Here is a 72089-nt window from a genome sequence, read left to right as displayed (position 1 = left end):
TTTTACAGACATTGACCTGTTTGTATATGGCCATTAAGAAAGAAGGAGATGTCTGGAAATTGTGAGGATGTGGTTGAGCTTGGCAGGGCTTAAACCTGAGGGGTGCGTCTATCCTGTTAGTCTCTCTCTCTACCAAGAGGTTGAGCAAAGAGGGACAGTAGTAACCCCAAAGGTGTGCCTCATCCTATCAGACTCCCTGCCTCACAAAGCACCCCACATTCCTGATACTATGGCCATTAGATAAAAAGAAAGGGGGAAATGTCAGGCATTAAGCCAGCCCCCCCCCCCCGTGCTGCATTGCTGATACTATGACCTATTTAAATAACCATTGTTTTGCCTGATCTATCTTCTTTCTACCTAGAGACCTGCCCTGCCTGCAGGGTAACATTAATCCCACCAGTTAAAACCATCGCAACAGTTGCTAAGGAAGTTCCCAGCATGCCCTTTTCCTTTCTCCACCCCCTTTTCCTAGCCATTTCCATTTCTGACTTGTCTCTTCCAGTTTTATCCTATAAAAGTCACTTCTGTTTCTGGTTTCTTTTTTTCTCTCTTCTGCATCCCGACCTAGAGGAGAAAAGGCATGCAGGGGGAGGTGGACACCAGCCATTGTGGTTTTTGGCTCCACATGGCCTATCCCACTGTAATCATGCCCAACTCTGGGGCTTCCACATGAAAAAAGGTTTGTATTGCTACCTCCACAAGCTTGGTTGCTGGATCATCTCTCTCTCCCACCTGCAATGCTAGCCCAGCAAGAGCTGATAAGTGTTCTGGTAATAAATAAATAAATAAATGGATAAATATATAAGTAAATGTAATAAAAAAGAAATTTAAAAAAAGGAGAAAACTCACTTGAATTTGCCAGTCAGTTCTTCGGTTTTATATATCAATCAGGGGTCATGAAGATGGTAATGCCAGTAATGAGTCAGTGGTAGGCAGTATTATTTGGTAATAAGAAGGATGTATGCAGTCTTAAGAATACTATTTCATGATTCAGGAAGATGACAGAATGAGAAGCTGCTAGTGGTTTGAGCTCTGACCACATCTACTGGAAATGGTAGGATTTTTTGCCTTTAGTAGGCCAGTCAATACGGGTCCTAGCAGTGACACCAAGGAGGTGACTATAACTCAATTTGGGTTAGAAAATAGAGTAAAAATAAAGGGAAAAAATTTTTTCTTTTAAATTATTATTACCGAAGTGCACCTCCTCCCACTCCCCCGCCATAACCAGTCCCTGGGGACCAGAGATCTGCTCCTAGCAGGCTCCCCTGCTGAGCTTCTTTCTTTACCAAGATTCCTGTCCCACCAGGGGGTGTCATTCATTCTAATTCTATTCCCTTCTGAAAGCTTTGGCCTTTTTTCTTTCTAAGTAGCCAATCAGCTGCCTATGCTCAGGGGGCCTGAGGCAATCTGGAGCCATCCAAGTTGAAGACAGGACATGTTTTTCACTCTGTTCTATTTTATCATCAATACAAGATAAACATGTACCCCTTTCCCCCTCTATTTCAGGTTGACCAGAATTAATTCTTAGTGTATTTTCCATTGCTAAGGGACTAGGTGTCTTATGCACCACTAAAATAACTTGTTTCACTTTTCCTACCGCCCCTACCCATTCTCTCCCCCCCATAGCTAATTAAATAATAATAAAAATAAATAAATAAATAAATAACTCTTTCCTTTCACTGCTCTTTTATTACTGTTCTTTTTCTTATCTTTTTCTTTTTTTCTCTCTCTTTTTCTTCTTTTTCTCATTCTTGTCATCCTTTCTTCCTTCCTCCTTCAGCTTTCTGAAATCACTGATACACGTTTGGGAATTATTTGGGGGAAGAAATCTGACTCAGAGTGGACTCTCTCTGCTTGTATTTCTGCTCTACTTCCCTTTTTCCTTTAGCTACCCCTACAATATACAGAGGATAGTAGATTTGCATAACTGTCTATTCCTGCTATTCATGTCTAGTCCTGAGGGTTTTTTTTTTCTTTCTTAACAAACAGCTGCCTCTGCTCAGGAGGCTTGAGGAAATCTGGGACAGGTTTTTTACACTGCTCTATTTTATTATTAATATTATATAAAGGTGTATATCTTTCCCCCCCTCCTTTAGGTTGACCAGAATTAACTCTTAGGGTATCTTTCATTGATAGGGACTGGGCATCTTATCCACTGTGAGAGGAACTTGTCTCATTACTCCTATCTCCTCTACAGACTCTCCCCTTCTCCCTCCTCCTAGCTAATTAAAAAAATTAAATAAAATAAAAAATAAATTAATCAATTAAAAAACTTACCTTTCACTGCTCTTTTTTAAAAAATATTTCATTTTATTTATTTATTCCCTTTTGTTGCCCTTGTTGTTTTTTTATAGTTGTAGTTATTGTTGTTGTCATCGTTGTTGGATAGGACAGAGAGAAATGGAGAGATATGGGGAAGACAGAGGGGGTAGAGAAAGATAGACACCTGCAGACCTGCTTCACCGCCTGTGAAGTGACTCCCCTGCAGGTGGGGAGCCGGGGTTCAAACCGGGATCTTTATGCTGGTCCTTGTGCTTTGCGCCACCTCTGCTTAACCCACTGCGCTACAGCCCGACTCCCTCACTGCTCTTTTATTACAGCTCTTTTTCTTATCTTTTTTCTTTCCTCTTTCTTGTTTCTCTTTTTTTTAATCTTGTCTTCCATTTCTTCCTTCCTTATTCTTTGTCTTTCTGAATTCACTGATATTCATTTGTGAATTATTTTGGGGAAGAAATCTGACTCAGAGTGGACCCTCTCTGTGTGTATCTCCACTCTACTTCCCTTTCTCCTCTTGCTACCCCTAGAATATTCAGTGGATAGTAGATTTGCATAATTGTCTGTTCTTGCTATCCCTTCTTTCCTTTCTCTTTCTTCTTCTTTCTCTTTCTTTCTTTCTTGGACTTAGTTGCTATTTTTTCACAGACTGGAGACATTGTTTGGCTAACTGGTAGTGATTAAACTGCTTCAATCCTTGCTTCAGTTGCTATTGTAATTCCTGAGGTTGTGATTGCATTTGTCATAAAGGTATTTAGTACAGTGTTGCTTGTACTCAAAACACAACAACTGAGGAACAACAGAACATAAAAATAAGAAACTCATAAATAAAAAAATGGGTACATCAAAAACAAACAAAATAAAAATGGGTACATCAAAAACAAATAAAATAAAAACAACTCCAATAAATGAAGACAAGAGCCCAGAAGAAACTACAAGTGAGCCAGAAGTAACCATAGATAAGAAAAGTATGCAAGCAATAATAAACTTATTAATCACAGAAATGAAAACAACATTGGAGGAAAGGAATGGCAGTATTAGGGAAACAACAGTTGAGACCCCCAAGGAAAATACTGATTATCTTGAGGCAATGAGAGAACTGAAAGCTGAAATAGCTGAACTGAGAAAAGAAGCTGAAGCAAGGGAAAGCAGACTAACAGAAGTAGAAAACAGAATTAGTCAGACAGAGGATGAGTTAGAGAAAAGTAAGAAAGAGGTGAAAGAGCTCAAAAAGAGATAGACACTGAAAACAACAACAGAGACAAATGGGATAATCTCAAAAGAAGTAACATTCATATAATTCGCCTGCCAGAGGAAGAAAGAGAGGAAGGGGAAGGAAACATTCTAGAGGAAATTATAGAAGAAAACATCGCAGACCTGAATAACAGAAAGGACATCAAGATTCAAGAGGCCCAGAGAGTTCCAAACAGAATCAACCCAGACATGAAGACACAAAGACACATCATAGTCACAATGAGAAGAAGTAAGGATAAAGAAAGGATCCTAAAGACTGCAAGAGAGAAACAAAAAAAGTCACATACAGGGGAAAACCCATAAGACTATCAGCAGACTTCTCCACTCAAACTCTAAAAGCCAGAAGAGAATGGCAAGATATCTACCAAGCCATGAATAAAAAAGGGTTTCAACCAAGGATAATATATCCTGCTAGATTTTCATTCAAACTAGATGGAGGGATCAAAACCTTCTTAGACAACAGTTAAAGGAGGCAACCATCACCAAACCGGCCCTGAAAGAGGTCCTAAAAGACCTCTTATAAACAAGAACATCACTATAATACTTGGAATATATCAGAGCAAACAAAAATCTGTTGAACAATGGCACTACAATACATTAAATCCATAATATCAATAAATGTCAATGGCTTAAATTCACCCATCAAAAAGCACAGAGTGGGGGGATGGATCACAAAACATAACCGAACCATACACTGCTTGCAAGAATCCCATCTGACACAATAAGATAAACACAGACTTAAAGTGAAAGGATGGAAAACTATCATACAGGCTAATGGACCACAAAAAAAGGGCAGGAACAGCCATTCTCATCTCAGACACAATAGATTTTAAATTAAATAAAGTAATAAAAGATAGGCAAGGACATTACATAATGATTAGAGGATCAATCAGCCAAGAAGACTTAACAATTATTAACATCTATGCACCCAGTGAGGGACCATCTAAATACATCAAGCACCTACTGAAAGAACTTCAAAAACATGTCAATAGTAATACAATAGTAGTGGGAGACTTTAATACCCCACTCTCACACTTAGACAGATCAACAATGCAGAGAATCAACAAAGATACAAGAGAACTAAATTAAGAGATTGACAGACTAGGCCTCTTGGACATTTTCAGAGTCCTTCACCCCAAAAAACGGGAATATACCTTCTTTTCAAATCCACATAACATACTTAAGGATAGACCACATGTTAGGCCACAAAGACAGCATCAATAAATTCAAGAGCATCGAAATCATCCCAAGTATCTTCTCAGACCACAGCAGAGTAAAACTAACATTTAACAACAAACAGAAAATTATTAAAAGTCACAGAATTTGGAAACTAAACAACATACTCCTTAAGAACCACTGGGTCAGAGAGTCACTCAAGCAGGAAATTTAAATGTTCCTGTAAACAAATGAAAATGAAGACACAACCTATCAAAATATTTGGGACACAGCTAAAGCAGTATTGAGAGGGAAACTTATAGCCATACAATCACATATTAAACAAGAAAAAGCTCAAATGAACAACCTTACGGTACACCTCAAGGACTTAGAGGAAGAGGAACAAAGGAACCCTAAAGCAACCAGAAGGACAGAAATCACTAAAATTAGAGCAGAAATAAACAACATTGAAAATAAGAGAACCATACAAAAGATCAATGAAGCCAAAATGTTGGTTCTTTGAAAGATTAAACAAAATTGACAAACCCCTAGCCAGACTCACCAAACAAAAAAGAGAGAAGACTCAAATTATAGAAATGTAAATGATGGAGGAGATATCACAACTGACACCACAGAAATCCAGAGAATCATGCAAAGCTTCTATGAAGAACTATATGCCACCAAGCTAGAGAATCTGGAAGAAAAGGAACAATTCCTAGAAACATATGCCCTTCCAAAACTGAACCAAGAACTACAAAACCTAAATGCACCAATCACAGACAAAGAAATTGAAACTGTTATTAAGAATCTCCCCAACAACAAATGTTCTGGACCAGATGGCTTCACAAATGAATTCTACAAAACTTTCAGGAACACTTAGGACCCATACTTCTTAAGCTTTTCCATAAGATTGAAGAAACAGGAATACTCCCCTCCACCTTCTATGAAGCCAACATCACCCTAATACCAAAAGCTGACATGGACACAACAAAAAAGGAGAACTACAGACCACTATCTCTGATGAACATAGATGCCAAAATATTAAACAAGATCTTGGCCAACCGGATACAACAGCACATCAAAAAGATAGTTCATCACGACCAAGTGGGATTCATCCCAGGAATGCAAGGCTGGTTCAACATCCGTAAGTCAATCAATGTCATTCACCACATCAATAAAAGCAAAGCCAAAAAACCACATGATTATCTCAATAGATGCAGAGAAAGCCTTTGACAAAATCCAACACCCATTCATGCTCAAAACTCTACAAAAAATGGGAATAGATGGGAAATTCCTCAAGATAGTGGAATCTATATATAGCAAACCTACAGCCAACATCATACTCAATGGACAGAAGCTGAAAGCATTCCCCCTCAGATCGGGGACTAGTCAGGGCTGTCCACTGTCACCATTACTCTTCAACATAGTATTGGAAGTTCTTGCCATAGCAATAAGGCAAGAGAAAGAAATCAAAGGAATACAGATTGGAAGGGAAGAAGTCAAGCTCTCACTATTTGCAGATGACATGATAGTATACATAGAAAAACCTAAAGAATCCAGTAGAAAACTACTGGAAGTTACTAGGCAATATAGCAAGGTGTCAGGCTACAAAATCAGCATACAAAAATCAGTGGCATTTCTTTATGCAAACACTAAATCTGAAGAAGAAGACATCCAGAAATCACTCCCATTTACTGTTTCAGCAAAATCAATCAAATACCTAGGAATAAAGTTGACCAAAGAAGTGAAAGACTTGTACACTGAAAACTATGAGTCGCTACTCAAGGAAATAGAAACTGATAGCAAGAAATAGTAAGATATCCCATGCTCATGGATTAGAAGAATAAATATCATCAAAATGAATATTCTCCTCAGAGCCATATACAAATTTAATGCAATACCCATCAAAGTTCCACCAAGCTTCTTTAAGAAAATAGAACAAACACTACAATCATTTATCTGGAACCTGAAAACAGCCAGAATTGCCAAAACCATCTTGAGGAAAAGAAACAGAAATGGAGGCATCACACTCCCAGATCTCAAACTATATTATAAAGTCATCATCATCAAAACAGCATGGTAATGGAACAAAAATAGGCACACAGACCAGTGGAACAGAATTGAAAGCCCAGAAATAAATCCCCACACCTATGGACATCTAATCTTTGATAAGGGGGCCCAAAACATTAAATGGAAGAAGGAGGCTCTCTTCAATAAATGGTGCTGGGATAACTGGGTTGTAACATGCAGAAGAATGAAATTGAACCACATTATCTCACCAGAAACAAAAATCAACTCCAAATGGATCAAAGACCAGGATGTTCAACCAGAAACAATCAAATACTTAGAGGAAAACATTGGTAAAACAGTTTCCCACCTACACCTCAAGGACATCTTTGATAAAATAAACCCAATTGCAAGAAAGAGTAAAGCAGAAACAAACCAATGGGACTACATCAAATTGAAAAGCTTCTGCACAACCAAAGAAACTATTAAACAAACAAAGAGACCCCTCACAGAATGGGAGAAGATCTTCACATGCCATACATCAGACAAGAAACTAATCACCAAAATACATAAAGAGCTCAGCAAACTTAGCACCAAAAAAGCAAATGACCCCATCCAAAAATGGGCAGAGGATATGAACAAAACATTCACTACAGAGGAGATCCAAAAGGCTAAAAAACATATGAAAAACTGCTCTAGGTCACTGATTGTAAGAGAAATGCAAATTAAGATAACATTGAGATACCACCTCAGTCCTGTAAGAATGGCATACATCAAAAAGGACAGCAGCAACAAATGCTGGAGAGGCTGTGGGGACAGAGGAACACTTTTGCATTGCAGGTGGGAATGTAAATTGGTACAGCCTCTGTGGAGAGCAGTCTGGAAAACTCTCACAGGGCTAGACATGGACCTTCTATATGATCCAGTAATTCCTCTCCTGGGATTATACCCCAAGGACTCCATAACACCCAACCAAAAAGAGGTGTGTACTCCTATGTTCATAGCAGCACAATTCATAATAGCTAAAACCTGGAAGCAACCCAGGTGCCCAACAACAGATGAGTGGCTGAGAAAGCTGTGGTATATATACACAATGGAATACTATACAGCTATCAAGAACAATGAATCCACCTTCTCTGACCCATCTTGGACAGAGCTAGAAGGAATGATGTTAAGTGAGCTAAGTCAGAAAGATAAAGATGAGTATGGGATGATCCCACTCATCAACAGAAGTTGAGAAAGAAGATCTGAAAGGGAAACTAAAAGCAGGATCTGACTAAATTGAAAGTAGGACACCAAAGTAAAAACCCTCTGGTGAGGGGTAGACATGTGGCTTTTGGGCCGGTGGGGGGTAGGGAGATAGGTGGGAAGGGACACAGTCTTTTGGTGGTGGGAATGGTGTTTATGTACACTCCTAGTCAAGTGTAGTCATATAAATCACTAGTTAATTAATATGAGGGGGAAAATCAATTGTATGTCTCGAAGTTTTTAAAACACAGACTGAGTCTTTTTAATATATAGGCTGTGTATTTGATATGTGGACTCTCTCAAAAGCCTAGACCAAGTAGATCAGAAGCAACCAATGGCACAGCTATATACAAGATACTGGATACTGTACAGCAAACCCTAACAAAAGGACTTTTCAAAGTTAAACCAATTACCAAATAATGTGATGATAACATTAACTATCCATTGTCTTTTTGAACCCTAAGACAGCAGGAACCTCACATCTCCACTATAGAGCCTATATTTCCCCCAGTCCTGGAACCTTAGGATAGGGCCCACTTTCCTGCATGCCTCTCCAAATCCATATCAAATAATATTGCATCTGCCGATCTCAACCTAATCAACGCAACGATTGTCACCTCAACATGCTTCAGCTCAGACTGTGCCCAGAGACTTCACGTGTAGAATGACAACCCTTCAGCTTCATTACTCGGGTGAGACCTTTCTTTTCATAGTATTCTCTAATTCCATCCCAGGTGGTTCACTTTCTAACAAAGTCCCAAAACCTAGATATAGACCAGGTTCTGTGAGAGAGAGCATATGTTCACACATATCCATAAACTAGTGGAAAATATATACCTGAAAGCAAAAGTACACTAGAGTTTGCAGTGAGTACCCCTCTAACACTTCCTCTCCACTATTCCAAGCTTTGGGTCCATGATTGCTCAACAATTTGTTTGGCTTTGTATGTTAACTCTCTTTTCAGCCACCAGGTTCCAGATGCCATCAGGATGCCGGCCAGGCTTCCCTGGACTGAAGACCCCACCAATGTGTCCTGGAGCTCAGCTTCCCCAGAGACCCACCCTACTAGGGAAAGAGAGAGGCAGACTGGGAGTGTGGACCAACCAGTCAACGTCCATGTTCAGTGGAGAAGCAATTACAAAAGCCAGACCTTCCACCCTTTGCAACCCACAACGACCCTGGGTCCATGCTCCCAGAGGGATAGAGAATGGGAAAGCTATCAGTGGAGGGGATGGGATATGGAGATTGGGTGGTGGGAACTGTGTGGAGTTGTACCCCTCCTACCCTATGGTTTTGTTAATTTATCCTTTCTTAAATAAAAAATAAATTTAAAAAAATACTATTTCATTACAGATAAATAGAGGAGAAATATCTAAGGGCTTTTAGGAAACTTCAGATTATTTTATCTCATTGTTCTCTGCTTGCTCTTATTGTAGCTTCTTTCATGTAATACCTATTAATCATTGAACTATTTTATTTAAAAAATTTGCATTTTCTGGGAGAAAATAAGCATAATTATTATTGGCCCATTGCCTGTGCCCTAAGAAAAGAGTGAGCCATTTCTGTTTCTCAACTATCAGTATTGAGTTCACGGGGGTTAAAGCTGAAGATACAATATTGAAGCTCCTCATGGAGTCTTTTTTTATCTTTTTTATAAATTATTTATTTATTCTTTTTGTTGCCTTTGTTGTTTTATTGTTGTAGTTATTATTCTTGTTGTTATTGATGTTGTTGTTGGATAGTACAGAGAGAAATGGAGAGAAGAGGGGAAGACAAGAGAGAGGGAGGGGAAGACAAGAGAGAGAGAGAGAGAAAGACAGACACCTGCAGACCTGCTTCTCCGCTTGTGAATGGACTCCCCTGCAGGTGGGGAGCGGGGGGCTGGTACCGGGATCCGTACACGGGTCCTTGTGCCTCGCACCATGTGCGCTTAACCAGCTGTGCTACGGCTGGACTCTCCTCATGGAGTTTAATCAGCTGTTCAGAGGGAGGCAAGAAGAGAGGGGTGAGCTGGGGTTTCCTGAGAAGTAGATAATTTAGATGTGGGTCAAATAGTTGCAATAATGTGTGACAAAAAAAAAAAAAAAAACTAAAGAGGCAATTTTAAGGTATTGGAACATAATGATGGAAAAGGAGCCAAGTTTGGGGGTGAAAGTGTTTTTCAGACACTTGCCATGGAAAGGTGAGAAATTGTACCCATTTGCCAACAACTGTACTGTAAAGCACTAACCTCCTCAGAGTCCTATTCTATTCTACCCTACCCTACCCTACCCTACCCTACCCTACCCTACCCTACCCTATCCTATCCTATCCTATCCTATTCTATTCTATTCTATTCTATCCTGTTCTATTCTATCCTGCTCTATTCTATCCTGCTCTATTCTATTCTATTCTATTCTGTTCTGTTCTGTTCTGTTCTGTTCTGTTCTATTCTATTCTATCCTGCTCTATCCTATCCTATCCTATCCTATCCTATCCTATCCTATCCTATCCTATCCTATCCTATCCTATCCTATCCTATCCTATCCTATCCTGTCCTAATCTGTTTTTTGAGCTGCTGAGGCCTCACACTTACATGATTTCACTGCTCTGTGCCACATAGCTCTTCCCATGTGGCTCTAGAACTTAAACTTGGGCTGTATGCATAGCAAGGCATGCACCCTACCTGGCAAGTTATTTCTTCAACTGTGTCTTATGTTTATTTATATTTTAAAACTATGTCTGATGATATTGTTATTGCTATTATTTTCAATATGGATTTCAGTGTTATTTGCTAATACTTACATGGCCTTTTATCTTCGTGTTTATAGACAGCAATATCTTAGTTGCCTATGATTTTCTCTCAAGATCTTGATACCCAGGTTTTATCAACCTAGAACTAATTAGTTTTCTATCTCTTTCCAAGCCCTGTTAAATCAGGAACTAATTGTATTTTACTAAACAGTTTGCTGATAAAATTTCCAACTTTGCGATCCCTTCAAATCTCTTCAAGACATTTCAGTTACCACTTGTAGTCTTTTCAAGGAGACTTAGGAATGGTTTCCAAGGTTATTGCTGGGGCTCAGTGTCAACACTAGAAATCCATTGCTTCTGGTGGCCATTTTTTCCATTTTATTGGATAGGACAGATAGAAATTGAGAGGGAGAGGGGGAATGGAAAGGAGAGAGACACCTGCAGATTTGCTTCACCTCTTGTGAAGCATCTCCTTTGTGGGTGGGGTGCTGGGGACTCAAACCTAGATCCTTGCAAAGATTTTTGTGTTTAGTACTATCTATGCTTAACTGGGTACACCACTGCCCAGCCCATGCTTTTGATTTTTTTTAAGGTTCTAAATTTTATTTTAGTGAGAGAGAGAGAGAGAGAGAGAGTACTGAGCAACTTTGGCTTAAGGTAGTGCCAGGAATTAAATTTGTGACCTCAGAGTCTAAGGCATTAATGCACTACTGATGGTGGCACTATCCCTTGGCCCTCTGTTTAAAGACTTGATGATTGATTTCTATTTCTCTGGAAGATAATACCTTGCTGGAAAAAAATCCAAGAAATAGTAAGAAAACCTTCATCTGTTGGGCTAGATTTGTCTAAAAATCATCAAGTTCTGTGCAGAGACCTGGGTTCCCTTTCAGGGTGAAGCCTCATGAGTGGTGAAGCAATGCTACAGGTATCTATCTATCTATCTATCTGTCTGTCTATCTATATATCTATTTCCCTTGTTTCCTCCTCAATTTCTCTCTGTTTTTATATTTAAAAAACAGTGCTAAGATAACCCTGGATATTTGGCAATCAGAAACTCTTCAAAGCATATATTCCAGGAGTATTACTTATTCAAGAGACACAGGTTCTTCCCATGGACTGAATGCTGTGTAAAGACTGGTGATACAAAATTCAGACTAAAATATCTAATCTTCTAAATGAGAAAAATCAATTAAAGTACAGAATAGGTGTTATAAGTGGAAGTGCTGTCTTTTCAAAGAGACATAGGCATGAGAGAGTTTGTAAAATGGAGACATCCTCAAGTAATTGGTTCTTTGAGAAAGACAGATGAATATAAAAAGACTAAGAATTGGAAAATGGGAGAAAGACTAGAGATATGAAGTCAATTTAGATGAAAGAGCTACATCAAAAAGATGTCAGTTGGTCATTCTATAGAAGTAAGAAATGGGGGAAAGGTGGTGGCTCATCCAGGCACACATTATAGTGTACAAAGACCTAGGTTCAAGCCCCCAGGGCCCTCAAGTGGCAAAGTATGTTGATCCAGCCTCTCTTTGGAGAGAGGGGCTCCCAACTTGGGCTCAAGTCCAGCAGCTCATGCATGCAAAGCATGCTGAACCCATATGGTCTTCCGGGAGTCTCTTTTTTTTCTTTTTTTTAAATTTCTTTATTGGGGAATTAATGGTTTACATTAAACAGTAAATACTATAGTTGTACATGCATAACATTTCCAAGTTTTCCATATAACAATACAACCCCTATTTGGTCCACTGTCATCCTTCTTGGATCTGTATTCTCCTCACCCATCCACCCCAAAGTCTTCTACTTTGGTGCAATACGTCAATTCCAGTTCAGGTTCTACTTGTGTTTTCTTTTCTGATCTTGTTTTTCAACTTCTGCCTGAGAGTGAGATCATCCCATATTCATCCTTCTGTTTCTGACTTATTTCGCTTAACATGATTTTTTTCAAGGTCCACCCAAGATAGGCTGAAAACGGTGAAGTCGCCATTTTTTTATAGCTGAGTAGTATTCCATTGTACATATATACCACAATTTGCACAGCCACTCATCTGTTTTTGGACACCTCAGTTGCTTCCAGGTTTTGGCTATTACAAATTGTGATGCCAAGAACATATGTGTACACAGATCTTTTTGGATGGGTGTGTTGGCTTCCTTAGGATATATCCCCAGGAGAGGAATTGCAGTATTGTAGGGTAGGTCCATTTCTAGACTTCCCAGAGTTCTCCAGACAGTTCTCCACAGAGGTTGGACCAATTTACATTCCCACCAGCAGTGTGGGGTTCCTTTGACCCCACAACCTCTCCAGCATTTGTTGCTCCTACCTTTTCTCATGTATGACATTCTCACAGGAGTGAGGTGATATCTCATTGTTGTCTTTATTTACATTTCTCTGACAATCAGAGACTTGGAGCATTTTTTCATGTGGTTCTCGGCCTTTTGGATGTCTTCCGTGGTGAATATTCTTTCCATGTCCTCCCCCCATTTTTGGATGGGGTTATTTGTTGTCTTGTTGAGATTTGCAAGTTCTTTATTGACAAAGGTGCCCAGACTATTATATGGGGAAAGCAGAGTCTCTTCAACAAATGGTGTTGGAATAAATGGGTTGAAACATGCAGAAGAATGAAAGTGAACCACTATATTTCACCAAATCAAAAGTAAATTCCAAGTGGATCAAGGACTTGGATGTTAGACCACAAACTATCAGATGCTTAGAGGAAAATATTGGCAGAACTCTTTTCCGCATAAATTTTAAAGACATCTTCAATGAAACAAATCCAGTTACAAAGAAGACTAAGGCAAGCATAAACCTATGGGACTACATCAAATTAAAAAGCTTCTGCACAGCTAAAGAAATTACTACCCAAACCAAGAGACCCCTCACAGAATGGGAGAAGATCTTTACATGCCATACATCAGACAAGAGCATAATAACTGAGAGTCTCTTAACAGCAGTTCAACTACTGCACAAAGCAGAAAGGGAACAGCCCTTTACTGGGATGATGAATCAAGAATGATGCAACAACTATTCAGAGTTCTAAACAAAGTGGTGCTTATTTAGTGGCACACACTCCAGAGAGCTCTCAAGACAGGAAACACACACACACACACACACATACACACACACACACACACACACTGCAGGCAGCCGGAAGAATCTTCTGCTCTGTGAAGATCTGATACATTTAACTTAGCCAAGACACCAGGCCAGAAGGAAACCTCAGCCTCATTCTTCAAAGCTAGTTTGACAATTTGCTTTTAGTTTCCTTTTCACTAGTTACATCAAGCTCATTGTTATTTCTAGTTTCCTCGGTTCATTATGTGAGCCATGATGATGAAATAAAACTAAATTTAGTGGCAGGTTTTTAACAATGCTTTCGCTGTTTCTAGTTTTGCTTCTGGCTGTTTTTCTTTTTCAATTTTCAAAATCTAACTTACGGTCTCAACCCCTGCTACACTGAAGAAAACTCTGTTGCCATGGTCTCTTCAATCTCTCTCTGTCTCTACCTAGTAAAATAATTATTTAAAAAACTAATTTAACATTGGTATACAATGTTAGAAGATTTCCGGAGTGTAATTTCAACTGGATACATGTGTATATGTCTCACCATATCCATAAGCAAAGTTCCTATACCACCACAACAAATGGAACACTTTAACAACCCTTTCCTCTTCCCATTTTTTATAAAATATCCAGAAACTTTTTAGGAGACGAGATATTCACACAGGAAGTAGGCAACAAGGCTCCTTTAAGTGCATTCTCTTCTCAAGGTTATGCTTGGCTCAAACTACTGGTAAAAGTGGTTGAGAGAACCAAGTAAGTTGAGTTTAGTGAACTCCTGTCTTTGTTGATCTCACAGCAGCCTATGACACAGTCTGGCACTGTGGTCTCCTAGTGAAGATCTCAAGATGCCTGCCTCCATGGGTGGCCAACACTATATCGTTTCTTCTCCAAAACAGAAGATTCCGGGTGCATCTGGGTCAAGTCTAGCAGATGGAGACTTGTCTCAAGTGGCCTCCCCCAGGGCTCTGTTCTGACTCCTACACTATTTAATATTTACATCAATGACCTCCCAGAAACTTCTTCAAGGAAGTTCATCTACGCTGATGACATCTGCTGTGCAACTCAGGCATCAAAGTTCGACATCCTTGAGGAAACTCTCATGAAAGACATGTCTCTGATATCTGATTACTGTAAAAAATGGCGACTAATCCCTAGCACTGCAAAAATGGTATCATCTGTTTTCCATCTACACCTCGCGTGAGCTTAATGTGCAGCTTGGCGATACGAGAATCCGGCATGAAGCCCAGCCAGTCTATCTTGGCGTTACTCTCGATCGCACTCTGTCATTTCACAAACATCTCATGGAAACTGCAGCAAAGGTGGGCGCGAGGAATAACATCATTGCAAGACTGGCCAGCTCCTCATGGGGCGCGAGCGCTTCCTCACTACGATCATCATCTCTGGCATTATGCTATTCCACTGCAGAATACTGTGCCCCAGTATGGTTCCGTAGCCCCCATGTCCACTTGGTCGATTCCAAATTATATTCCTCCATGAAGATAATTTCTGGAACCATCCGTTCCACCCCGGTTCCATGGCTGCCAGTTCTTAGCAACATCGCCCCACCAGATATTCGTCGGGATGCGGCATCATCTAAGTTCATTTCCCACGTCTACGCTCGACCGGACCTGCCAATATATGCGGATATCTTTGCCCACCCTGTCCAACGCTTGACGTCTCATCACCCAATCTGGTCCCCTATGCCTACACTGAACTTCTCTGTTCCAGTCTCTTGGAAACAGAGTTGGCAGTCAGTTGAGGTCAAGAACCAACACCTCATCACAGACCCCTGCAAGCGTCAACCCGGCTTTGACCTAGCACGTTATGATTGGGCCCTCCTCAATCGCTATCGAACAGGCCATGGCCGGTGGGCCGCTATGTTCCATGCTGGGGAGCCAGAGACGACCCGAACTGCCCCTGCGGCTACAGACAGACTATGACCCACATAGTCAACGACTGCCACCTCTCCAGATTCAAAGGAGGTCTGGAAACTTTACATCAGGCTCAACCTGACGCTGTTGACTGGCTACGGAAGAAGGGCAAACGCTAGAAGAAGAAGTGAACTCCTTATACTGATGGGAAGTGTAAATCCAGGCCTGATGCAGACTGGTATCTTCTGGTAGGGTCAGTCTGGAGTTGCAACTAACAATGGGACTCCTGGCAACAACTAATGGGAGATTTTGGGTGAGCAGTCCTTATTACATCCCTGGGACATCAGCTTACTGATGGGTGCATTCCAGTGGGTGGAGGGAGGAAAACAGAAATGTGTCTCATCAAAGACCTATTGATCAGAAACCTGGGATGGTGGGGTCTACTGCACCAAAGCGAAGAACTCTGAGGAAGAAGGAGGGGGGGGAGGAGGGCATTGGGGCCCTGGTGCATAATGATGGACCAGGAACTAAATTGGAGGAGAGAGTGTTCTACACAGACCTCTCATGAAGAGATGACAAATTGTATTCATGTGTCAACAGCTGTAATGTAAACCATTTACAGCCCCTCCCAATAAAATGGTAAAAAAAATAATTTAAAAAGACATGCAGGGTGTGGAAAAGAAAAGAATCTGAAGCCATTGGCAGTAGATCTTATCTGCACAGTCTGCCTCTGCACACCAGCTTGAAGGCCTGAATGTGGATCTGCTAATTCACCAGCTGTTGCCTCCTGGTTAAAGAGAAATCCCAGAAGGCCTGAGCTGAACCAGCCTGAGTGCTAAGTGAGGCTGAGAATTAGACAGCTGGTGAAGAATGGGGAAGGCAGACTCTTCTCTTGTTCAAAGGACAGACTCTCTGTTGTGGTTCAGCAGTTTCACCAGAATACTTTAGGTTCTGACCAGTATGTTTCCAGTGAAAATAAGACTTTTGGTGAGATTACCAATCACTTCATTGTGGTAGGAAGTATTCCTTTTAAGTCATCCTTCCTCATTTTCTGTATCCTTGTCACCTCCCACTCTCAATCTTTCTTTTACACAAGATTTATTTCCAAGTATAATTTACACCACTGTCACTTTTTATTTTTAAAACCACTTTTATTATTTCATGACTTGCAAAAATAATGAAGAACCGTATTAATGGTATCATGGATCCATAAAATTCAAATCACTACTTTGCAGGTACTTACAACTATTATCAATATTAGCCTAATTAATATTTGAACTTCATAAAGAAAAGATCTAAATGTTCAATAAGCAACATAAAATCTATTGGACTTCATAAATAGTCAGGGACTACATAATAAAACCATCACCAGACACTACTATACGTCACTAAAATGGCTAACATTAGCAAGTCTGACAATGCCAAGTGTGGTAGACCTATAATTCTCACCCATGGGCAGTGATAATGGAAATCAGTTCACAATTTGGGGAAATATGCTCCATATAATATACCAAACCTGAACGTGTGCAGCCTATTATCCAGAACTTCCTCGGATATACATACCTATCAGAAATATGCACAAATGGGCATCATGATCCGCCTAAGGGTTTTCATAGAAGAACCAACTACAATGGCCAAAAATCAGAAGGAAACCCATTAAATGTTCATCATAAGTGGAAAGGAGAAAATAAGGTGGCATTTCTAAATGAAGGGGGCCAGGCCGTGATGCACCCAGTGAAGTACACTATGTGGAAGGACTTGCACAAGGACACCCCCCCAACTGGGTTTGAGTCACACTCCCCACTTGCAGCGGGATATTTCACAGGTAATAAAGCAGGTTTGCAGGTGTCTATATTTCTCTCTCCCTCTATATTCCCTCTCCCCTCTCAATTTCTTTCTGTCCTATCCAATAAAATGGGGAAGAAAAAAAAAGAAAAAATGGGGCCACCAGGAGCATTGGATTCATAGTGCTGGCACCAAGCCCCAGCAATAACCCTGGAGGCAAAAAAAAAAAAAAATTCTAATGGAAATGGATGAACTATGACTGCATACAGTAATCGACATGCATTTGACAAACATACTACCAAATAAAAGAAATGTATTCTTATTATTATTGATTTAATGATTGACAAGTCCATAGGACAAGAGGGGCACAATTCCACACAGTTCCCATTCCACTCAATTCCCACCACCAGAGTTCCATATCCCATTCCCTCCACTGGAAACTTTCCTAATCTTTATCCCTCTGGGTCCATGAACCCTGGATTATTATGGGGTGAGGAAGGTGGAAGGTCTGACTTCTGCAGTTGCTTCTCCACTGGACATGGACATTGGCAGGTCGATCCATACTCCCAACCTGTTTCTTTCTTTCCCTAGTAGGCTAGCAGTCTGGAGAGGTGAGGTTCCAGGGTACACTGGTGATGTCATCTGCCCAGGGAAGTCAGTTTGGCATCTATAACCCGGTGACTGAAAAACATTAAGATATAAAGCAGAGTAAATAGTTTAATAATTACCTAAAGGAAAGAATACAGTAAATGAGATCTGGGGGGTCTCCATTTTGGAAAAAGCTAGTAATCCTATTTTAGGTATATTCCAGGGTGCCCATGACTTTACTAATTTTTGCCTGAGCCTAACATGTAACATGTAGATGGGCTAAAGGTATTGAATGGGGAGATGGTGTCAGAGTTGGAAATAGGACAAGAAAGGTGGATTTGGGCAAGGAGTACCTCCTAAATATGTGAAAATATATAAATACTATTAACTGTAAACCCCATCAATTTTATCTGGGGCCTATATTCAGCACAGGAGCCTGTGTAACCTCTGCAGACCTATAGGTGTGACCTTGCATTCTATGGACATTCTAGGCTGCATTTAGTGCAGGGCCTGTCTTCCTAGAGTGGCAGAGTATGCTGAACCAACCTCCCTTTGGAGGATGGGACAATCTCTACCAGTGTTGATCCACATTGAGAACAAGGTCCTGTAGGCCCACTAGAGGGTCCACTATGTTGTTCCTGGTGGAGATGACCAGTGACTGTGGAGAGAGGGATCTGTTAGAGGTCTAGGCCTATCATGTCTATACGGAAATCCCGGGATTCCAAAAGAAATATTCTTATGTAAAGTTCAAAAACAGGTGGAGTGGAGGTTATTAAAAGGCAGCAGTGATAGTGGGAAAGACAAAAGGGAATAGTAATTGAGAAATGTCTGTTCTGTCTGTAATAGTATATCCTCACTAAATTTGTGGTTATAAAACTTGCTGAAGTCTTTATAATGACTTGTTGAGCTGTATACTTAAGATTTGTGCATCATTTTCCACATATATTCTATAATTATTTCTCAAAAAGAGGAGTGAGGAAATCTCCATTTTATATATCACAAAATCCTTAAAGATTTTGCTATCCCTTTCAAAATATATTTGACTTTGTTTTTTACCTAATTTCTGTTTTGCCACTTCTACTGAACTTGTCAATACAACTCTTCATCTTTTCTAGTTGGTAATTTTACAGAACTTTATCCTTGGGGGGGTAGATATTTGAAGAGATCAAGAGAAAACAACATTAGTTTCAATTTCCAGATACATAATTATTCTACAAAGCTACATTAAAAAGAGGAAAAAGAACCTCTTCTTGTCTGGAGGTTTACAACAAAGCAGCTCCAAGATCAGATGATGATTTCAAATAGATGGAACATCTGTCAAGTTTTACTTTCTAAGTGTCATTTTGCTCCTCTGAAAAAAAAAATCACCAACCAGAAGAAACTTACACAAACACTGGAAGTAGTTCTTTCTGCCACAGAAAGTTGGTAATACGAGATGTGTATAAAAACAATACTACAGGGGGTCGGGCAGTAGGTAGCACAGCAGGTTAAGTGTACATGGCCCGAAATGCAAGGACCTGTGCAAGACCCCAGTTCGAGCCCCCAGTTCCCCACCTGCAGGGGAGTCGCTTCACAAGCAGTGAAGCAGGTCTGCAGGTGTCTCTCTTTCTCTCCCCCCTCCATCTTCCCCTCCTCTCTCCATTTCTCTCTGTCCTATCCAACAATGATGACATCATCCACAACAGCAATTATAACTACAACAATAAAAAAACAAGGGCAACCAAAGGGAAAATTATTATTATTATTATTATTACTAATAATAATAATGAACAATCCCACAAAATGGTAGCGTGAAAAAATGGCTTCACTAGACAGTGGTGCACCTGGTTAAGTGCTCAAGGACCTGGGTTCAAATCCCTGGTCCCCGCCCGCAGGGGGAAAGTTTCATGAGTAGTGAAGCAGTATTGCAGATGTCTCTCTGTCTCTTTCCCTCTTTATCTTCCCTTCTCCTCTCAATTTCTCTCTCTATGTATATCCAATAATAAAATAAATCATTTACAAGAAATGGTTTCTAATAACAGAGGGAAAAGCCTAACTATGACTTTGAATTTTCCCAGTTTTTGTGGTAGAACCCTAATAAATTAAGGGAAATGGGAGAGAGAGAGAGAGATACAGTAAAAGAGAATTTAACACATTCATGAGTGAAATTTTGCTGTAATTTTTTTTGCCAGATCCTTCAGACCAGGAGTAGAAAACTAAAAGTAAATTATTAGGAAGCATCGCATGAACACAGCTGCAAGGATTAGGAAGAGGAAAGAGGGAAAAAACAGAAATAAACAGTTCCCTTTTTATCCTTTTCCTCCCCTTTCTTTCAGTCCCACAGCTCTGACCATTATTTTCACCCTGCACAGCCCTGAGAGCTTCTGGGCAGACCCTCCTGATTCTCCTAGCTCTAGAACACCTTCAACCTCCTGCTCTTCCTCTGTCTGTGATGAATTCTCAGTCATCTGCTCAAAGCCTTCCCGATTAAGTATAAAGGCTGCACTCTGCTACTCAAGACCCTCTGGAACACATTTGGAGCTGACCTTCAACCCCAGGCCTCTTGACTCCTAACATCCACAGTTTAAAGCTCCAATTATTTGTTTCCTGTAAACTTGCCCATTCTCCTGGCTCTTTCTGTACTGGTCCCTACTTTTAGCACTATGCTAGACATCATGTTAGCCATCACATGTGCCCTCACATGTATCTTGTTGAGCACTTGATTTAGTTCAAATTGAACTGTACTAGCAATATAAAACTCTGTCGCCTTTTGAATACTTAGTAAAAAAAGAAGAATGTGTCCATTAAAAAAAAATGTGAATACAACAAAGGAATGGCTGAATTTTTAGTTAACATCTGCTAAGTTTTTTCAAACAAACAAAATTTGCTATATTTAGAAATGTCTAACTATTCTACCACCGAAATATCATTTAACCAGTTACAAGGGAAAATTCCATATACAAACTATTCTGAATCTATAAACTGAGAAAGGAAAGAGTACTCCTCCTTGCTATAGACTCACCCCATCAATGTTCTCCTGTAGGATAACAACTACTGACTGATGAGTGAATACACCCAAAGGAAAAAGATATGTGCATGCATCAGCACAAATATGCATATATCCCTATTAATTTATAAGACTAATAATAATATCACAAGTCGTTATTATATCTATTACTCTTTTCTTTTTTACACTAGTTTTTTATATATATTTTTATTTATTTATTATTGGTTAGAGACAGAGAGAAATTGAGAGGGGAGGGAAAGAGAGAGACATCTGCAGCCTTGTTTCACCACTCGTGAAGCTTCCTCCCTGCAGGTGGGAACCAGGGGCTTGAACCTGGGACCTTGTGCTTTGTAATGTGTGCGCTTAAACAGGTGCGCCATCTCCTGGCCCTATTACTTTTCATTAAATATACCTGAGATATAAACCCACATCAGCTGATCTTTTTATGGCTAGTCATATTTGATTAAATATTTATTATTTAATCAATTCCCTATTGGCAGCTACTTAATATTTCACTATGATAGTACTGAAATTACATATATATATACACACACACACACACACACATATATATATATGTTACATAAGGTATGATGTAAATATATAAACACATAACTCTTTTTTAGGAACCAAGGGAATTTTTTACCAGTGATTTAATATTTATTTAGAAAACGATAAGATAATAGGGGTATAATTCCACACCGTTCCCACCACCAGAATTCTGTATCCCCATTCCCTCCATTGAAAACTGCAGTTCTCCGAAGGTCACAGATATGGATTGACTATTATTTCTTTAATTATGTATATTTTTATATATATTTTACCCATTTTTTAAATTTCTTGAATGCTTAATTTTTACTAGTGGTTTTATATTGATTTACAAAATTATGAGGTAAAAGGGGTTTAATTCCACACCTTTTCCACCACTAGAGTACAGTATCCCTATACCCTCCATTGGAAACTACATTAATTCTCCAAAGATCACAGGTATGGGTAAACACATAATTCTATAGAAGTATCCATAAGGAAATTCCCAGAAGTGCTACTACAAGCTAAAGGGATAATTCCACTGCTTTAGACCTTACATTTTGAAATGCATTGCCAATTGTTTCATGGTGTTTTCTGTTGCTAGACAGACCTTTTTACATAATGGCTGCTATCATGCACTCAGACTACTTACATAGTGAATGAAGGCTTCCATAGCAGAAATTCAGGTTAACAAGGCAGAGATTACATTATACTTCCTGCCCTGCTTAGCTTTCTAGCTTTGCACAAACCTTTCTGCTGGAATGTTTTCTACTAATGTGTGTGGAGGGGGAGGGGGTGTAGCTGCTTGCACATTACCCTTTTCTTACTATATGTCGTATTTAAACTTTTTTTTCTCTAGTACTTTATGCATGCAGAATACCACCATTCCCAGACCATCTCTTTCATTATTTTTTTTTAATTCTAGAGAGAGAGGGGAGAAAGACAGAGAGAGGACACCGAGTACTAATCCATCATCTATTGAGTTCTCCCTAGTGCTGTGGCACTCCTGTGATGTGCTGAGGCTCAAACCTAGCTCCTTTCTCAAGCACACATTTTACCCAGTAAGCTATAAGTAGTGGTTATGTTATGTTATGTTATGTTATGTTATGTTATGTTATGTTATGTTATGTTATGTTATGTTATGTTATGCTATGTTATGTTATGGGATGCATTGGATCGACCTTCCCGTGGTGCATCTCATGAGTACCCATTCATTGGGGAAACTGAAGATCCTTCCTAGCCGGGCAAACGCTAGAAGAAGAAGAATGTTATGTTATGTTATGTTATGTTATGTTATGTTATGTTATGTTATGCTATGTTACACTAGCCAGCCATATATTTATGTTTTTAGCAATGGCTCTTCCTTTTGAGTTGATATATCTTGACAGCCATCTTATTTATCAATATTGGCCATCTTATTTATCAGTATTATCAATATCAAAATTTATAAATATTTATCAATAAATAAATATCTTATTTATCAATACAGTTCTGGGTTTATATATTGCTGTAAAAGTCTTTCTAGGAGTCAGACGGTAGCGCAGCGGGTTAAGCGAATGTGGCGGAAAGTGCAAGGATGAGCCTAAGGATCCCGGTTTGAGCCCCCGGCTCCCCACCTGCAGGGGAGTCACTTTACAGGCGGTGAAGCAGGTGTACAGGTGTCTATCTTTCTCTCCCCCTCTCTGTCTTCCCCTCTTCTCTCCATTTCTCTGTCCTATCCAACAACAATGACATCGAGAACAACAGTAATAACTACAACAATAAAACAACAAGGGCAACAAAAGGGAAAATAAATATTTTAAAAAGTCTTCTTTCTTCCAATATTGTTTTTTAAAGTTCTTTTCTGGATCTGGGCAATTTTACCTTATAACCTGTTCCATTTAACATTATATGGACCACATAATATTAAACCACCCTCAGTCTCCTGAAAATAACTCTCTTTATTCAATATATACTATTTTTTGTTCCATTAGATTTGAATTGTCAATATATATATTTCCCTGGAGTCATGTCTTTCATGAGTATTTTCCCAGACCTTCTCATTTCTTGTTATATCTTATTTCATAAACTATAGTTTTATTTTTTAACATCATTTTAAAAAATATTTTATTTTATATTTGAGAGAGATGCAGAGAGACAGAGAGAGAGAGAGAGAGAGAGAGAGAGAGAGAACACCAGAGCACCGCTCAGCTCTGGCTTATGGTGGTGTGGGTTGAACCTGGGACTTTGGAGCCTCAGACATGAGAGTCTGTTCGCATAACCATTATGCTATCTCCCCCGCCCTTATTTTATTTTTTGAGAAGAGAGGACCTCATACATGTTTGTTTCACCTTTCTAGGTTGCTTATTTATGAAGATAGAAAGACAGAAAAGAGACAGAGACATTGAAGCATCAGCTTCCTCCCTTCCTTCCTCCCTGCCTTCCTTCCTTCCTGCCTTCCTTCCTTCCTTCCTTCTTTCCATAACATAGCACTTCTCATGTGGTACTGGGACTTGAACCTGAGCAATGAGCATAGCAAAGCAGGCACTCTACTGTACAACCTATCCCTCCAACCTTTCATTTTTAGTCATTTTCCAAAAGAACTCATTTCTTAGTTGGCCTAATTCAGATTTATGGTGCTTCCCACCATTATTTGGTATCTTTCTTTTGTAACAGTGTGTTAAAATTTCCTTGTTGTAGGCTAGACATAGACCTTCCATATGACCCAATAATTCCTCTCCTGGGGATATGCCCCAAGGATTCCATAATGCCCAATCAAAAAGATACATGCACACCTATGTTCATAGCAGCACAATTCATAATAGCTAAAACCTGGAAGCAACCCAGGTGCCCTACAACAGATGAGTGGCTGAGAAAGCTGTGGTATATATACACAATGGAATACTATGCAGCTATTAAGAACAATGAAGGAATGATGTTAAGTGAGCTAAGTCAGAAAGATAAAGATGAGAATGGGATGACCCCACTCATCAACAGAAGTTGAGAAAGAAGATCAGAAAGGGAAACTAAAAGCAGCATCTGATTAAATCGAGAGTAGGGCACCAAAGTAAAAACCCTGTGGTGAGGGGGAGGGTGGACATTCGGCTTCCTGGGGCAGCTGGGGGGGGGGGGTGGGATGGGACACAGTCTTTTGGTGGTGGGAATGGTGTTTATGTACACTCCTATTAAAGTGTAGTCATATGAACCACTATTTAATGAACATGAGAGGGAAAAATGATCATATGTCTTGAACTTTTTAAAACACCGACTGAGTCTTCTTAATATATAGGCTGAGTCTTGATATGTTGACTCTCTCAAAAATCTAGACCAGGTAGAATAGAAGCAACCGGTAGCACAGCTATATACAAGATGCTGGGTATTATACCCCAAACCCTAACAAAGGGACTTTTCAAAGTTAACCCAATTACCAAATAATGTAATGCTAACAGTAACTATCCATTGTCTTCTTGACACCCTAAGACAGCAGGAACCTCACATTTCCACTATAGAGCCCATATTTTCCCCAGTCCTGGAACCTTAGGGTGGGGCCCACTTTCCTGCATGCTTCTCTCAATTCTTATCAAATAATATTGCACCCGCTCACTGATCACAACCTAATCAATGCAATGAGTGCCACCCCAGCATGCTTCACTTCAGACTGTGTCCAGAGACTTCAGGTGTGGAGCAACAACCCTCCAGCTTCATCACTCGGGTGAGACCTTTCCTTTCATAGTATTCTCTAATTCCATTCCAGGTGGTCCACTCCCCAACAAAGTCCCCAAACCTAGAGATAGAGCAGGTCCCCTGAGATAGAGCATATGTTCACACATGTCCATAAACCACGGGAAAATATATACCTGAAAGCATTAGTACACTAGAGTTTGCAGTGAGTATCCCCTGCAGCACTTCATCTGCACTATTCCAGCCTTTAGGTCCATGATTGTTCAACAGTTTGTTTGGCTTTGTATGTTAACTCTCTTTTCAGCCACCAGGTTCCGGATGCCAGTATGATGCCGACCAGACTTCCCTGGACTGACGACCCCACCAATATGTCCTGGAGCTCCGCTTCCCCAGAGACACACCTTACTAGGGAAAGAGAGAGGCAGACTGGGAGTATGGACCGACCAGTCAACGCCCATGTTCAGCAGGGAAGCAATTACAGAAGCCAGACCTTCTACCTTCTGCAACCCATAACTACCCTGGGTCCATACACCCAAAGGGATAGAGAATGGGAAAGCTATCAGGGGAGAGGATGGGATATGGAGATCGGGTAGTGGGAACTGTGTGGAGTTGTACCCCTCCTATCCTATTGTTTTGTTAATGTCTCCTTTCTTAAATTTTTTTTTTATTTCCTTGTTGTGAGCACAGACTGCTAGTATATGTTTCATAGTATGTAGACGTATTCTGTTCCTTATTCTATTTTCTAATAATAACTTTGTAGACTTTGTCCAGTTTTTGTAACAACTTAACTTCCCCTGTGCTCCTAAAACTGGTTAAAACTTCACAGAGCTCCCTCTTCTGTTGCTTTTGTGAAGTTCTCAGTGATAGAATCTTGCCTTCTGCACTGCAGTTCTGCACTGGCCTGGCCTCCTCTGCCCTTGTCCCTTCTTTTTCTGGCCTGCTTAAATGTGACTCAAGTTGAATACATTCAGACTGAAATATAATGAATGTTTTTCTGAAAACAGAGTTATTATTTTAAGTATCCTAAGTAGTGTTGCTTATTTTTGCACAGACATCTTTAAAATGCATCACATGGGGAGTCGGGCAGCAGTGCAGCAGGTTAAGTGCAGGTGGCGCAAAGCGCAAGAACCGGCATAAAGATCCCGATTGGAGCCTCCGGCTCCCCACCTGCAGGGGAGTCATTTCACATGCGATGAAGCAGGTCTGCAGATGTCTATCTTTCTCTCCCTCTCTCTGCCTCCCCTCCTCTCTCCATTCCTCTCTGTCCTATTCAACAATGACGACAACAATAACTACAACAATAAAACAACAAGGGTAAAAAAAGAGAATAAATAAATATTTTTTTAAATGCATCACATGTCTCCCCACCTATATGAGAAGGATATAACAATCATAATTTGATTTTTTTACTGATACTTTTTTGATGAAAACTGACTATTTACCAAAAACTGATCTTAGAAATGTTGAGATAAGATCATTTTTTATCAACAGTAATATTACGTGATTGCTTTTGTCTCTTTATCCTTTGAGATATTATAAGTTGTAATATCTATTTGCATGACATCAGGAAATAAAAAATTCAGGCTTATTAAGAGTATGGACAAATTAAAAATATATTGGTCCTTAATATTGATCAGAAATACCTCTGTAAGTATAATCATGAACTTTAGTGTGTGGCACATATTACATCCACTTTCTCTGTCTAGAGCTATAACTTAATCCCTATTTTTATTGAGTTGTTATATTCTGGATCATTCAATTTTCCAAATAAAGCAATAAGAAAGGCAGATAAAGTTAAGAATCTATCAAAAATTTTAGGTCAAATTAGTTTGGCATTCTTTTAGATTTTTTTTAAGTAGGCATCTTTATTTTAAATAATAAACTGCAAGTATTTATTATTTTGTGATAATGTAATTTGAATTCAGTCTAATACTATGAAAAAGAGACTTTCCATATAAACAACCCTCCCCAAATCTTATGACACCAAGAAAAAAAAATCTTTGCCCAGTGAAATTACCATGTCATATCACAGTGCTAAATGTCTTGGGCATACTTTTTTTTTCTTTGGTACATAAAAATTCACTGAAATTTTATGAAACATTAGAAATTGTTGGTTTGTTTATCTTTACTCTTAATAGATATAAAATAGGAGCTTCCAGAAAAAATACAAGGCTACTGAAAAAATGTAAATGACATAGGAAAACTGAAAGGGAGAACTGAAAGTGGGAAATTCCTCTCAAAGAGAGAGACCTTCCCATATAAATAGCCCATCTCATGGAAGGGGGACATTCACACTGCAAGCTCTTGAAGCCTTTGCTCTGCCACCTAGGTAGTAGTAGGCTTCTCTGTTCCTGTTCTCATCATGGCCAACAGGTATATCTTCCAAATTGCTCTCCTGCTGTGTATCACCACAGCTCTTGCTGAGAGCTACACCTTGGACCAGTCTCAACAGAAGAGCAGCATTCTGGTGTGTCAGGATCTCCTAAACCAGCTGAATGGATCTGCTACTGACTGCCTTAAGCAAAGGATGAACAGCAAGATCCCTGAGGAGATTAAAAACCCTCAGCTGCTCCAGAAGGAGGACTTAGTGTTGGTCACCTATGAGTTGTTCCAGCAGATCTTTGGGATCTTCAGCAGAAACTTCTCTAGGACTAGCTGGAATGAGACGATCGTTGAGAAACTTCTCATGGAACTCTATCAGCAGAAGAACCAGCTAAAGACCACCGTGGAGGAAATAATAAAGGAAACAAATGACATCTGGGGAAACAAGCACATTCTGAATCTGAAGAAGTACTACTTTAGCCTCATGAGGTACCTGAAGGCTAACAAGTACAGCAGCTGTGCCTGGATCATCATCAAAACGGAAATCATCAGGAACTTTGTATACCTTGACAAACTTATCAGCTACTTCTCAAACTGAAGATCACCCAGCTTGAGCCTGTGGGAATGAACCAGGAGGACAGGTATTCTTCAACCAGCAAAGACTCTTTCATTGACTGAACTGAATGCACTGTAATTGCAGAGACAGAAATTTTTATTTTTTTTTGCACTAAGTTATTTCTTATTTATTAAGACTTTTATCGTGGAAAATAAATTATTTATGAAACAAAGGTCAGTGTGGCATTTTAATTACTAGTTGGTCTGTATAACCTCCCATGCTGAAAATTGCCAAGCTCCTATCCTATTAGATGCTCTTTCTAAGATGCATCTCAAAACAGTATATAGATTCTGGCCCCAGGCTTCAAGGATACTTAAAATACAAGGAAGCTTTGTGAAACCTGAAAGGTAAAAGGTAATAAAGTTATCTAAGATTTATAGGAAAATAACTGTGACCTGAACCTCTGTGGAATTCAAATGGAAGAGACAGATGTGGTGTTTCTGTTGCTTCTCCTATGTGTGCCAGGCTCTCTGACCAAAAGACAAAATGTAACTGGTTTTCTGGGCAACCAGAGGTATCATTCAGTTCTTCCAGTCATCCTAAATCTATCCCTATCCCTGTTGTTTCCTGGATGCCCTGCTTCCTACCCCTACAAAAAAAATTTATTATTACTATTTTTTACTTATTTATTTTCCCTTTTGTTGCCCTTGTTATTTTATTGTTGTTGTAGTTATTATTGTTGTTGTTATTGATGTCGTTCGTTGTTAGATAGGACAGAGAGAAATGGAGAGAGGAGGGGAAGACAGAGGGGGAGAGAAAGATAGACACCTTCAGACCTGCTTCACTGCCTGTGAAGCAACTCCCCTGCAGGTGGGGAGCCAGGGGCTCTACCGGGATCGTTATGCCGGTCCTTGTGCTTCGTGCCACATGCGTTTAACCCACTGTGCTACCACCTGACTCCCTCCCTACAAAATTTAAAGGCATTTTTGTGCACCCTTTGCCCTACCCCCCCCAAACTTAAGCATGAGAAGGCCAGGCTATTCCATGCTATTTTTTTTTTACTATTTTAAAATATTCTTTATTTGCATACAAACAAAAAAGGAGGGAAGAGAGAGATAGAGAGACATTTGTAGCAATGTCTCAGTACTCGTGAAGATTTCACCCTTTCAGGTGGGGATAGGGGACTTGAACCTGGGTCCTGGGGCATGGTAAATGTGTATTCAGCCTGGTGCACCACAATCTAGCACCGACTGTGCTATTATTAAGCAACAGTCCCTTTACTGGACTGCTCAGGAGACAGCCAAGATATTTGAGACTCTTCTTTTTTTTTATCTTTTTTCTTTTCTTTTTTAAAATTTTTTAATATTTACTTATTTCCCCTTTTTGTTGCCCTTGTTTTTTATTGTTGTTGTAGTTATTATTGATGTCGTCATTGTTAGGACAGAGAGAAATGGAGAGAGGAAGGGAAGACAGAGAAAGGGAGAGAAAGATAGACACCTACAGACCTACTTCACAACCTGTTAAGTGCCTCCCCTACAGGTGGGGAGCCCGGGCTCCTTACACCAGTCCTTGTGCTTTGCACCACGTGCGTTTAACCCACTGCGCTAACTCCCAACTCCCAATAATTGAGACTCTTAAGGGAACTGGTATCTGTCTGTGTCCAGAGCATAGACTCCAGAGGAAGAAAGAACTCTGCCATCTACCTAGGCTTTCTCCTAGTGTTTTTTTTTTTTTCTTTTCAAGAAAAAAAGAAAGATAAAATGTTTAGTTTCTTTTGCCCAGTACATAGAGAATTCTAGGGCAGTCCCAGATGCTTTTTTTTTTTTTCCTCCAGTAAGTCGCACAGACTTCTAAAGGTAAACTTAAGGAGTAGCAGGCAAAGTCCAGTGTCAGACCAAGCGAAAAAATCAGGAAGCATGGGTTGGGGATTTAGCATAGCAGTAGAGCAGCAGATTCTTGTGTCTGAAGCTCCAGGGGTTCTAAGTTCAATCCTCAGCACCACCACAAGCCAGAAGTGAGCAGTGTTTTGGTCAAAAGAATTTAAAAAAAAAAATCTAACTGGAAAAAGGAAGCAAGCAAAGAAACAAAAAACAGGCAATAGTGGGGGGAAATACAGAGTAGAGAGGGCATACAATTGTCTCTGTCTTTTAAATTATCTTTATTTATTTGTTTGATAGAGACAGCAAAACATTGAGAGGCGAGGGGAAGATAGAGAGACAGGCACCTGAAGCACTGCTTTAGCACTCACAGTTGTCCCCCTGCAGATGGGGGCAGGGGACTCAAACCTGGGTACATGTGCATTCTAACATGACTCAACCAGGTGCACCACCTTTCAGCCCTGAGAGGGCATAAATTTCTCAGTGCTTACACTGGGAAGAGAAAAACTTCCAAGGAGTTCTTCGGGCATCTGACCAGTATAACTATATTTCTATCTTTGCACTGAGCCCTTGGAATATTATGACTATTCCTATCCTTGCCATCTAAGCCCTGTGCAGAACTCTTATGAACACAATCTGCTTCAGTCTTCTTTATAGCAGCTCCTCAGGTGTACATAATTAAATTATTGCTATTTAGGGACCAGGGTGGTGGTGCACCTGGTTAAGTACTCACAGTACAGTTCAAGTCTCTGGTCCCCACCTGCAGGGTCAAAGCTTCACAAGTGGTGAAGCAGGGCTGCAGGTGTCTCTCTGCTTCTTTCCCTCTCTATCTGCCCCTTTTCCTATAAAATTTTCTCCATCTCTCTCTAATAAAAAATAATATTATTTTACTGACTAGGAAACTATGTCTCAAAGAGGTTCAGAGTAACTGCCCTAAGGTCACCTAGTGAGTGGAAGCTGAAAAAAATAATAAAAAGGGAAGAAGCATATGACATTTTATGTGTATCTAGGCATTTTCTCCTAGAACAATACAGAAACCAAAATTCTCTTTAAGAGACTCAGTTTTTTAAATTAAATTAAAGTTATTTATAATAGAAAATGTCGACAAAACCATAAGATAAGAGGGGTAGAATTCTACACATTTCCCACCACCAGAGTTCCATCTCCCATCCCTCTACTGGAAGCTTTCCTAGTCTTTATCTCTCTGGAAGAATGGACCCAGGATCATTATGTGGTGCAGAAGAAGGGAGGTCTGGCTTCTGTAATTGCTTCTCTGCTGAGCATGGGCATTGGCAGATCGATCCATACTCCCAACCTGCCTTTCCCTAGAGGAACAGAGCTCCAGAGAGATGGTATTCCAGGGTACATTGGTGAGGTCATCTGCCCGGGGAAGTCGGGTTAGCATCATGGTAGCATCTGCATCTTGGTGGCTGAAAAATATTAAGATATAAAAATTGTTTAATAATCTGGAACCTAAAGGCAAGCATATAGCAGATGAGATTTTAAGTTTCCATTTTAGAAAAAATTAGTAGGTCTGTTTTAGGTCTATTCCAAGAAACCCATGACTTTACTAATTTTTTCCTGAGCCTGTCAGCTACCATGCAGGTGGGCCAAAGGTAGTGACTGGGGAGTTGGTGTCAGGGTTGGAAATAGGACTAGAAAGCTGGATCAGTCGCTTCACAAATCTGGAAAAAGTATATAAATATTGTTAACTGTAAACCCCATTGATTTGATCTAGGGCCAATATTCAGCACAGGAGTCTGTGTAAACTCTGTATCTCTGTGAGTCTGAGCTTGCATTCTATGGTCATAGCTAGGAACGTTCTAGGCTGCATCCATTGCCAGACCTATCTTCCTCGAGTGGTAGAGGATTTTGGTCCATCCTCCCTTCTGAAGGGACTCAGCTTTTTAAAATCTGATTGATTGATTTTTATTGCCACCAGGGTTAACACTGGGACTTGGTGTTTTCATGACAAACCCACTGCTGTTATGTATTCTTCTCTCCTTTCTTTTCTTTTCTTTTCTTTTTTTTTTTTTGATAGAGACAGAGAGCAATTGATGGGGGAGGGAGGGAGAGAGAGAGAGAGAGAAAGAAAGACACCTGTAGCACTGCTCCACTGTTCATGAAGCTTCCCCTCTGTAAGTGGGGGCACCCTGTCCTTGTACAATTACCAAGGGATTCAGTTTTTAGGAGAAGAAATCTCTCCATCAAGAATCTTAGGAAAGACACTATTGTGAAGGCGATATCCAGGCAGCCTTTCTCTGACCCAAGGTGAGTAACATACCAGTAGTGGAACCAAGAGATGCCATCCTGGTAGGTAGGCTGCCTACAAAGTCCCAGGCCAGTCAAGGTCACTTTGAAACAATAAACTTCCCCTATACTCTCAGCTTTCTGCTTTCTGCATTCAGCTACCATATATTTCTACACTGCCAAAACCCCTTGTGCAACAGTGCTTCCTTTTGCCTAGAAGTTAAAGACAAGATTAGCACACAGAAATGCAGCTCTGGTAATGTCCAGAGCAGCCAAGAAAAGGCTCAAGAAGTCTTTCAGCACAATACCTGACTTCCCATCACTTTCTCTGGGTCAAACAGCTAACCTAACCTAGTGGTGAAGAGGCTAACTTTGCCCTGCCTACAAAGGCCTGCTCTGCAGGTACACTGGTGGAGGGTGGGGGAGGGGGGGAGACACAACAAAGAGACACCTTCAGAATACAGAAGTGTCGGGGAGTGGGAAAAAAAAAAAAAGAATACAGAAGTGTCTCCATCATCAGTAGGAAAGAGATGAGTACTAACATTAACTCTAATAACAATAACAGAGACTTGGAGGCCAAGGAAATAGCTCAGCAATTGAGTTCCTGCTGCATGCCCAAGATCTTGGGTTCAATCTGGCACCACAAATAGCAACAATAACAAAGTAAACAGCATAACTTCATGGATGGTAGGTCAGTTCTCTTTTTCTCTCTCTCTCTCTTCCTCTCTCTCTTTCTCCATCTATCATACATCATAGAAAAGGGGAGTTCACTCAGTTGAAAATGCATACACACACACACATACACACACACGAAAAGGCACCTAGGAAAAAATTATCACTGGGAGCTGTGGATTTGTCTGGTAGCCTCATCAATAATCCTAGTGGAAATAAAAAATTAAAGAGGGTGGAGCTATATAGCTCATCTTGCAGTATGTATGCACTTTACCATGAAGACTTAGGATAGAAACCTTAATACCTTATTGGAGTACCATGTGATATGGGAAAGCTTTGTGAATGGTGAAGTAGTATTGTGGTCTCTCTCCCTCTCTCTCTCTCTTTCTCAGACTAAAGAATCTACTAAGAGAAGTCAAATTGCTCAGGTGTGAAGCTGTGGCACCATATGAAAGGGTTATGGTAATGGAAGAAGCTCTGGTGCCATTTATATCTTTCTTCTTTTCTTTGTCTGACTGGAAAAAAAAACTCCCTGGTGGTAAAATAACAGACCTGAATTCTGCAAAAATGAAAATTTGAGCCGGGGAGATGGCTCAGTGGTTGAATGCATGAGGGAAATTCAGTTCAAATCTCTAGTATTGCATTTAAAAAATCAAGGAAGACTAGATCAAATGCACATTTATGAGTCATATGGGTGTCAGGCTGCGCCATGGAGAAGAGAGAGAGGAGATCCGGAGTGAAGAGGGAACACAAATCTTTATTTGCGCTGGCACCTCAGAGTTGGGTGTAGAGAAGCAGGTTGGGCCGCATGGAGGTAGCAAAAATGGCCACCTCACGCAGTAACCTTTCCTGCATCTAAACTCCGAAGTGAAGAAGCCGGCAAGAGAACGAGGTGCTGAAGAAGAAGGGCTTTTATGGGAGTAGCTCTCATGAGAATGGGAAGGGGGAGGAGTAACCACAGCACTCCGGGATAGGATAATGACTCTCGTGAGAATGGGAAGGGGGAGGAGTAAACAAAGCACTTCAACTATGGGGGGAAATAGACAGTTCCCCAAGGGCACAACATGGCAGAACAGGCGCTCCCGAGAATGTCCCAACTCTCCGGGAACTAGCAATAGCCTGAGGGGACAACATGGCAGATGTGACTGCATCTGCACAATTTCCCAGCATATGTCAAACAAAAACAATGGGGTAGCTTCATTTTAGCTGATACCAAAATATCTCTGAAGGAGAACACACAATCTCAGAGAAACATCAAATGAGCTATTTGAGGCACAAGGTAAACTCTTGAGATTGTAGGTGTGGCACACGAAACACTGTCACACCTACCAGCAATTTGTGTGGATTCCTGAGGAGGAAGGAAAAGGCAACAAACAAACAAACAACAACAACAACTAACAACAAAGCCACTTATCAGATGGGGTAAGATATGCTTGGAGAGGGCTGCAGAGAAAACTTTTTGGTTGGAGCAATAAAAAAATGTCTCAGATGCAACTTGAAATTATGTGAACTCCTGTAAGGAGCACCCCCACCCCAGGTTTTTGTGGAGATGGAGATTTATAATATCCTCATGTAGAAGGACATCATAGTGAGTGTCCAAAGTCATGCTTCAGATCCTGTCAGAAAACAAGCGTGTGGAAGGGCCAGACATCCACCTGTGAATTAAATTAGTGGGGACAGAAGACAGGAACATGCTGACAGAGCCACTTTTCCCTGAACCTACTCCCCATCTCAGGAATTCAAGGCAGTTTGGAGGAGATACTGGGAGAAAATACTTGCAAGTCACATAGCTGATGAAAGACTTGCATTCTGGATATATATATGAATACACACAGACACACACACACACACACACACATGAGTCTTGAGTGCATATACATACAATGTGGTACTGGGTATCAAACCCAGGACCTCTTCATACATGAATAACCCTACTGAATCATCCCTCAGATTAAATTTTATTTTAAAGTTTTATGTTTTGAGAGAAAAAAGGAAAGTGTGAGCAACCAAAGCACTGCCCCACTTCTATAGAATTCTGCCTGCTTTTGTCTTTCTTGCTTTTCTGTAACTCTGGGGATTTCCAGGGCCTCAGGCATGGAAGGCAGGTACTATGCCCACATGAGTCAGCTCTGGAGTTCTAGGAGAGACATTTTATTATTTTTTAAATTAATTAACTTATTATTGGATAGAGGCAGACAGGAATTCAGAGGGAAGAAAGAGATAGAGAGGGAGAGAGACAGAGAGACATCTGTAGCCCTGCTTCACCGCTCATGAAGCTTCCCTTCCTGCAGGTGGGGACCAGGAACTTGAACCTGGGTCCTTGCACACTGTAATGTGAGTGCTCAACCATGTTTGCCACTACCTGGCCCCCAGGAGAAACATTTTCAAATACTCTCAGAATCAAACAACAAAACAAATAATTTAATGTGATTAAAATAGGTGATATAGTCTACGGCCATACCACCCTGAACATGCCAGATCTCATCTTCTGATCTCGGAAGCTAAGCAGGGTCGGGCCTAGTTAGTACTTGGATGAGAGACCGCCTGGGAATACCGGGTGCTGTAGGCTTAAAAAAAAATAGGTGATATATTTGAATGAATCTTTATACCAAAAGACGATACACGAATAATAAACTGTTTCATGGTGATTGTAAAGTTTGCTTCATGAATTTATTTGTGGTTTAAAACAGATAATGAATGTGCATGGATTTTTTTTATTATTATTATTAGAGAGAAGCTCATTTCCATCATGAGAAACAACCATAGCTGGAAAAAAAAAAAGATCCAAAAACTATCCTCTTCAAATTCTATAAGCGACATGCTTGAAGACCATCCAGCAGAGAATACAGGTCTCTAGTTAGCATGGGCCTCTGTTCCGTTGGTAGTCTGTGACACGTAGAGAGAGGCCATCAGCTGGTAGGTAGTGTGTCAGAACAAGAATTTGGCAATGGTGGGTGTTTTCACTAAATCATTTGCCCTGGTGTTTGTTTCCTGAGCCTAAAAAGCACATCATTCTGTATATTTATTCTTTTTGTGTTCAGTGACAACTGTTACTTTTAAAACATTATGTGAATTGTCTAAAACCTCCCAGGATAGTTCCTTCATAAACAAATCAAACTCTGAGATTGAACTGAAAGTACCAGCTCAGAAGTACACTCATCTGATTTAGTAGGATCAAGTTGATCACTGAACTTATTAACCGTCTTGATGGAGAGTAGTACTTCAGAAACTTGTTCACATGAGACAATTACTATCAGGTCAGTAAATTCTGCTTCAATTGACATTTTCCTTCAAATTTCTTGCCTCGCGTTATAATCCTCTGTGCAGAGTATTCTTAGAAACCCCCAAATGCATTATTCAAATCAGATTCCCTAACAATCAGCCTAGGAGTAGAAAAGAAAATGGAGTTCACTTCAAAAGACCTACTTGAGAGAATGAAAAGCTATTATCATAGGTGGGGAGAATATATTTGTAAGTTACATAGTTGATGATGGTCTCACATTAAAACAAAGAACTCTTAAAACTCAATAGTAAAAAAATAATCTATTCGAAGGTGATTTGAACAAAAAAGATTTGAACACACACTTCACCAAAGGAGGAACACAGATGACTCGTAGGACAGTTAGAGATCAAAGTCATAAAGGAAATGCAAATCAAAACCACAATATGATACCACTACGTCCTTACTAAAATGATTTCAGTTAGACTGACCACACCAAGTCCTGACAAGAGCTCCACAATGGGAAGCAAGTGGAACTCTCATACATTGCTGCTAGCAATAATACATGGTACAACCACTTGAAAAGCCATTTTGGGGAGTCGGGCGGTAGTGCAGTGGGTTAAGCGCACATGGTGCAAAGCACAAGGACGGCGAAGGATTCTGGTTCAAACCCCTGGCTCCCCACCTGCAGGGGAGTCGCTTCACAGGCGGTGAAGCAGGTCTGCAGGTATCTCTCCCTCACTCTGTCTTCCCTTCCTCTTTCCATTTCTCTCTGTCCTATCCAACAACGACATCAACAACAATAAGAACTACAACAATAAAACAATAAGGGCAACAAAAGGAAATAAATAAATATTTTTAAAAAAAGAAAAGCCATTTTGATGTTTCTTTAAAAAATAAAAAGGGGGCTAGGTGGTGGCAACCCCGGTTAAGTACACATAATACTAAGCACAAAGACCCACCTGAAGATAAGAGTTCAAGCCTCCTGGTGGGGCTTCACAAGTGATAAAGCAGGCCAGCAGGTGTCTTTCTCTTTCCCTCTCTAACTTCCTCCTCTTCTCTCAAGAAAAATAAATAAATAAATATAAAAGTAAACAAGCATGCACCTATCATACGACCCTATTATTCCACTTGGTTATTTACCCAAGAGAAAATAATGCATGTGCATATATATATATATATATATATATATATATATATATATATATACACACACACACATATACAAACATATATACATATATGTTTGTAGGAGTTTTATTTTAATATCTTCAAACTAGAAATAACTCAAATGTCTTTAAGCACATGGATGTGTGCTTGAGGAAGTTGTAGTGTATCCATATAATGTTATACAAGTTAGTGACAAAAAGACATGTATGCCTAATACATGTGAAATGAATGAATCTCAAAATAATTACTCTAGGTTTAAGAAATCATGTCAAAGAAGTTCATTTTATATTGTTCTAATTTTATAAAATTTTAGAAAGGAAAACCAATATATAATTATAGACAGCAAATCAGTGGTTGCTTGAGGAAAGATTAGAAGGAATAAAATGGGGGGAGGAATGAATGACAAATGGACAAAGAAACTTTTGAGAGAACAGATATGTTCACTTTATTGATCAGAGTGATAGTTTCAGGAATGTGCACAGATGTCACAACTTACCAACATGTTCAGTTTAAATATGTACAATTTATTATATATCAGTTATACTTTGTTAAAACTCTTACATTTTTATATAGAAAAAAACAAGGAAATAAATGAAATGGATCTAAAATATCTGTAGCCCTTTATTAGAATCATCATACATTTTTTGACATCCTAAGATCCCTTAAGACTATAAGATAAAGTCAAGAGCTTCAGAATAGAAAAATCATTTTACACATTAAGCTCAATATCAGCAGTCATTTTGTTAGAGATTTTTTAATGTTACATTTGCAATAATCTTTTATCTTCTCAATGACTTTCCAAGAGGTTAATTAATGTACTCACGTGCTATAACTGAGAAAACACAAAATATTTTACACTTAGAATACTAGCATGGAGTACATTTTTAATTAACTAATGAATTTTTTACTTTTTTTTTATTGGGGAATTAATATTTTACATTCAACAGTAAGTACAATAGTTTGTACATGCATAACATTCCCCAGTTTCCCATATAACAATACAACCCCCACTAGGTCCTCTGAATCCTTCTTGGACCTGTATTCTCCCCACTCACCCACCCCAGAGTCTTTTACTTTGGTGCAATATGCCAATTCCATTTCAGGTTCTACTTGTGTTTTCTTTTCTGATCTTGTTTTTCAACTTCTGCCTGAGAGTAAGATGATCCCATATTCATCCTTCTGTTTCTGACTTATTTCACTCAACATGATTTTTTCAAGTGCATAACCACTGGACTATCTCTGCCACACCCTGCCTTGTCTCTTGGTCAGGAGTCAGTGATTAAGCTAAGAAGCCTACTTATACTTTAGAAAATTTTTATTAGTGATTTAATAATGATTAACAGAATCATAAGATAACAGGGCTACAATTCCATACAGTTCCCCCCACCAGAGTTCCATGTCCCATCCCTTCCACTGGAAACTTCTCTATTCTTTATTTCTCTCCGGGAGTATGAAACAAAATCCTTTACGGGGTGCAGAATGTGGAATGCCTGGCTTCTATAATTGCTTCCTCACTGGACATGAATGTTGACAAGTTGATCCATATCCCCAACCTGTTTCTATCTTTCCCTTGTGGGATAGGTCTCTGGAGAGGTGAGGTTCCAGGACATATTGGTGAGGGAGAGTCTATCCAGGGAAGTCAAGATGGTACTGTCTGCAACTTGGTGGCTAGAAGGCAGTAAAAATATTAAGAAGGACAAATTGTTTAATAAACAGGAACTCAAATGTAGACATAGAGCCAATGAGATTAGGGGTCTTTGTGTGGGAAGAAGCTAAGAAGTCTATTTTAGGTATGTTCCAAGGGGCCCATGAGCCAGATAGCTAACATACAGGTGTGCTAGGAGTACTGTCTGGGAAGATGGTATCAGAGTTGTGAATAGGACTAGAAAACTGGATTAGGGCAGAGAATACCTACCAAATATGAGGAAACTATCAGGAGTCAGGCAGTAGAGCAGCTGGTTAAGCGCACGAGGAACAAAGTGCAAGGACTGGTGCTAAGAATCCCAGTTCGAGTCCCCGGCTCCCCACCTGCAAGGGAGTCACTTCACAGGCGGTGAAGCAGGTCATTAGATGTCTATCTTTCTCTCCCCCTCTCTGTCTTCCCCTCCTCTCTCCATTTCTCTCTGCCCTATCCAACAACAACAACATCAATAATAATAATATTAACAACAAGGATAACAAAAGGGAAAATAAATAAATAAAATTTTAAAAATACCATTAACTGTTTACTCCATCATTCTAACCTAGGGCCCATATATATTCATATTTAGCACAGGAGCCTGTGTGACCTTTGAGTCCCTGTCAGTCTAAGCTCACAGTTCATTGTCACAGCTAGGAATATTCTAGGCTGTACTCATTTCAGGACCAGTTTTCCTCAGGTGGCAGAGTAGGTGAATCACTCCCTACCATTGGTACTCTACAGTGAGGGCAAGGTCCTGGAGAGGCCCACAGGAAGGCTTATAATGACATTTCTGATGAAAGTGACCAGTGTTGATGGAGAGAGGGTATCTATTAGGGAACCAGGCCATCATATCTAGGTGAGAATCCAAAGATTCCCTGACTAGAGCCCCAGATGATGGGCTGGCATGATATTGACCAAAAAGGCCATCATTAAAGTGAGTCATTCTCTTGCCCTTACCCAGTTTTTGTAGTCCTTTCTTTATCACACAAGGTTAGACTTTTTTTTAGTTATTTTTTAAATTTTTTATTATCTTCATTGGATAGAGGCAACCAGAAACTTGGGGGAGGGGGGACAGAGGACACAACTGCAGCCTTGCTTCACCACTCACAAAGCTTTCCCCCTGCAGATGGGGACTGGGGACTTGAACCCAGGTCCTTGAGCATTGTAACTTGTGCACTCAACCAGCACCAGTGCCAGCACCAGCCCCACAAGGTTAGAGTTTCTTCCGGTTGTTAAATCATTGAGTGTCCCTTGTAGCATCTAAACTAGTATTGGGTTTATGAGATCTGGCCTCAAGTTGGGGAGGGAATAGATCTAGGGTTTAAGTGGAATCTAAGTTAACCTTAAGCTTTACTTCATTTTACTTGTTTGATAATTAATTTACTAGTAAAAGTGGGAAGGAGTAAGGGAGAGAGGGAGAGAGAGAGAGAGAGAGAGAAAGGACTAGAACATGTCTCTGGCACAGTAAGATATCAGGGATTGAACTCAGAACCTCATACTTGAGAATGCAACACTTTATACATTGTGCCATCTCCCAGACAGCAGTAAGTACATTTCAAGTAACAGAACACAATGCCCAATATGTAAGAAAACTTTTTTTATTATGCCACAATATATAACTTATTACCTAAACATATTTAAGTATATAGTTATGGCATTAAGTACACTCATTTATAGAACTATTACCACCATCTCTAGAAAATCTTCCCCAGGGTCGGGCAGTAGTGCAGCCGGTTAAGAGCAAGAACCAGCGGAAGGGTCCCGGTTTGAGCCCCTGGCTCCCCACCTGCAGGGGGTCACTTCTCTGTCTTCCCATCCTCTCTCGATTTCTCTCTGTCCTATCCAACAACAATGACAGCAATAGCAATAATAACAATAATAATAACAACAATGATAAACAACAGGGGCAACAAAAGGGGAAATATAGCCTTCAGTAGTGGATTTATAATGCAGGCACTAAGCCTCAGAGATAACCCTGGAGGCAAAAATAAATAAAAAAAGAAAAGAATATCTTCCCAAACCATAACTATTTCCCCCCCACTAAACACTAATCCCTGCACAGAATTCTGGCAGTTGGGTGTGGTGTAGAACTATACCCTACAATAATCTTACAAATTTATAACTCACTATTAATTATGAATAAAAACGGCACTAAAGAAACCACTAAATCCCAATCCACCCCCTTTCCAGCTTTTAGCAACTACAACTCTACTTTCTGTCTCTAGAAATATTCTAGGTACCTCGTATAAATTGAACTATACAATCTTATTTGGTGTATAACTGGATTATTTCACTTAATATAGTGTCTTCGAGATCCATTTATACTGTAGAGTGGATCAAAATATCCTTTCTTTTAAAGACTGAAATATATCTCATTGTACGTGTATATCAGATTTCATCTGTTCACTCACCGGTGCATTTAAGTTGCTACCATTTTTTGTCTAGTGTGACTAATGCAGCTCTTCAAACCAGGTATTCAAATGTTTGTTGAGTCTCGGTTTTAGCACAATGAAGACACAAAAATAGTAGCTACCTTCTTTTTTAAAAGATTTGTTTTCATGAGGAAAAGAGAAAGACCAGACAATTTCTCAGCTCTGGCTTATAGTGGTGGCAAAAATTGAATTTGGGACCTCTGGGACCTTAGGAACGCAAATCCTGTGCTTTAAAACACTAAGCTATATATCCAGCCTTCACAGCTACATTTATTTCTTTTTTAAAAATGTTTTATTGGTGGGGGAGGATAGCATAATTGTTTTGCAAAGAGACTCATGTCTGAGGCTCCAAAGTCCCAGGTTCAATCCTCTGTACCACCATAAGTAAGAGCTGAGCAGTATGCTGGTACAAATAAATTAAGTAAAATATTTACTATTAGATAGAGACAGAGGAAAGGAATTGGGAAATAGAGATGGAGAGAGAAAGAGAGAGAGAGACACCTGAAACATTGCTTCAGTGATTGAGAAGCTTTCCACCTACAGAAGCTTTAACCCCAGGGACTTGAACTTGGGTCTTTACAGATGGTAGCATGTCTGCTTTATCAAGTGTGCTACCACCTGACTCCTGCCATTTCTTTCTTTCTTTCTTTCTTTCTTTCTTTCTTTCTTTCTTTCTTTCTTTCTTTCTTTCTTTCCTTTCTTTTTTTAACTCCAGGGTTGTTGCTGGGGCTTGGTACCTACAATATGAATCCACTGTTCCTGGAAGCCTCCTCCCCTCCATTTTGTTGCCCTTATTGTCGTTATCGTTGTTGTTGGATAGGACAGAGAGAAATCAAGAGAGGAGGGGAAGACAGAGAGGGGGAGAGAAAGACACCTGAAGACCTGCTTCACCACCTGTGAAGCGATGCCCCTCCAGGTAGGGAGCCGGGCTCGAACAAGGATCCCTATGCCGGCCCTTGCTCTTGCCACGTGCATTTAACCTGCTGGGCTACTACTGGACTCCCGACCCCCCACATTTCTTAAGCATATGCATACATACCCTCTGTAAGAATCTCTGTTAGGCAGGTTATAGATATAAACCATTTTAAAAATTCCCTTGAAAGCTCCTGGAACAAAATTCCTTTCTTTATTTTTATAACGTTTATTTATAAAATGGAAACACTGACAAGACCATAGGATAAGAGGGGTACAACTCCACACAGTTTCTACCACCAGAACTCCGTATCTCATCCCCTCCCCTGATAGCTTTCCTATTCTTTAACCCTCTGGGAGTATGGACCCAGGGTCATTATGGGATGCAAAAGGTGGAAAGTCTGGTTTCTGTAACTGCTTCTCCGCTGAACATGGGCACTGACAGGTCGATCCATACTCCCAGTGATACTCTTTCTTTCCCTACTGAAGCAGCGCTCTGGGGAAGCGGGGCTCCAGAACACACTGGTGGGGTCGTCTGCCCAGGGAAGTCCGAAATTCCTTTCTACATGTATGAAAACTGAGGTTCTGGGAGTCGGGCAGTAGTGCACAAAGCTCAAGGACTGGCATAATGATACCAGTTGGAGCCCCTGGCTTCCCACCTGCAGAGGATTCATTTCACAGGTGGTGAAGCAGGTCTGCAGGTATCTATCTTTCTCTCCCCATCGCTGTCTTCCCCTCCTCTCTCCATTTCTCTCTGTCCTATCCAACAACAACGACATCAATAAAAACTACAACAATAAAACAACAAGGGCAACCAAAGGGAATAAATAAATAAATATTTTAAAAAAACTGAGGTTCAGTAGTATTCTTGATAATGTACTCAAGTCTACAGTTGGTAAAGAACACAGACTTTTAAGGAACCAGAGACCATGTTGTTGTTGTTGTTGTTCATCTACTTGTAATGTTCTCCAATTTCTCAAACTGTCATTTTTCTACAACTGCATAGTACTGGTGCTGTGACTAGAGAGGGGAAAAGACACTCTGCACCTCAGTGGCTTTTGCTCTTGACTTTGCTCCTCTGCGGATAGGACTGGCTGTCTTCACGCAGGCTTGGATCTGTTCTACCTCTCTCTTGAGCAAAGAGAAGGAAATTCCCATCTGCTCCCTTGCCACATTCAACAGGGAAAAATATTTTCTCTCAAGTGTTTCTCTCAAGTGCAGGCAACTATCTGAATCATGAGTCATAGGTTTCTTTGGCCAGGCTACATTTCCTTCTCTCGGCCACCAAAAGTCTGTCTCCTGAGAGCGAGGAGCCTCTGTGTATGGTTTCCTTTTCAAGTCTGGCACCAGCTCCTTTCATTATCTCAAAGAATGTTTCAGAATAAAAGTGCTCTGCGCTGTTAAATGGGAAAATATTACACGTTTCTCTTTCCTTTCACTTTTCCATTGCCTGATTCCTTTAAAAAAAAAAAAATGAAAACCCAGAGGGAAAACAAATAGTTTTCAAAGCAGGAAAGTGACTTACTAATCCACAGGTGCATAAATTAGGGATCTGTGAATTTAAGAGTCAAACTCTTTGTGTTTTTAAATTTACAGAAAAAAAGAAAAACCTCTTTTCCAGTGGGAAACACAGAACATGCAGGTATAGAAGCATAGCGTTTCTTCCACTTCCTAACTGCATGGTCATGGGCAAATTATGTAAACAAGAGCCAATCAGACCCTGAACTCTCAGGATTGCTGTGAGGAACCAGCTGTGTGGTTTGGCTCAGCACATGGCTTTGCCTATGGAAGATGTCTAGTATTTAATTTAGTTAAAAAGACTGCAGAAATTTGTTACACAGAATTAGGGGGGATTGATTCTGTAGTATGCTTATCAAAAACTCATACAAGGGCAAGTTTTTAATAAGCAGATGGTTATTAACAATACTTTGCTCATTTTTAACACAGTCATATTTATAGTCATTGGGATGAATATTCATTACCTATGATATAATTAAGCCTAAGTGATCTCTCGAGTTCTAGTTTCAAAATAGTTTATAAATGGCTTGTGAAAAGTTATCTAAGATGCAAGATCCATTGTTTTACAAATCTTTGAAATGTTATGGAAAAAATGTGTAAAATAAACAGATGGTAGGGAAAGATGAATAGAAAGAGGAGATTTTGTGCTCTCCTGGGGTGTGTCAGAAGTGTGCTCAGCCCTTTGCACTCTGCATTGGGCCTCTTGTTATCTGCTTGCCATCAAGAGCCATGGACTATATCTGTGTGAGGCGGGCTCTGTCTGGAGCTGCAGATGGGTCTCTGACCAGGCTGGGCCTTTGAGAGCACTGAGTTCTTCAGAGTTACAGTCACAGTGAGTGGTCACGGGGAGATAAGTGACTCAAGTAGGAGCCACGAAATTATCAGGCCATGTTACCATGAACAAGAACCCAGGTTCAAGCTCTCAGTCCCCATCTGCAAGGAAGAAGCTTCATGAACAGTGAAGTAGTACTGCAAGTATCTTTCTGTCTCTCTCCTCTACCTCCCTCTCTTTCTTTCCTATCAATTAAAAATAAAAAGAAAGAAGAGTGGGCACTAGGATCTATGGATTTATCCTGTAGGCAAAGAGCCCCAGTAATAATGCTGGTGATAAAAAAATAGAAGGAGGAAATCGAAGCAGTTGCTTGCAAGTGTGCTCCCTGATCATGCAAGTGTTTATTTACATACTAAACTATCTCTCAGGTCCTAGAAAAACTGTTAAACAGTAAGACCAACTCAAAGGGCACTGAAAGTGAGAGCTAAAGGAAAGTTTAGTCCTGGAGATAAGGTTTCAACTATGTCTGAAGCCAGGTCAATCTTATAATGGCTGTTAAGAAAGTTTTCATACAGGATGAAAGGGGACTAAAAAAAAAAAAAAATCAAACTTGCCTGCCCATTCACTGAACTCTCCTGCCTTTGGTGCAATACACCTGCACCTTCCTTCACTCTGCATTTGGTGAAGCAGCTCCATGTAGGTCTTTGTTTTGTTTTGTTGTCATTATCAGAGTATTACCACTTCAGGATGACATTTTTCTTCATAGAAAAAGAGACAGAAGGAGTAGGGTGGTAGTGCAGCGGGTTAAGCGTACATGACACGAATCGCAAGGTCCAGCGTAAGGATCAGCCTCAGGTTCAAACCCCCGGCTCCCCACCTGCAGTGGAGCCACTTCACAAGTGGTGAAGCAAGTCTGCAGGTGTCTATCTTTCTCTCCCCCCCTCTGTCTTCCCCTCTTCTCTCCATTTCTCTCTGTCCTATACAACAATGATAGCAACAATAATAACTACAACAATAAAACAACAAGGACAACAAAAGGGAATAAATAAATAAAAATTAAAAAAAAAAAAAAAGAAAAAGAGACAGAGACAAAGAGGCAGAAAGAGAGAGGGGAGAGGGCCTCGGTCTTGCCTGGGCCACCAGGTTCCAGATGCTAGCATGATGCCAACCAGACTTCCCTGGACAGACAACCCCACCAATATGTCCTGGAGCTCTACTTCCCCAGAGTCCCGCCCCACTAGGGAAAGAGAGAGGCAGACTGAAAGCATGGATTGACCTATCAAAGCCCATGTTCAGCGGAGAAGCAATTACAGAAGCCAGACCTTCCACCTTCTGCACCCCGTAATGTCCATACTCCCACTGGATTAAAGAATAGAAAAGCTATCAAGGGAGGGGATGGGATACGGAGCTGTGGTGGTGGAAATTGTACCCCTCTTATCCTATGGTCTTGTCAGTGTTTCCATTATATAAATAAATACATTAAATTAAAAAGAGAGAGAGAGGAGGAGGAGGGAGAGAGAGAATAACATCAAAGTTTTCTCCAGTGCTGTAAGAACTGGCTTGAACCTGGGTCACCCACAAAGTAAAGTAGTAAAGTTGTCAGAGAAATGCAAATAAAGACAACAATGAGATACCACTTCACTCCTGTGAGAATGTCATACATCAGAAAAAGTAGCAGCAACAAATGCTGAAGAGGTTGTAGGGACAAAGGAACCCTCCTGCACTGCTGGTGGAAGTGTAAATTGATCCAACCTCTGTGGAGAGCAGTCTGGAGAACTCTCAGAAGGCTTGAAGTGGACCTACCCTATGACCCTGCAATTCCTCTCCTGGGGATATATACTAAGGAACCAAACACACCCATCCAAAAAGATTTGTGTATACCTATGTTCATAGCAGCACAATTTTTAATAGCCAAAACCTGGTAGCAACCCACATATCCAACAACAGATGAGTGGCTGAGTAAGTTGTAGTGTATATACACAATGGAATACTATTCAGCTATTAAAAATGGTGGTTTCACTTTCTTTATCTCATTTTGGATGGATCTTACAGGAATCGTGTTAAGTGAGATAAGTCAGAAAGAAAAAAATGTATATGGGATAATCTCACTCATAGAAGTTGAAGAACAAGAAAACACAAAGCAGAACTTGGACTGGGTTTGGTGTATTGCTCCAAAGTAAAGGACTTTGAGGTGGTGGGGGAATGTTCATGTCTTGCAACATGATGGCAGAGGACCTATAAGGTGTTGAATTGTTAGAAAACTAAGAAATGTTACAAATGTACAAACTACTGCATTTTACTGTTGACTGTAAATGATTCATCCTCCCAATATGGGGGGAAATCAATCTGTCAAAAGGACAGTTATAAAAACACTTGATCTGCTCAGAGAATGTCACCTATTACAGTGCAGCTAGACCACAAATACTGTGTGAAAGTGAGAAGGAACTGAAGTTGGAATTTAAATTGGAATAGATAGTATGAACTTGAAAAGCTGAATTTTTTTGAAGGGGGAGAGGTGGTGGTGGTTATGACTGGGACCTCACCACTTCACAGTAACTTTTTAAAATAGAAAAAGACACAGAGAGGGAAAGCCATCATAGCATTGAAGCTTCCCTCAGTATGTGCTGTTCACCCTTAAACCTGGGTCGAGATAGAACTGGGGTTGCACACATGGCAAAGCAGAACCTTCCCAAGTGAACTGTCTTGTTGACTGAGCCTGCCTTTCCTTCCTCCCTTCCTTCCTTCTTATTTTCCTTCTTTCCTTCCCTCCTTCCTTTCTTTCTTCCTCCTTTCTTTTCTCTGTTCTTTTCTTCCTAGACAGAGGGGAAGAGTGTGAAAGAATGTATAATACCAGAGTTTCCTTCAGTGAAGTGGGAGTCAGGCTCAAACCTGGGTCTCATATGTGGCAAAGCAGCCCATTCTCCTAGTGATCTATATTGCCTGTCCTTGCTAGGTTCTTAAGAAGAGGGCAGCCTGACCATATCTAAGACAGGAGACTGGTCACAACTACAAAGGATGGCTGGGAGGGGGTGATACTGGCAGTGGGGAACTGGTGAGGGTCTGAGCACCACAGACTGGAGACCTAGGTGAGGACTGCAGAAGGGTATATTTATAGAGACACCATGGGAATTCAGTTCTCTGTAAAACTCTCAAATGCTCTTTTCTCTATATCCACAACTTAATTGTACTGTTTCATTGACCAAAGTTGTAATTTTGAAAGGACTACAAGGAAAACTCTTGACTAGACTGAGAAGCAACAGTCGGTGTTATTTATAGCTCCAAAGCTCTTTATCAGCTCCCAATAAGGCTAAAGAGGGAGGTCTCTAGAGCAGGGACTTTGTTCACAGCTGGCTGAACAAAGAAACTAATAGGATGGCCTCTACATAAATGCAAAATATAGATTTGTTTCTGTATGAGACAGAGCACTGTTTTTGTCTGGTAACTTTTTTTTTTTACTTTCTTATTATCTTTATTTACTTATTGAATAGAGACAGCCAGAAATCTAGAGGAAAAAGAGAGATAGAGAGGGGAAGAGATGGACACCTGTTGCACTGCTTCACTACTTGCAAAGCTTTCCCCCTGTGGGGCCCAGGGGTTCAAACCTGGGTTGTTGGGCATTGTAACATGTGCTTTCAAACAGATGCTCCATCACCTGGTCCCATCTGGTAACATTTCTTTTCTCTCGCTCTTTCTCTCTTCTCTCTCTTATCTCTCTCTCTCTCTCACCAATCCTAGTGACCATTCCCTTCCAAATTTTTACTTTATTTTTCTTTTTTATAGAGCCAGAGAGAAATTGGGAGAGAAAGGGAGAAAAAGAGAGATCTGCAGCCCTGCTTCACCACTCTATGAGCATCCCCCTGCAAGTGGGAGCCAGGGACTTGAACCCCAGTCCTTGCTCATGGCAATGTATGTACTCTAGCAAAGTATTCCCTGACCCCCCTGTCTAATTACATTTCTACTGCTGTTCCTGGGAGCACTAGCAAAAGCTTTCCCATTCATGGCTTGTGACTGCTGAGTTTTCAACTCACTAGGTAGAACATACACACGGTGCTCTGGCTAATCCAGTAAAGTCAAGTCAGTTCTGCTCAGTGTCCCCTCCAAGTTCCCTAAAGATGACAGTCTTATAATCTGGTGAGATTCAGACCTAGATGACAGGCTATATAAGTTTGTTAGAGCTGTATTTATAACAAAAGAACACAAACCAAGTGGCTTCAAGCAACAGAAATTTACTATCTTGTTTGCCTGAACACACTGATCTCATCTGACCTCAGAAGCTAAGCAGTGTCAGGACTGGTTAATACTTGAATGAGAGAAATACACTGTCACTCATGATGAAAACTTAGAAGTCGTAAATCAAGGTACGGGTAGGATTGATTCCTTCTGGAACTATACAGGGGAATCTGTCCCTGCCTCTCTCCTAGGTATTTGGTGGTTTACAGGAATCTTTGACATTCCTTGCCTTGCGCTCTATCAACCAGATTTCTGCCTTCATCACTCTTGAGGTATGTGTGTTTGTGTGTTTTTCCTCAAATTTCCTCTTTTTATAAGAACACTGGTCACATTGTATTAGGGCCTACCATATGCCAGTATGACCTCACCCTAACCTAATTTATTACATCTGCAACAACTGTTTTTCAAATAATGGTATATGCTAAGATACTGGGGAATAAGACTTCAACATATGAATTGTATGGGATACAATTCAACACATAACAAAGAGGAGATGAAATATCTCCTTTCTTCTCTCCTAATACCATATTTTGTAGGGTGGGGGAGTTTACTGGCTCTTACTTGTTTTTTTTTTTTTCTTCCTTAAATAGGGCCCCTTTGCCTCATCTCTGTTTGTTCCAGCCACAGGAGCTGGGCTCACAGACTCTCCTTGAAATGCTACTTTGGAGTCCAAATGAAAACCAGTCAACTGAGTGCCATAAAAATCCTCAAAGACTGTTTAAACCATATATTCTGTTCTATTTATTATAGACTTTGTAAACAGTTTAAAGGACAAGAATGTGTTTGGTGGATTGGTTTTAATCCCACGGACTTGACTGCTGCGGGGCACCTATGGATCTGAGCATCTCTTAAAGAAGAAGGAATTTAGACGGGGAGAAGGGGCTAGTGAAGGGAGCAGTATTCAATATTTCCTCCCTCAAGACTGGGATCTGAGCTCTCCTAAAATTCAGCATCTTTGAATCTCATGACTTCCCAGTGTGTACTGAACTCTGAAACAATAAATGCATGCTTGCTGTCTGTTTACATTTTTGTTTGTATTTATTTTTATTGTGTATATAGGCTTTATTATTACTACAAATTACAGTGTCTTTCTTCTTCATCTTCATCTTCTTCTTTTCTTTTTTTTTTTTTTTTTTTTGCCGTCAGGGTTATTGCTGGGACTTGGTGCCTGCACCACAAATCCACAGCTCCAGTAGGATTTTTTCTCATTTTGGTTGCCCTTGTTGTTATTGATGTTGTTGTTGTTGGATAGGACAGAGAGAAATTGAGAGAGGAGGGGAGATGGAAGAAAGATAGACTCCTAAAGACCTGCTTCACTGCTTGTGAAGTGACCTCCCCCCCACAGGTGGGGAGCCTGAGGCTCGAACCAGGGATCCTTATGTTGGTCCTTGTGCTTCGCACCATGTGAGCTTAACCTGTTGCACTACCACTGACCCCTTGTTCATATTTCTTATGTCGTATTAGCATTAAGATTTATTAATCCAAGAATGCTCAGTCTCTCTGGGCTAAATTACAACTCTTACTATGTTAACTGAGAAAGAAAGCTTCATTTTCAAGTTTTATCCTAAGCCCTTGGTTTTACTCCAAATTTTTTGAGTTCTGGAGGTATGTGTGAAGAGGGTAGAAAATTCTATTCTGCATCCACTACTTGTACGGAACTTCTGAAGTTTTTGCTTGACAAACTCTACACAATGACTGGCATATACAAAGAGGGAACAGCCTTTTTCTCTTTGCTGATAATGCTATTGTTTTCTTATAGAAAATTAGGTGCCGCTATTTAAAAAATTATACCATTTCAAAGTAGAATTTTATAAAATCTGCACATGTCAGGAAATTCAGGGGCCAGGCTGTGGTGCACTCAGTTAAGTACATATAATACTAAACGCGAGGGTCTGTCCAAGGATCAGATCAGTTTGAACCCCCAGTTCCCCACCTGCAGCAGGGATGCTTCAAAAGTGGAAAAGCAGATCTGCATGTGTGTATCTGTCTCTCTCCTTCTCTATCTTCCCTTCCTCTTTCAACTTCTCTCTGTCCTACCCAATAAAATAGAGAAAAACATGACCTCCAGGAGCAGGGCAGGCATATTGCTGGCATCAAGCCCTGGAGTGAAAGAAAGGGAGGAAGAAAGGAAGGAGAGAAGGAAGGAAGGAAGGAAGGAAGGAAGGAAGGAAGGAAGGAAGGAAGGAAGGAGGAAAAGAAAGTTCCCACATTTTTTTCCTTCTCTGTTACTAAAAACAACAGTATGAACTGGGAGACAGCTCAGTAGTGGAGTGCAAAATTTGCATGCCTGACCTGAATTTTTGGGTTCCATTGCTGGCACCACCACGTGCCAGAATTGTGTAGTGGTCTGGTTTTTCTCCATTTCTCATAAAATTCAAATTAATAGGTCTTTTACTAAAGTAAAACAACAAAGACCAGCAAAATAGCTCACTTGGACAGCGTGCCTGCTTTGCCAGGTGTGTGATCCAGGTTCTAGTCTGTCCACAACAGCCCTAGAGGAAGCTTCAGAGCTGTGACATCTTCGCTTTTCTCCCTCTGTCTCTATCTTTTGGAAAAGTCAGGTTGTAGCAATGAAGTTTCAACAATGACAAAAAAAAAGTATAGTTATAAAGTAAAACAACAATATAGTCATTCTGAGTAAAAATTCTGTCCACCAAATTCAACACGTGGTCAGAAATGTCTCCATGGTGGCATTTAAAGGAACTTCACCTGATGCAATTTCTATGGATATAACTTGAGTAAGACAGCAGATGATCAAACTAGATAGACATCTACAAGTTTTACAGAAGGAGAACAGAGAATGTGCTAGAAATAGCTGTGGATTCATTTAGTGTAGTATTGTAGCTGCTTAGTAGCTGGTTCTGGCTTGTGACTCTGGCCTCTTAACTCTCCAAAATGATACCTCAACAACTGTAAAGATAAAAAGGTTTTAAACTTTGTCTCTGTCTTTATACGATATGCTGTTGTATAGTCCAAACTTTAAAAATCTATTTTTCCTAGAGAAGGTAGAGGAGACAAATAGTTGTGCAGGTTAAGGCATTTTCTGTCAATCATCTTATTCTCTTCTTTCTAAAATTTTTTTTAAATTTTATATTTACTTATTTTCCCTTTTATTGCTCTTGTTGTTTATTGTTGTTGTCGTTAATATTGTTGTTGTTATTGATGTTGTCGTTGTTGGATAGGACAGAGAGAAATGGAGAGAGGAGGGGAATACAGCGGGGGGGAGAGAAAGATAGACACTTGCAGACCTGCTTCACCCCCTGTGAAGCGATTCCCCTGCGGGTGGGGAGCCAGGGGCTCGAACCAGGATCCTTACACTGGTCCTTGTGCTTTGCGCCACGTGCACTTAACCCACTGCGCTAAGGCCGGACTCCCTGTATTCACTTCTAAACAGCTTTACTATAATTACAGATTAGTTCTTCCGTTGCTTGATTGATCAATAAGCACAAGTTAACATGAACTTCCTGGGTATCTCAGGGAAAGAAAAATGAACTGGACTCTCATCTTGTCAATCTGACTTCATGTACAATGAAATTTTTGTTCCTTGTGTATTTCCTCAGACACTCTTGTCTGAACTCAGCCTCTCACTGAAAATTTCTCATTTGGAGCTTAACACTGGCTTTCTAGACTTACTCCATGGATCCTGGAAACCCAGTCAAATCAACATTAAAATGAAAGAGATGATCAGGATATTTTTCTATGTTTAGACAGCTTGTCACCAGTCTTTACAGAGTTTCTGTTGCCTTTTCGTCTTCCTTCCTTCCTTTCTTCTTCCCTTCCTTCCTTTCTTTCTTTCTTTCTCTCTTTCTTTCTTTTTTCATTTATCTTGTTTCCCTCTCTGTCACTTGAGAATGGAGAAACATAGTGAACCAATAAGCTGAGTAACTGGGAACTCTGAGAAAGGGCCCAAATCCTTCTGGACCTATCAAACTGTGAAAAACTTCTAACAGACATCTTGTTCTTAGTAATTTAATTACCTATTTATTTACTGAGAATTGCATGGACCCCACAATGCTTGATTTCACTGCTCAGGCTTACTTTTTCAGATAGATTAAAAAAAAAAAAAAAAGGCAGACACAGAGAATGAAATAGACACCACAGACCATAGCACACCTGGTTAAGTGCTCATATTACCTGGGCCTGGGTTTGAGCCCCTGCTCCCTACCTGCATGGGGTATAATTTACAAGCAGTTAAGCAGGTCTTCAGGTTTCTATCTTTCTCTCTTCATCTTTCTCAATTTCTTACTATCCTATCTAATAAAAATTTGAAAAACAAAAAGAAAAAATGGCTACTGGGAGCAGAGGATTCATAATTCTGACACTGAGCCCCAGTGATAACCCTCATGGGAAAGAAAGAAAGAAAGAAAGAAAGAGAGAAAGAGAGAGAGAGAGAGAGAGAGAGAAAGGAAGGAAGGAAGGAAGAAAGAAAGAAAGAAAGAAAGAAAGAAAGAAAGAAAGAAAGAAAGAAAGAAAGAAAGAAAGAAAGAAAGAAAGAGAAAGAAGGAAAGAAAGAAAGGCTACAGCACTGTATCTTCCCCCAAGTCAGAGTACTCCTATGTGGTATGCTGAAGCTCAAACCTGAACTGTGTACATGGCAAAGAATTCATCCTACCAAGTGAGCTATGTCTCAAGTGCTGATACATTTAAAATTAATGTGTATAAAATAATTCCATTTTTGGGGGTCGGGCGGTGGCGCAGTGGGTTAAGCGCATGTGGCGCAAAGCGCAGGGACCGGCGTAAGGATGCCGGTTCGAGCCCCCGGCTCCCCACCTGCAGGGGAGTCGCTTCACAGGCGGTGAAGCAGGTCTGCAGGTGTCTGTCTTTCTCTCCCCCTCTCTGTCTTCCCCCCCTCTCTCCATTTCTCTCTGTCCTATCCAACAACGAATTTCGTCAACAAGGGCAATAATAATAACCACAACGAAGCTACAACAAGGGCAACAAAAGGGGGGGGGGGAAATGGCCTCCAGGAGCGGTGGATTCATGGTGCAGGCACCGAGCCCAGCAATAACCCTGGAGGAGGAAGAAAAAAAAAATAAATAAAATAAAATAAATAAAAATTAAAAATAATAATAATAATAATTCCATTTTTGTGATAAATGTATACCTATATGCATAGAAAGGGTCTAGAGTTGTGTAGACTGCAAATTAAGTAGTAAAGTAAATAGCTCTGGACAATAAATGTAAAAATAAGTTTCTTTTTTTTTTTACATTTATTTATTTATTTTCCCTTTTGTTGCCCTTGTTCTTTTTCATCGTTGTTGTTACTGCTGTCATTGTTGTTGGATAGGACAGAGAGAAATGGAGAGAGAAGGGGAAGACAGAGAGGAGGAGAGAAAGATAGACACCTACAGACCTGCTTCACCGCCTGTGAAGCAACTCCCCTGCAGGCGGGGAGCCGGGGGCTCGAACCGGGATCCTTATGCCAGTCCTTGCACTTTGCACCACGTGTGCTTAACCCACTGAGCTATGCCCGACTCCCAAAAATAAGTTTCTTTTCAGAGGCTGGGATGTGGCTCACCATGTAGAGAATACACTTTGCCACGTGTGAGGACCTGGATTTGAGCTCCCTGTGGGGACGTGGGAGCATCTGCAGGGGAGAAGCTTCATGAGCAGTGGAACAATGGAGCGGTAGTGGTGTGTCTGTCTCTTATTCTCTATAAAGGAGAAAAAAGTAGTGGGCCAGATAGTGGCGCACCTGGCTAAGTTCACATAGTACTAAGCACAAGGATTTACACAATAATCTGAGTTTGAGCCCCAGCTCCCCACCTTGCAGGAAGGATGTTTCACAAGCTGTGAAGCAGGTCTGTTTTTCTCCCTCTACTCTCAATTTCTCTCTGTCTTATCGAATAAAATTAAAAAAAAAAAAATGGCTGCCAGGAGCAGGGGATTCATAGTGCCTACACCAAGCCTCAGAGGTAATTCTAGAGGCAAAAAAAAAAAAAAAAAAAAAAGAAGGAAAGGAGGAAGGAAGGAAGAAAGGAGGGAGGAGAAGAAAAGAAAATATACAGCAAGGAGCAGAGGGATTGTGCAGGTGTTAGTCCCAGTAATAACCCTGGTGACAAAAAGGAAACCAAAGAAGAAATAAAGGGAAAAAGTTCAGTTTCTTTGTAGTTTTTCTGAGTGTTTAAGATGCTCATAAGTAGGTAATTACTTTTACAAAAAAAAATCGAATAATAATAAAGTGACCTTAATTTTTTGTTAGAATTTCTTTTTAAAATATTTTATTGGGCAGGGGAGATAGCGTAATGGTTATGCAAACAGACTCTCTGCCTGAGGCTTCAAAGTGTCAGGTTCAATCCCCTGCATCACCATAAGCCAGAGCTGAGCAGTGCTCTGATGTTTCTCTCTGGCTCTAACTGCATCTCTCTCAAAAAAATAAAATTAAAAAATATTTTATATTCATTAATTTATTTATTGGATAAATTTATTTATTTATAATAATATAATAATAATAAATTTATTATTATAATATATAATATTATATATAATATTAATAATTTATATTAATATTAATGATAATTTATATTAATATTAATATAATTAATATAAATTATAATTAATAATAATTTATATTAATAATAATATATAATAATATAATAATATATAATATTATTATAATAATAAATTTATTTATTGGATTGAGAGATTGAGAGGGGAGGGAGAGAGAGAGAGACCTACAGCACTGTTTCACCACTAACTTTCCCCTGCAGGTAGGGGCCATGCTCTTAAACCCGGGTCCTTGTGGACTGCAACATGTGCGTTCAACCAGGTACACCACTACCTGACCCCGTAATCTCAATGTTAAGTGGTAAAAAACAATGTCTCTAATCTTTTCATAACCCTAAATGGGCCATTCATCCTAATTGTGTCCTCTCATTCCACACTGCACTGTGTCCATGACAATGAAATAGCTGATAGCATGAAAGTAAGTTCTATTCAGTTATAAACCTTACATTAATTTCTGAACATTACAGATCAGCACTATCGCCTCATTGTAATTTTGAAATACAATCACCCACTCAGAAAACTTCACTTTTAGCAGAAAATGCAGTAGGCTGGAATTTAGGAGGCTCCTCAGTTACGAGCTAGTTTGAACAAATCTTTCTACAAGACTTCTGAGAGGGTCAGTGGGAATTTCAGAGGCTTAGGTTTGCATCAAGTTTAGTCTGTCTCTCAAAGACTTTGCATTTTATTTGGTTTCTATGTTATAAGACTCAAATATAACATAAAGGACTTTCTCTGAGGATTTTTAATAGTCCTAACATAAAAGACTTGGTGTTAAAAAATCTATATTTGTATCTTTATAAGTCCACAGTTAGAAATTGTGTGATCTCAAATTGTTTGACTTTTCTGTGGTTCAGATTTATCACTTTAAAAGATGAATGAAATATGTTTTAAGATTTAAAGTATGTGGGGAGTCGGGCAGTAGTGCAGCGGGTTAAGCCCAAGTGGCGCAAACCACAAGGACAAGCATAAGGATCCCAGTTGGAGTCCCCAGCTCCCCACTTGCATGGGAGTCGCTTCACAGGCAGTGAAGCAGGTCTGCAGGTGTCTATCTTTCTCTCCCCCCTCTGTGTTCCACTCCTCTCTCCATTTCTCTCTGTCCTATCCAACAGCAACAACAACAATAATAACAACAATGGCAACAAAAGGGAATTAATTAATTAATTAATTTTTAAAAAGAAAGAAAAGATTTAAAATATGTGATGATACATCTATATCCTTGCAACAATTCTCGATATAATGAAAGTGGTAAATACATATTTAATATAATAGGAGTAAATAGCATAATGGTTATGCAAAGAGACTCTCATGCCTGAGGCTCTGAAGTCCCAGATTCAATCCCCCACACCACAATAAGCCAGCACTGATCAGTGCTCTGGTAAACAAACAAACAAACAAAAAAGTTTATACTCTAATACTGAATGTAGTTATATATGACTATCTCAATTACTCACCTCTATGCCAGCACAAATGAAGCCCCAGTATAAGAGGATACATGGACCAAGAGAAAGAAAACTGAAGTGATCTTTGACATACATACACATGTCTCTGTAATGATAAATGCAAACAGGCTTTCATGCTGCTGATTGATGATAAAAGAAATTGATGGATAAAAGAACATACTATTAAACAAGTAGAATTTTTCTGGCTACATTTAAAGAAATTCTTTTTTTTTCTCTCGTAATTATTTATTTGTTTGACTTTAACTGACATGTGGACTAAAGCCATAGAAAGTCTATAGACAGAAAATAACAAAATTAATAAAATCACCAAAGCCATCCACTAAAAATCAATTGACTACATGGAATTCAACATAAAGATATTCCATTATTAATTTCAAATGTATTATGCAACCTTAAATCTTCAAAAACTATTAGAAACTTAAATACATTCCTATATATGCATGATCAAAGAAATTCTTAATATGTAAGAAACTGAGAATCAATTTTTCCTATCATTATCAGTTGTGGGGGAAAAAGCATTTATATTTGTTTAAAAGAATTTTACAACCACCACAACTTAGAATGCTCTAATGAAATCAGCTCATTTCATAATAAACAGTGATTTCATTAGAGTGTTTACTTCACTAGATTCTTTACCCATTTCCATTCAAAAGTTTTCCTCAATAAATTATATTTGAAATGGCTTTAATACTTAGAGTCATACAAAGATCTTCTGTGATTTTAGATAAACAGTTTTTGTTTAAGGAGTACTTGAAAGTGCTCTTGTAATTTAACCCCCAAATTCTGAATTTCAAATGGAGAGCAGGGGATTTACCAAATATGTAATGAAGAATCCTGTTTTCATGTTCTTTCATTTTGGCAGGAACTTTTGTTTCAATTGAAAACATTCCCTTACCATTACGGAAACCCAGAGGGCAATCATGAGTTAAGACCTGGAAAATAAAACTGAGAGAAAAGACTGGAACAACATGTGGTTATCATTTTCAAGGCCCCAGAGAGGGGAAGTGGTTTTCCATTGCAAGCCCAAGCAAAAGCAAGGGCATGAGCCATATTAACTGGGAGACAGACAGTAAAAATACAAAGAGAGGGTGGTTCCCCTTTTTCATTCATGGTGAGGCAGGTGCTGACTTGCCCTGCAGCAAGGGTTGCTTGGTTTAGAATCTTGATGTCATTTCATATGAGAGGCAAAGGTTTTCTGTTTTCAGTTGTGGCCTCTCAGAGCCACTCTGACATATATCACCATGTCACTCACTTAGCTCCTCTCCTATAGATGAACTTTTGTAGACTATGGAACTTAGATCCTTGCAGTTTGATAAGAAATCACTGTAGCTGCATTTCCAGTCTTAAAAAAATTATTTGACCTGTCCTACCCTAAAACAAAAGAAAGGAAGAAAAAGAGAAAGGACAGAAGACATTACTATTTTTTTTGTTTGTTTTAAAAGTATATTTGTAATAGCAGGTTGCAAAAGCACTATTAAGTTGTAAAAATCACCGTCATTCTTTGTACCTTCTAGCCACCTTTCCCATGGAATAGCCTTTCCTCAACCTCAGAGCTAAGCTTTGATTCATTCATGTTCAAGCAGATGTGACACACACCTAAGATGTCAGGATATTTGTACAAAAAATGGCAACCCCTCACACAGACATTGCCATTAGACTACTGTGATATCTACCCACTCCAGAAGGCTCAGGATCCTTCCCACTTCAAAGGCTAATATCAATTTATTCTAGATGAAATCAGTTTGCCATCTCCAATTTAGAAAGTAGTGTCTTAGAGTGGAGGGAGAGGGGTAGATAACATAGATATGCAAAGAGACTCTCATACCTGAGGCTCTGAAGTTCCAGGTTCAATGCCCTGCACCAACAAATACCAGATCTGATCAGTGCTCTGCCAAAAAAAAAAGAGAAAATAGTCTCTCTAATTCCTTATCTCCTTTACCTAATAATATTGTCTTTGCAAGTTACATGATCTTTGGTATGTTTAATCATTCTAGTTCTTATTTTCTTCACTCATATGATTAGAATAATGTAATTACCCCCACATTAAGTCTATACTAAGGAAATTCATTTTTTAAAACTATGCAAACATATAGAATGCAACTGGAAAGTAGCTCAAACTGGTGGAGTGTAGGACTTGCATTTCTGAGGGTCCTGGTTCAGTTCCCCAAGCTACATGTACCATGCTAGTGCTCTATTTTCTCTCCTCTCTCTGTCTTTCATATGAAACTCTTTTTATTGCATATGAATAAAGAAATTATATCTTTTTAAACATTTTTATATTTATTTATTTTCCCTTTTGTTGTCCTTGTTTTTTATTGTTGTAGTTATTGTTGTTGTTATTGATGCCGTCATTGTTGGATAGGACTGAGAGAAATAGAGAGAGGAGGGGAAGACAGAGAGAGGGATAGAAAGACACTTGCAGACCTGCTTCACTACCTGTGAAGCGACGCCCCTGCAGGTGGGGAGCCAGGGGCTGGAACTGGGATCCTTACACAGGTCCAGCACCCGCCACATGCACTTAACCCACTGCGCTACCATCCGACTCCCAGAAATTAAATCTTTAAAAAGCACAGAGTGAGGGAGTCGGGCTGTAGTGCAGCGAATTAAGCGCAGGTGGCACAAAGCACAAGGACCGGCTTAAGGATCCTGGTTCGAGCCCTGGCTCCCCACCTGCTGGGGGTTGCTTCACAAGCGTTGAAGCAGGTCTGCAGGTGTCTGTCTTTCTCAGTCTTTCCCCTCCTCTCTCCATTTCTCTCTGTCCTATCCAATGACAACAATAATAACTACAACAATAGAACAGCAAGGGCAACAAAAGGGAATAAATAAAATAAATATTTTTTTTAAAAGCATAGAGTGAATTGGGAAGTGGCACAGTGATAAAGCATTGGACTCTCAAGCATGAAGTTGTAAATTCAATCTCTGGCATTGCATATGCCCAAGTGATGCTTCCTTCCTTTTTGCTCTCTTACAAATAAATAAGTAGTTTTTTTTGTTGTTGTTTTTTTACCATAGCACTGTTCAGCTCTGGCTTATGGTGGTGCCAGGGATTGAACCTGGGAGTTTGCAGCCTCAGGCATGAGAATCTCTTTGCTATCTACCCCCAAACATTTTCTTTTCTTTCTTCTTCTCCTCCTCCTCCTTCTTTTTTCCAGAGCACTACTTGGCTCTGGCTTATGGTGGTGTGGGGGATTGAACCTGGAACTTTGGAGCCTCAGGCATGACAGTATGTTTGCATAATAACCATTATGCTATGTACACCTGTAGATTTTTAAGTTATTTGAAGTATAGAATGACTATCGCTACCTTTAATAGTGTACAGTGGTATGTGTAATCCTCATTTTATTTGTTTATTTTTTCATTTCTGGAGTTTCAGGACTCTGGGTAGACCTTTTCAAGTAGTTTCAAATGTGTTTCACATATTTTTACCTCAAGTTATAAGATATCTTAAAAAGCAATTAAAGCAGTCTGGAAGATAAAGGCTTGGGCTCATTAGCATAGACTCTTGAGTTTAATCCTTGGCATCATATGTGCCAGAATGATGCCCCTAGTCTCACTCTTTCTCCTCCTCTCTTTCTAATAACTAAATCTTAAAAATAATAAAAGCAATTAAAATTTCCAAGGAGGCCTGGAGGTGTCTCACCTGGTAAAATGTATACTTTGTCATGCATAAGAACCCAAGTTTGAGCTCCCTGTCCACCACATGAAAACACCTGCAAAGGTGAGGTTTTATAAAAAGGGAGCTGTCATGTGTGTCTCTTTGTGTTTCTCTATTTCCTATATACCCTCTATCTAGAAAAAAAAAGTCTGTCAGGAAGACATGAGTCATTTAGGTGCAGGGTACTAAGACAAGAGAGAGAGAAGCAAAGAAAATAAAAACAGGATGGAGGAGAAGAAAGTGAGAGAGAGAGAGCATATTTTAAAAATATTTATTTTAATTCTGTTGGATAGAAACAGAGAGAAATCAAGAGGGAAAGGGAAGATAGAGGAGAGAAAACAAGAGACATAGTCAGCACTACCTCACCACTCATGAAAATTTCCCTTTGCAGGTGGGGACCGTGGGCTTGAACCTGGGTCCTTGATCATGGTAATGTGTGCACTCAATTCACCACCTAGCCCAAAAAGAAAAAAAAAATTCAGTGTAGTTTACAATGAAAGGAAAAGAAAGAAGGTTAAAGCACTAAAATATGTTAAAAAAAAAAAAAAAAAAAACAACCACAATACATGAATAACATTTTCGTCTCATTTGCTAAGAAAACCAAAAGCCTGATTTTTTTTTAAGGATACAATATGACCTTTAAAAAACCCTGGTTATCTAACTCCATTCATTCTCAACTATTTCAACAAATATACATATATTCTCAGTCAAATATGAACTAAATTTTGCCAACAACCAGCAGATACCCGCTAAAATCTTGACAAATGTGGCTGAGTCTAATACAAAGCTGCTCGGAAAAGAAAATCTTTTTTTGTCTATAAAGAAACAATGTTCAAACCAAAAAAATTTTAAAGTTTATGTAAATTAGATAATTCAGTAATTACACAAGTAGAAGTCACACTTGATCACTAGTCAAGATCCACTTACTGTGGAACAAAGAGGAGCCTCAAAATATTTCTCCAGTTTTTTATTTATTTATTTTTATTTTTACTGAGCTTGAAAGTCTCCAAATAGAGATCTATTAGTTTGACAAGACCAGGTACATTCAGGGTGGTTTAGTCATAAACAAGACTCATTCCTTTGAGACAGAAAGATTTTCAGCCTTCAATCACATTAGTGTACTTCTCCTCCAGGTAATGGGCACCTCGCCCCTCTTTACCTGTAGTTGGCTCCATATCTTCCCACATGAGCTATGCCACACCTTTACCAGTGTTGTTCTCTCCACCTACAGTATCTACCAACTTGTCTCCTGTAAGATCACTACTTTTCATACTCCCAGCCTGTCTCTATCTTTCCCTAGTGGGGTGGGGTTCTGGGGAAGCGGGACTCCAGGACACACTGGGGTTGTCTGCTCAGGGATATTCAGCAGGAAAGCAGTTACAGAAGCCAGACCTTCCCATCTTCTGCACCCCATAATGACCCTGGGCCCATACTCCCAGAGGGATAAAGAATAGGAAAGCTATCAGGGGAGGGGATGGGATATGGAGATCTGGTGGTGGGAATTGTGTGGAGTTGTACCCCGCTTATCCTATGGTTTTTGTCAGTGTTTCCCTTTTATAAATAAAATTTTTTTTAAATTATCAACCAAAGGAAAAAAAAGACCAAATTAAGGACAATTAAAAAAAAATTATTTTCCATAGTTGTGTGGTTCTTCTCATTACATCATCCCCAGAGAGGTGATTCTCTCCTTTTGGGACTGTCTGTTCTAGAACTGACTTTTCATTATACTCATCACACTATATTATAGATTGGGTTTCCAGAAAAAGTCATAATCTATCAATTTTGCATAGAAAAAATGTCATGACTTTTCTGGCAACGAGATATTAAAGCTATTATTATACAACTAGAGTTTCTTATTCCCTTTCTGATATTTCTGTAATATCTAGAAAAGTATCTTTTAAAAATAGTTATGAAAGAAACAGAGAGAAACTAGAGGACCACTCTGTCATGTATGGTGACTGGGGTCAAAGGTGAGATCTCATGCATAAAATGCACTCTACCTCCAGTACCACTTCCTGGCATCCTACTCTCTTTGTTGTGTCTATATCCCTGCTATTAATCCAGTATCACACACATGGTCAATTCTCAATAAAACTAGAATGATGAATGAGGACAGTAAACAGCTAGAAGCCTTATTAGTTCACAGCATGTTTGGAATGATGGCAGCCAGCAAGAGGATACTTGATCATCATAGGAGTATCTGACTTGTATTGAATATTGACAGCATTCTAAGCACTTTCCTGAGTGCCTTGTGTAAATTAAAAAAGAACTGAAGCCCAGAGAAGGCAATAGCACGAGAGAGAGAGAGAGAGAGAGAGAGAGAGAGAGAGAGAGAGAGAGAGACTGGTCCAAATCAAGTAATCATGGTTCCAGTTTGCCACTCTTTTGCATTCTTCATTCTCCCTTGCTTTACTGATTAGGGAGGGGAAAAAGCACAACTAAATTGTGAAAGAGGAGACAAAAAATAAACCACACATTCCAAAACAAATAAAATAAGTAAAATAAAATAAAGTAAGTAAAATAGCTCACTTGGATAGTGTGCTGATTTGTCATGTGTGTGACTCAGATTTGAGTCTGGCTCCCATCCCACTGAAGGAAGCTTCAGTGCTATGATCTCTCTCTCTCTCTCTCTCTCTCTCTCTTTCTCTTTCTCTCTCTCTCTCCTTCTCTGTCTGCCTATGGAAGAAAAAAAGAAAAAGACTGAAAACATACATAGCAACTATTCCTGGGTATTTGTTCACATAGGAATGCAAAAGTGTTTGCTATTCATTGAGCAACTTAAAGGAAAGCTTCAGGACCACAGAAAAGGTGACTTACATTATCATTTGTAGAATTAGTAGTCACAACATTCCTGCTCAGCGTGGCTGTGCTTCCTTGAGAGTGTAAGACCTCTGAACCCACAGCCATGACTGAGGGTAAACCTAAGAGCCTGGCTCCTTGCAGATGCCCACCTTATCAAGAGACTATGAACCTTGTCCGCTAGTCTTACAACTCCACACAGCTTCAGAAAAGCACCAAGGAGGTCACTAAGAACTCTCGACAGATGCATCTCTTGAGTTCATTGTGATGGCTACCAGTGTCCAGCCCCTGGAGGTCATCCTCTGCTTCCCACTGCTGTGCAGAGGCAAGAATGTGCCTGCCCTGCATGTTTGTATGCTCCCAGCAGGCCCTGGGAAAGGCCTGTGGAGTCTCCAAGCTTGTCATGACCTATTCCGTCACCATCAAAGAAGGTTCACAGCTGAAGCAGCAGAGTCAGTCCATTCAGTCGTCCACTGAAAGCCTCTTAGTCTAAATCAGTGACCTCTACCACCCTGTTTCTGACTCCTTCCCCTGAGAGTGCTTATCATATTGTCTGTAGCATGTAACATTCGCAGCATTCTGTTACTATCGAACAGTATAGTGCTAGGGAAAAATTGATAACTGGTATTGTTTTAGCTGTCTTCTCAAATCGCTGTTATATTTCTAGCAATTTTTTAAAAATTTATTTTTTGTGTTTTTGTCTATTTTCCCTAAAATTCCCTGGATTAATGAGATTTCTATCACTCTCAAATACTAGCCCACTAGTGAACTTACTTCTTAAATTCAAATGTCTATTATTTACATACTGAAAATATACTTTATATAAAACAATATTTTTAAATTAAATATATTCTTTTATTTCACTTTTATAATTAATATCTTCTAAACTCAGTATTCTTTTGACTTTACTCAAAGTGTAATCTCCAGACTGTTTCGTTTGACAGAGAAAATAGTTCTTTTAAACTATCCCTACAATCATCTCACCATGCAAAAGGAAAAACCGTCTTAATGGCAGGACTATCAGCAGATAAAGAAGATCGTGGCTGTGATGAAACATTTGGCAGTTTCAGTAAATTCTAAACTTAAATTTTAATAGGCACAAGACGTTCAACCTTGCCTGAATATGCACATTTTCTATTTTAGCATATCCTACCTGGTTTCATATAAGAATGAAAACATGGAGATAAAGATGAAGAAAAAGAAGGAAGTTGGCATAGGTGCTGAGAGATGGGTCCCTGGAGAGGATGTCTGCTTTGTACTTGTAGTTCAGCTTTGAGCTCTGGCATCACAGAGGAATGGGGGAGCCCTACTGCTGTGATGTCTCTCCTCTTTCTGAATCAAATAAAGTTGACCCTAGGAGTAGAAAACTGATGTGTGAGGCAGAGTGGTAACCCATCTGGTTGCTGGTTGAGCACACACATTTCCATGCACAAGGACTCAAGCCTCCAGGCCCCACTTGCCGGGGGAAGTTTCACAATCATGCAGAGCTGCAGGTGTCTCTTCTTCTCTAGCTCCTCCTTCCTTCTCATTTTTGTCTGTCCTATCAAAATAAATAGAATAAATAAATAAGAAAAGAAAAATTGTGTGCATGCTCAAGGTTCAGGATCCACCAAAAAAAAAAAAAAAAAAAAAAAAAAAGTAGGGTAAGATGTCCTCCTACCAAATCTCCCACAATAACAAATACAGAAAATCCTAAAAGATAGCTGCACTGCTCCTTCTTAGATTTTTTTATCGGCCATCTAAATCCATCATTGAGAGTCCTAAGTCACTGATGTGTGTTCATTCAATGTTGTGATCAAGTCTAAGTGAAGCTTGGGGCCCAATACTCAATATCACAATTATTTAGGGGAAATCTAAAAACATACATACATCAAGAGATGGCTGTCTGAAGACTGAGACTGAGATTGGAGCTTTGCAAGTCTGGGAATGGTAAGAATTGTGCAAAGCCACCCAAAGCTAGGAAGAGGCAAAGAAGAATCCTTGCCAAATAAACATACCCATCCAGAGATCTGCATACACCTGTGTTCATAGCAGCATCATTTGTAATAGCCCAATCTTGGAAGCAACTCAGATGTCCAACAACAGATGAGTGGCTGAGAAAATTGTGGTACTGATTAAAAAAAAAAGAAAAGAATCCCCAGGAGGGACCAGGTGGTGGTACACCTGGCTAAATGCACACATTATAGTGCTTAAGGACCCGGGTTTGAGTCCTTGGTCTCCACCTGGAGGGGGAAAGCTTTGAAGATAGTGAAATAGGTTTTCAGGTGTTTCTCTTTATCTCTCCTCTATCTTCCCCTACCCTCTCGGTTCTGACTGTCTCTATCCAATAAATAAAAATAATTAAAAATTTTAGAAAAAGGAAAGTTGTGGCATATATGCACAATAGAATACTATTCAGCTGTTAAGAATGATGAAGCCCGGGTTGGGCAGTGGTGCACCTGCTTGAGTGCACATGTTACAATGCACAAGGACTAAGGTTTCAAGCCTTTTGTCCCCACCTGTAGCATAAAAGATTCATAAGTCGTGGAGTAGTGCTGTGGTTGTTTTCTCTCTCCTCCTCCTCCCCCTCCTCCTTCTTCTCTCAATCTCCGTTTTCCTTCTCAATTTCTTTCTGTCTTTATCGACTAAATAAGAAGTTAACAAATAAAATTAAAAAGAGTAATGAAGCCACTCCATTTGCTTTATTTTGGGTGTAACTGGAAAGCATTACAATTAAGTGAGATAAGTCAAAGAGGACAAATACCAGCTTAGCTTACTTATAGGCAGATCTTGAGCAGCAACACCAGAAAAAAAAAAAACAAAATGAAACTTGGAGTGGGTGGGGTGTACTGCACCAATGCAACCAGACTCCTGAGAGGGAGAGGTTAGGATGATGTGAAAAGGGTCTTGAGATACTGATGTACCCATATGTCAATAACTACACTGCAAGCTCCTAACTCCATACATAATAAAATGAAAAGAAAAAAGAAGAATCCTTGCTTACAATCTTTAGAGAGAATATGATCCTGCCAATACTTTAATTTGGTGTTTCTTGCCCCCAGAACCCAGAGAGAATAAAATTCTGTTGTTTTGAGCTACCCGTTTGTGATATTTTGGAATGACAGCTCTAGGAAATGCTTGAGGGAGGGCCCTGGTGGTGGTGCACCTGGTTGAGTGCATATGTTAAAATACTCAAGGACCCAGGTTTGAGACCCCGCTCCCCACCTGCAGGGGGAAAGCTTTGTGAGAGGTGAAGCAGTGCTGCAGGTGTCTGTCTCTCTCCCTCTCTGTCCCTCCTCCTCTCTAGATTTCTGACTATCTCTATCCCGCAAATAAATATAATTTTTTAAAAAAAGGAAATTACTATAGTCACCTTGGTTTATAGGCTCAATGACCATAAATTCAATCCCCAGGCCAATGGTAGTTTTACACATTATGAATTTCTCCCATAATTCCATGTCCTCCCATATCTCCATCATAAGTTTCTATGTTCTGTTCTCTCTCACCACACTAAGAAAGGAGGTATATTTTCCTATCCTTTTTTTGAGTAGATAGAATGATTTTTTCTTTCAGAAAAGCAGCCTTTTCAAAGATGATACCCTGAGGAGCCATCAGTTAGTGTCTGTGATCTCTTAGTGTTTCCACCTGTTCAGTGTTCCTGTTGCTGAATTAAAAGTCAAGTCCTCCGCTGTGTTCATATCAAAAGCTGGGCAGAACTTTAGAAACATCTCAACGCAGTTCTTTTGGTTTGTCTGGTGTTTGTTTTTAGATAAAGAGAGTCAGAGAAGCAGAAAGAGAAAGAGTGAAAGAGACCACAATGTTGAAGCTTCCTTCAAAGCAGTATAGGGGCCAGGCTTGAACCAGGGTTGCAAACATAATAAAGTAGCACACTACTCTAGCGCATTATTTCACTGGCCACTCATGACAAAAAAAAAAAAAAGTTTTTTAAATTTAATTATGAACAAGTCCACTGGATGAGAGGAGTACAATTCCACACTTTTCCCACCACTAGAGTTCTCCATCCCACCCCCTCCAATGAAAGCTTTCCTATTATTCATCCCTCTGGGATTATGGACCCAGAATCGTTATGGGGTACAGAAAGAAGATGGGAACTCTGGCTGCCATAATTGCTTCTCTGCTAGATATGGGCATTTGCAGTTTGATCCACCTCATGACAATTTTTAAAGTTTCCTAAATTGTTTAATCTGTCAATGAGTATAATAGAGAATATATGCAATCAGTTAAGAATTGGACTACAGAAAAATAATAGCAGTAAAGTAGAAGTAACAGTAGTAGTGTCTCTTAAAATAGTGTTTTGAAGGTGTTTCTAAACTCTACCTTAAGATTTGTTTTTAAAATGAATTTTCATATCAACATAAATGTATCTATAGCAAGAGTTAGAAATTTGTCCTTGGATTTTGGATTTTTTAAAAAACTCCTTTCATTCTTTTCATTTATTAATTTAATTAATTAATTTATTTCCTTTTGTTTCCCTTGTTGTTTTATTGTTGTAGTTATTATTATTGTTGTCATCATTGTTGGATAGGGCAGAGAGAAATGGAGAGAGATGAGGGAAGACAGAGAGGGGGAGAGAAAGATTGACATCTGCAGACCTGCTTCACTGCTTGTGAAGCAACTGGAAAACTCTCAGAAGGCTAGACATGAACGTTCCATATGATCCAGTAATTCCTCTCCTCGGCTTATACCCCAAGGACTCCATAACACCCAACCAAAAAGAGGTGTGTACTCCTATGTTCATAGCAGCACAATTCATAATAGCTAAAACCTGGAAGCAACCCAGGTGCCCAACAACAGATGAGTGACTTAGAAAGCTGTGGTATATATACACAATGGAATACTATGCAGCTATCAAGAACAATGAACCCGCCTTCTCTGACCCATCTTGGACAGAGCTAGAAGGAATGATGTTAAGTGAGCTAAATCAGAAAGATAAAGATGAGTATGGGATGACCCCACTCATCAACAGAAGTTGACTAAGAAGATCTGAAAGGGAAACTAAAAGTAGGACCTGACCAAATTGTAAGTAGGGCACCAAAGTAAAAACCCTGTGGTGAGGGGTAGACATGCAGCTTCCTGGGCCAGTGGGGGGTGGGAGTGGGTGGGAGGGATGGGTCACAGTCTTTTGGTGGTGGGAATGGTGTTTATGTATACTCCTAGCAAAATGTAGACATATAAATCACTAGTTAATTAATATGAGAGGGGGAAAATCAATTGTATGTCTCAAAGTTTTTCAAAACACAAACTGACTCTTTTTAATATATAGGCTGTGTATTTGATATGCGGACTCCCTCAAAAGCCTAGACCAAGTAGATTAGAAGCATCCAATAGCACAGCTATATACAAGATACGGGGTACTATACAGCAAACCCTAACAAAAGGACTTTTCAAAGTTAACCCAATTACCAAATAATGTGATGATAACATTAACTATCGATTGTCTTTTGGAACCCTAAGACAGCAGGAACCTCACATCTCCATTATAGAGCCCCTACTTCCCCCAGTCCTGGAACCCTTGGATAGGGCCCACTTTCCCGTATGCCTCTCCCAATCCATATCAAATAATATTGCATCCGCCGACCACAACCTAACCAATGCAACGATTGCCACCTCAACATGCTTTACCTCAGACTGTGTCCAGAGACTTCATGTGTGGAATGACAACCCTTCAGCTTCATTACTCGGGTGACACCTTTCCTTTTATAGTATACTCTAATTTCATCTCAGGTGGTTCACTTTCTAACAAAGTCCCAAAACCTAGATATACACCAGTTTCTGTGAGAGAGAGCTTATGTTCACACGTATCCATAAACTACTGCAAAATATATACCTGAAAGCAGAAGTACACTAGAGTTTGCAGTGAGTACCTCCCTAACACTTCCTCTCCACTATTCCAAGCTTTGGGTCCATGATTGCTCAACAATTTGTTTGGCTTTGTATGTTAACTCTCTTTTCAATCACCAGGTTCCAGATGCCATCAGGATGCTAGCCAGGCTTTCCTGGATTGAAGACCCCACCAATGTGTCCTGGAGCTCAGCTTCCCCAGAGACACATCCTACTAGGGAAAGAGAGAGGCAGACTGGGAGCATGGACCAACCAGTCAACGCCCATGTTCAGTGGGGAAGCAATTACAGAAGCCAGACCTTATACCTTCTGCAACCCTCAATGACCCTGGGTCCATGCTCCCAGAGGGATAGAGAATGGGAAAGCTATTGGGGGACGGGGTGGGATATGGAGATTGGGTGGTGGGAATTGTGTGGAGTTGTACCCCTCCTACCCTATGGTTTTGTTAATTAATCCTTTCTTAAATAAAAAAAAAATTTTAAAAATAAAAATAAAAAATAAAATAAAATAACAAAAAAAACTCCTTTCATTCTTTTCATTTATTAATTTAATTAATTTATTTATTTCCTTTTGTTGCCCTTGTTGTTTTATTGTTGTAGTTATTATTATTGTTGTCATCATTGTTGGATAGGGCAGAGAGAAATGGAGAGAGATGAGGGAAGACAGAGAGGGGGAGAGAAAGATTGACATCTGCAGACCTGCTTCACTGCTTGTGAAGTGACTCCCCTGCAGGTGGGGAGCCACTTGCAGTATGTTCCAGGTCTTGGCATCCCCTGGTAATGTGACAGGACAGTTCATCTATCTTAAATCAAAAACTATGTGAGGGCTTACAAGATGGCTCACTTGGATAGTGAGCCTCTATGTCATGCACGTAACCTAGATTTGAGCCTGACCCCTAGAACACTGGAGGAAACGTTAGTGCTATGGTGTCTTCCCCTCTCTCCCTCTAATTCTTTATCTCTTTCTATCTGAAGGGAAAAAAATGGCTCAAAGTGGGAAGGTGCTGGAAAAAAAATAGTAAGGCAGAAAGAAATAGTAAGAGCTATATTTCTAATAACAAGCAAGATGAAATGAGGCAGTATATAAAAATACTTGCTAAAATGTTAAGGGCAGAGGTAGATAGCATAATGGTTATGCAAAGAGACTGATGCCTGAGGCTCTGAAGTCCCAGTTTCAATCCCCTGTCCCACCATAAACCAGAGCGGAGCAGTGCTATGGTTATAAAAATAAAATAAAAAATCCAGCCTTTAGGTCCATGATTGGTCAACAATTTGTTTGGGTTTGTATGTTAACTCTCTTTTCAGCCACCAGGTTCCAGATGCTAGCAAGATGCCGACCAGACTTCCCCAGACAGACAACCCCACCAATGTGCCTTGGAGCTCCGCTTCCCCAGAGCCCTTCCCCACTAGGGAAAGAGAGAGAGAGGCTGGGAGTGTGGATAGACCTGTTGACACCCATGTTCAGCGGGGAAGCAATTACAGAAGCCAGACCTTCAACCTTCTGCACCCCACAATGATCTTGGGTCCATACTCCCAGAGGGGTAAAGAATAGGAAAGCTATTAGGGGAGGGGATGGGAGACAGAGGTATGGTGGTGGGAAGTGTCCTGTGGTTTTATCAATGTTTCCTTTTTATAAATAAAAAAATTTAAAAAAAAGAAATACAAATGGCCAAAATATAAAAATAAGTAAATAAAATAAAATTTACAAAATAAAATGTTGAGTAAAATGTGAAATTTAAGTTTACTACAAAGAATGAAGTTTAAGCCAACTCAAGAAACCACTTTGCATTATTTTCCACTTAATATTTTTAAGAACATAACAAGATCTAATATAGCAACTGAAACACATTTATTTAGAAAACAAGTAACTAGCTTAAAAGGGATGATCTTCATTCCAGCATTCCTAATATCAGGATGATATAAGGAACAAGTTAGCATGTCAGTTCCTATTGGTTCACAGCAAAAAAATATTAGCACCGAAGTGAGTCTACTATAAATTACATGTTTTAACAAATAATTTATTGACTTTCAACTATGATAGTGTGCCAGCCACTGTGCTATATTTGTACACACACACACACACACAATCTTATTTATTTGCTACCACAACACAATTTGAACTATTACTTTACAGATAGAGAAACTAAGGTGTTAAAGGGATGAGAGCTCCTTACCTCAAGGTTTCTTTGGTACCAACTCCAAAAAGTATCTCGCATCATTTACCAGTATTTCATTATAGTTTAGCTATCATTTAAAAGATTTTTTTCTTCCAATCTTTTACCGATCAGTTTGTCCTGCTTTAAAATAAACGCTGGCATTTGTGAGAGTTGCATCCCTAGGTCCTTGGCAGTATCCTAAAGCTAACATTGTGTACATTTCCCCACAGATCCATGAAGATTAACTCCATCCAACATGACAGGCCCCCTGTGAGGTGATGCACCTTGGCAAAACAAACCTACAACCTCTGCAGGCATGTCAGTCTCCCAACAGCTGGGTCTAATTCAGGTTTGAACCCTAGAGAGAAGGACCACACACTTTAAAGTGAAATCCTATTATGCTTTGAGAGAAATTATTAAATAAGAAAAGTAAAAAAAAAAAAAAGTTAAAATCTAATTACCAGTTACCTAATCATCAAACACAGGATATTTTTTGAAGAGCTAAGTTTCCCTATAGTTATCTCTGCTCCTGAAGAAAACTATTGAGCACATTTGTTCTTGGGAAGAAAAGGAACCTCAATGGGGAAGGGGCAGGACTGGGAATGTGAGGACACTTTCTCCTCATGTGCATTCATTCTCTAGAGTCCTCACAATTCTATTCCAGCTTCCTATCTCCATTTCTTAAATCTAAATCTAATCACTACTCTCCACAGCATTCTTCCTCTGGGCTTTCAAATATGCATTATCTTCCAGAAGTGAGGAAAAACCTTGATAGTAGGATTACTTTTTACCTACCAACATTCTGTTCATTCTTTCCCTCTCCCTCCTTCCCTTTCTTCCTTCCTCGCTCCCTTTCTTCTGTCCTTTCTTTTTTCTTTCTTTCTTTCTTTCTCTCTTTCTTACTCCTACCTAC

General features: G+C 39.8%; 1 protein-coding gene and 1 pseudogene across 1 annotated transcript; both read left to right on the top strand.

Annotated features, from left to right (window-relative positions):
• The first annotated feature begins 27509 nt into the window (after positions 1-27509).
• IFNB1 (interferon beta 1) lies at positions 27510-28067 on the top strand. Its single transcript, XM_007535980.1, has one exon. It carries the CDS (start codon positions 27510-27512, stop codon positions 28065-28067), a length of 558 nt encoding a protein of 185 aa, XP_007536042.1.
• A 7204-nt stretch (positions 28068-35271) lies between these two features.
• LOC132541069 (5S ribosomal RNA) lies at positions 35272-35393 on the top strand (annotated as a pseudogene).
• Positions 35394-72089: the final 36696 nt, after the last annotated feature.

This window comes from Erinaceus europaeus, chromosome 10 (genome assembly GCF_950295315.1).
Source record: "Erinaceus europaeus chromosome 10, mEriEur2.1, whole genome shotgun sequence".
Classification (NCBI taxonomy): Eukaryota; Metazoa; Chordata; class Mammalia; order Eulipotyphla; family Erinaceidae; genus Erinaceus; species Erinaceus europaeus.
The sequence above is the reverse complement of the archived record's forward strand: the minus strand, read 5'-3'. Positions and strand labels throughout refer to the sequence as shown.

What these genes read in the sequence shown, in the direction of transcription:
- IFNB1 (XM_007535980.1), top strand. Translation starts at nt 27,510, where the DNA reads ATGGCCAACAGGTATATCTTCCAAATTGCTCTCCTGCTGTGTATCACC.